The sequence below is a fragment of the Amborella trichopoda genome, chromosome 6 (genome assembly GCF_054954075.1).
Source record: "Amborella trichopoda isolate Santa Cruz 75 chromosome 6, AtrichopodaSantaCruz75HAP2 v2.0, whole genome shotgun sequence".
In the NCBI taxonomy this organism is placed as follows: domain Eukaryota; kingdom Viridiplantae; phylum Streptophyta; class Magnoliopsida; order Amborellales; family Amborellaceae; genus Amborella; species Amborella trichopoda.
The window spans coordinates 3,845,797-3,917,885 of NC_142341.1; the positions used below are offsets into that span (position 1 = coordinate 3,845,797).

At 35.3% G+C, this 72,089-nt stretch overlaps 2 protein-coding genes across 7 annotated transcripts; both read right to left on the reverse strand.

The window, feature by feature from the left end:
* Window positions 1-638: 638 nt before the first annotated feature.
* LOC18434451 (uncharacterized) lies at window positions 639-26,473 on the reverse strand. Of its 3 annotated transcripts, XM_020667383.2 has the most exons (9): window positions 25,996-26,471; window positions 25,104-25,189; window positions 22,336-22,446; window positions 20,948-21,195; window positions 6,854-6,973; window positions 6,495-6,636; window positions 5,471-5,610; window positions 5,327-5,362; window positions 639-1,796 (listed from the first exon to the last, which is right to left on the reverse strand). In XM_020667383.2, exons 3-9 carry the CDS (start codon window positions 22,409-22,411, stop codon window positions 1,026-1,028), a joined length of 1,533 nt encoding a protein of 510 aa, XP_020523042.2. In that variant the 5' UTR covers window positions 22,412-22,446; window positions 25,104-25,189; window positions 25,996-26,471; the 3' UTR covers window positions 639-1,025. The 3 variants fall into 3 exon arrangements, with proteins under 3 accessions (XP_020523042.2, XP_011623440.2, XP_088726642.1); XM_011625138.3 differs by lacking the exon at window positions 25,104-25,189 and having other exon boundaries at window positions 25,996-26,473; XM_088870516.1 differs by lacking the exon at window positions 25,996-26,471 and having other exon boundaries at window positions 23,890-25,189.
* Window positions 26,474-31,168: 4,695 nt separating this feature from the next.
* Window positions 31,169-37,488, reverse strand: LOC18434450 (uncharacterized). 4 transcript variants are annotated; one of them, XM_006844520.4, is made up of 8 exons: window positions 36,750-37,488; window positions 35,346-35,508; window positions 34,721-34,921; window positions 33,835-34,080; window positions 33,204-33,354; window positions 33,059-33,130; window positions 32,648-32,816; window positions 31,169-32,044 (listed from the first exon to the last, which is right to left on the reverse strand). In XM_006844520.4, the coding sequence occupies exons 1-8, from the start codon at window positions 37,057-37,059 to the stop codon at window positions 31,707-31,709; spliced, it is 1,650 nt and encodes a 549-aa protein (XP_006844583.3). In that variant the 5' UTR covers window positions 37,060-37,488; the 3' UTR covers window positions 31,169-31,706. The 4 variants fall into 4 exon arrangements, with proteins under 4 accessions (XP_006844583.3, XP_088726645.1, XP_088726644.1 ...); XM_088870519.1 differs by having other exon boundaries at window positions 34,716-34,921; window positions 36,750-37,444; XM_088870518.1 differs by lacking the exon at window positions 35,346-35,508 and having other exon boundaries at window positions 34,716-34,921; window positions 36,750-37,351.
* Window positions 37,489-72,089: the final 34,601 nt, after the last annotated feature.

The window sequence follows — 72,089 nt, forward strand, 5'->3', positions numbered from 1 at the left end:
AAAAAGCTTTTTTTGTGCAACATACAAGTATTGCGCCGATTTTTTTGGCAGGAGTTTTGCTTCCATTTTCAAAGAGCCTACTTGGTGCTACTGCTTGCCCATGCATTTAAACAGGGCTTACATCTTTCTGTCCCAGTTTTCTCTATTTTTATTAAATTTCTATTCCATACTACATCTTGTAAAGGACTACTACTTTGAAAAGCTATCATATTCAAAGAAAATAACAAATAAAGAAACTTTAGAATCGTATTTTAGGGGGAATCACCATTCTTCCGGTCTACCCTCATGCACTGCTAATCAAAGTAATAATTATTAAGGTGTAACAATATTAAAAACTGAGCCACCGTCCAAATCTCTCTCTCTCTCTCTCTCTCTCTCTCTCTCTCATGTGCTCACGTGAAGTGGAGGTGAACCATGGCTCCCATCCATTCGATTGAAAAATCAGACGACCATGAGATGCAGCTCATGTCAGGTGGATGTGAGCCCTGCCATCCATCTGATAGATAATCAGACGAATGGGAACTGGCAGGAACAACCACAATATACAAATTCATGAGAGCCATGGTCCCTCCCCAACAATGGTGCACATAAGGCTCTCACATGGTCCCTTTCAGCATGGTTTGAACTTCATATGACCGTTTGTAACAGGTAAAGACTTAACTCATGTCACTCCAAGAACAAAAAATCCAACCATCAATTCTTCTGTCAGTGATAAAACAATCTAACATCGAACTCTTTCCAATCATCCAAATCCCACAATAAAGCAAGGAATAAAAGAAAAAAAGAGTTAATTTACAACATCAACGGTTACCTAAGACGACCTTTAACACATGCAATAGAGGACGGCTGACTACGTGAGGTTACATGCTTAACATACACACAGGAAACCAACTCGTCAATATCCTCTCTCCCTTTCCTAGACTGTCTGAACCGCTCTTAGACCTGGCAACTGCCTGAATAACTTACCAAATGGTCACACGAGATCGAATTCCCAGGGTTCCATCAGCAAATGTATGGCCACAATTTCATTGCCTAGAAATGGGGGGCACGGCAGGAAGCTGTGAAGGTTGCACATAGAACCCACCACCTTCTGTTCCCTGAAAACTCTGGTAAGTGTTTGGTGGCGGGGCTGGGTATGGCGGGAGCCCTGAGATTGGCAAAGGATATCCACCAGGCAAAGGCGGGGGACCCAGTGGCGCCCCGGTGCCATAACTGTAAGAGACCCCTGTCATGGGGCCGGGCACCTGCACAAACTGGTGGGCCCCTAGAGGAGGTGGCGGCAGAGGTGGAGGGCCAGGATTCATGGTAGGCCCCACTTGTGATGAGCTTGAAAGAGGCGGGCCTGCACTGTTCTGAAGGGCATCAGGGTGTATATATGGAGGTGGAGGAGGATGAATGAAAGAGGAGGTTGTCGTTGTAGTGGTACCAGACCCACCATCGAGTTTGGGCCTTTTATCAGGAGGGTAGTCATTAGAACAGGAGGGGGCCTCAGCCAAAGGGTTGGTTATAACCCCCTCTGATGCAAGAGATGATAAAACATAGGTAAGCATTTGGGCAGAGGATGTTGAAGCGGCCAGCTTCGCGGCCACAGCGGCGGCAGTCTTGCGGTGGTCTTCGTCTATATGGTTGGGGTTTTCAGAAGGGAATGATGGGCCCGGTTGCGGCGGAGCCTTTGTGACCATAGGGCCCCCTGGTTGTTCCTTATCGATGAGACCTGATGGCGGTTCTTGTAAGTGTGGGCTGTTGTTTCCATTGCCAAGGAGCTGCCCTGCATGGTTGAAGCGAGACTGTGCCACCTGCAAATAAAGGGAGATTTTAAGTCACAATGCTATCATTAGTAGTAAGGTCTGTCAATAGGTTGGGTACCAGCCAGCTTCATCGCTGACCCAGATCTGGTCCAGTTATAGGCCAAGTTTGGACCTGGATGGCCAGATCTGCTAGACCGGACCTGCTGGGTCCAGGTGGTAGCTTTAGGCTCAGACATGATTAGGCTTGACTAGGCAAACCACGGGATGATCTGACACAGCTACCCTTTCTTTTATATACATTGATCATGACAAGGTTAGTTTGACCCGAAACCCCGACCTGACTAGGTTAGATCCAAGTCTGAACCCAGACCCTGATGGATCCGGCTCCAACCAATACGGCCGCAACCCCTGGAACCAGTCAACTTGGAGACTACGCAGTCATTAATAAATGAAGATAGCAATATAGGGAGAATATCATAGTCTAAAGGACTAAAGCAAACCATAACCTGTTGAGGTCATTGTTTGATGAAAATTGATGATGGAAGGGGGGGGGACCCACGAAGAAGATAATGACCCAATACTCTATGTCCAGCACCACCCATTATTTTATTGGAGTATCATTATCCCAGCGGACTATTGTTTTCTGTAGTCCACTGTACTATAATATAGTATTCATTAGAATACTAGTCCAGAGAAAGTATACCAACAGTCAAATGGACCATTCTTTATGGGTATTCCATGCTACATCCACTGGTTTTCCACTGACAGATGTCAGTGATTAACTGGAATGGGGCCCAGAGGGACACTCACCCATACAGGTCTAAACCTTCCAGACAGAAAGAAGGGTGGATGTACTAGTACCATATGGCATAAAGCACCCGATACTGGTATAAACCTTCCCTTATTGTGAGGAAGTCCCATGCAGCTTGTATGTTGAGAAGAAAGCAACAAGATGAAGGATTAGAGAATTGATGACAACACTCCTGAAGGCTTGAAAGCCCTACTAACAATTTGACATGCATAACTTTTATAGTTCACCAGATATCTGAGTGACCACCTTTAAGCTTTCTCAAATGGTCAAAGCAAACTCTTGGAAGGTCTCATCAATTTGGAGTTTTCTTTTCTTGCATCCTAATGTTGGTAACTAAAGACGATCAGAATGAATATGCAAATCATAAAAACTAACCAAATTGATAAAAGAAAACTATCTACCAAAATAAACCTTCAGAGCAATCACTTAATAATATATAAAAGGCACACGCACATTCATCAATGGCTATCATAACGACAAGTGATCAGTCATTAAAAGACAATGTTACTGTGGGGTAGATTAAGATACAAAATGCAGCTGACCAAAAACAAGGAAATGGTGTCCGCAAGGTATTATGATCATTACCAAGTGAATATATTTTGGTAATTTGGGGATTATCACGTGACAAATGTGGGATTGATATTTAAAGCTACACATTTTTCATTAAGATACTAGTTAACACGAACTACGTTACAATAATTCTTTTTCATGACCAAAATGGAAATTAGATAAAAAACATGTTCCTTGGATCTCCAATTTCAAGTGAGCGAAGTATTCCAAGAACATGGACATAAAATGAACACATAAGTCTCTCCAAACCTGTACGCCTCTACAATTATAAGGGAATGTTGGATTGCAGTGGTTTCTTAATGAATCTTGAGCCATTTATGCATAGAGACTACTGTGCCAAACTTTTGCATTATTTCTGCATTTCAAAAGCCTTGGAAAACTTGTTTCTCATTTCTAGAAGTTCAACATCAGGCATCTCCAAAACCCAAAATGACCAAACTCAGGTTCTCAACCAACTAAATTTCATAGGATATTCTGTTTATTGAATTAGAGAGTGTTCTAATCATTATGTACAGCACCTCACACAAAAGCTTTATTGCTTGGCACAACTTAACATCAACCTTGATCTTTATTGCTTAGCCACACTGCTCTGTTAACATGTACATACTGTAGGGAGTTCCAATATGCAAATTTCCATAATGAGCTCACAGAACTTTAAATACAACTCAATCCTCTATCAGTTCTACAATCTTCCTGAGTTTTTTAACTGAATTAACTCCCATCTCAGCAATGTAATTCTAATGTATCATAGGAACCAGGCCTGATTTTCAGCTGATTAGACAAATACACTCACATCGAGAAAAATATCAACACATTTGATGAAGCACGCACTTTCTCTGTGTTCACATCCTTTAAAAGATGAAGGTTTGCCCACCAAGTTTTCTATATTTTTGCAGTTAGTAGTCAGTCCACCCATAACTAATTCACAGTTTCATTTGATTTATACACGTGCCTCCCCTATGACATAGGAGAGAATGTTATTTCTTCATAAAATTCCTTTTTTGTAATCAAATCTTCATAAAAGTTCTATGTTTGTTATGCTTGAAATATTATTGGGAAAATTTCGTATAGAACCCTAATTCCTCATATTATTTCATGGTAGACCCTCCTTCCGTTTTTCTTTCAAGCGGCATAAAGAAACCCCTAAAGATTTCACCGTACTCCCCATCTCTTATCTCTTTCTTTTATTGACTTTTGATCATAAAAATTAGCCCCAACAAATCTTTTTATACCATTTAAATCCAAATACTTTTTCAATGGGTGGAAAGGAAAAACGAGGGTTAAAAAGTTTTTTTATTGAAATGGTATAAAAAGATTTGTTTGGGCTAATTTTTATGGTCAAAAGTCAATAAAATAGGGAGATAAAGAGATGAGGGGGTACAGTAAAATCCTTGGGGGTTTCCTCATGCCGCTTGAAAGAAAAATGGAAGGAAGGTCAGCCATGAAATAATATGAGGAATTAGGATTCTATACGAAGTTTTCGAAGTTTTCCCAATATTATTCTTGGAGTGAATATTCTTATGGATTTTGTAAGAACTCTGAACTTAAAATGATTCATTCATTATAAGATGGCAGAGGTCTTGGAAAACATGGAGAATCTCTACGAAGCTCTCTAATATTTTGAGTCCTGTTAAAGGCTCCATTGTGGGACGGTTGCCCAAAAGAAGGTGACTAGCACCTACTACCCATTAACTCGGCAAACTTTCTACTTTTGTCATGGTCAGCACCTGCTATCTAAAGACAATCAGTTCCCAAAAGCACTACACCTGTAGCATAATCTTTCATACAAGTTCAATGATGGCATTGGCATAACAAACCATATTATATTTTATTTTGGACAGTGATCATACAGTGCTTTAATACCAGAGCATTTGAAAAAATTATCATTTATGCAAATCACATGGTCTTCCTATAAAATGTTGTACTCCCTAATGGACTTTTCAGAAGATATTTCCCCAGCATATTATTGTCAAATGGAAGTGTAACAGTAACAGTATATGCCACGGGCCCAACAACAATCATACTTCCATCATGTTAGATACTAAAACTAGTGAGAAGAAAAAAAATAAGCAAATGAAAAAAGCTAACAAAGGCTTCAGAGAGATAAAATGGCCATCCTTACGAGATGCCAAACTCACAAAGAACATGTTTCATGAAAACAAACAAACATAAAAGCCAAATAGCATACAACTATTACCTGAAGTTGATTACGGACTTCGGTCAATTTGAATTCCTGCAAAAAGAATAAATAAAAAGGCACCTCAGGCTCTAATGTCCAAAAATAAAAAAAATTGAAACCACCATCACTGCTTGCTTTCCTTCTACCCTCTAGCCAACCAACCTGCTCCTGAAGTGCCTCTCTTAAACTGGAGACAAGAGCAGCCCTTGATGATTCAGCCACTGCAAGCTGCTCAATACATTCCCTTAGTATACCATGCTGCTGCTGCAACTCCTCCACAAATTCAGAACCAGGAAGATGTCCTGTCCATAAGGGAATAAGAAATAGACTCTTTACTTAATAAAGAGGACAACAACAACACTAACTGGATCAAAAACAAAAAAAGTTTAATCTAAAGAAAAAAAACATTCCCAACGTAATATTCATAAAAAGGTCATCTGAATTTCTAGTTCTTATGATAAGTGGCACAACCTCTTAATTATTAGGTATGTTAGGAATGGCTTCAAGGAAGAAAGAAGATAAGCACCAACCAAATTAACAAACAATAATGATGATATCAATTTGTCAAACATTCGATAACTTTTTCCTTTATAAACTTCGAAAGACAACTAAAGAACCATTCAAAAAAACAAAAAAGAAGAGACAACTAAAGAATTGAGAAATGAAAAACAGGGATGGTACTTTAAATGATCATCTCAGCATCATATTGAACACGAAGTTACCCTAAAAAATGCTCAACTTTGGTAACAAGAAATTTATAGTAATACAATGTTAACATTCTCAAAAAAAAAAAAAGCTTATCTTTCCCTGATCACATCCCAAAAATGAGTGTCAGGTGAGTCCAAAATAGATTCTAATCTACAAAACACTAGTAGCATATTCTTCTGTCCTAGAAGTGGAATGGAATCTTGAATGGTTCAGATCAGCCGATACATAAATTGTTGTTTGGTCATGTTCTTGATGCTACAATTTCATTGCTTGAACATATGAGTGTTTATCCAGTCATTACGGACTAGTAGTTAATTCTCATAAGTACAGCTTCCCTTAGCACTATGTTTTTGGCATGTCCTATTGTAAAGATCATTCATATACATTATCCAGCACTCTTTTATTCTCCTTTGAAGAAAGTTCAAATTGCAACAATTGACTGTGCAAATTATTCAAGAACATAAGATATCATAATCACCTCCCACATCCTTTTCTGCTTTTTGAACACAGCTAATGGCATTTCTGCATCTTGTTAACACAGATTCTTCTTCCACATGGCCATCATAGACACCCTCATAGCCTGAAACGATCTTTTCCAGTGTATCTCCAACAGCAAATTTCTGAGTTTACATGGAAGGAAAAAATAACAATTATCTCATATCCATCCCAAAAAGAAAAACTACTAGCAACATGCATGCAAATGATAAAATATCTGCATGATTTGGAAATCAAAAAAATATAACATGAATAAATCTGACAAAAAGCAAAAAAAAAATACAATTTTCAAATTACATTTCAAAAAAAGAAAAAAAAAAGGAAGAAGAAAGAAGAACTTACAATTTTCATATTGAAGCCTTTCCCATTTTTTGAATTGTTTTCCAGGTTTCTTCCTACCAGCTCTTCCTTTAAAGTTTGCCCTCGAGAACCAAACACCTTTCTCTCTTCCCATATGTCAATCTAAACAGTAAGAAGCAAAATCCCAAAGATGATCAGAGAACAAATTGAGAACTAATGTACAAAAACTGAAGGCGACTGCACTAACCACTGAGAAAGCATGTAATCATATTGAAGAAAAAAGTTGCAACAAGCAGCTCCTAGAAGGTGCAGCAGCCATTGCATTTAAATTCTTCCATCAACAAAAAATAAATCCATCCTATTAAATGCAAACCCAATTTTGAAAGGCGCAGAGAATAATCTTGTAAAGATGTCCCATTTAAAACATCCATATCTCATGATCTTATTAATATAATTCTGTACTTCTATTTATTTCCAGGCACTTTAATTATTCCTGACATTTAAGGCTTATAGCAGTATCACCTCATACATCACACACTGAATCACTAATAACACAAAAATAAAATGATTCAGTAGCATGAAGTCCAGAAGGTGAAGATATTGAAAAATTTGAGAAAACTAGGAATGACTTTCTCTCTGTATTTCTAGATGGAGGACAACCTAACTGCACCCCATCCAGCTTAAACACCAGATTCAGAACCACGTCTATTTATGCAGAGAAGGACAAAGATAAATGATTCAGAGAGATATGAACTTCTAAAAATTTCAAAAATGATCTGCAAGTTGTAATTTGGGACTGATAGAGAGGGACGAGATATAGACCACGGAAGCTAAACTATATAGTGATCTACCTTTCTTTAGCAAGCTCAGACAAAACAGGATCACAATTGTATGATCATCTTCATGATAGATGATTTCAAGAGACCTGTTATCCAATGGTTGTCTTTGGAGGGTTGTAAATGAAGCCCAATAAATGCAATGTTCAGAGGCGTGAGGTCCAGGCCAGTGGAAAAGTAAACCTAGACTTGCGTGTTAGCAACTCCATTGAGAATGAAATGTCTATAAGGCATTGTGAAGCATAAGTTGGATAGCAATTCTATCGGAAACTTGACCAGGACAGTCAGGTGTTACCCCATGATTCGTTGGGTGGATAAGGGGGCCTTCATGACAGCTGTCAGAATTATGCACTCCATGAGGGGCCAAGATGCTTCTCCGTGGGCATAAGATATTCATAATTTGTTATGCATCCCCTTGCTATAGAAAGTTTTTCCATTTTTTAATAGATAATGATTCAGTAGGATGGTTATGTGAAGTTGCATGAAGCAAACATTAAGTACAATCAAACTTGAATCGAAGGTTATGCAAACGATGCGTGAGCTTATATCAAACCCAATCAAAACTGAGGGTGTAAATCAGTGTGTGGGTCGGATGGGTTCGCATCCAAAAGCAAGCCACTTCAAAGGAGCAGATATTGAGTGCTAGCACAAATGAGTAACAATAAGCCAGTAATGATATTGCCACTAGTGACTAATACCGCAATTGAGTTGTTTCTGCAGTCACAAAGAGGTGATCCTTGTCTTTTGGTCATTCCTCATTGGTATGACAGCATCAAACAATGCAACATTGACAAATTTTAACCAACCAATTTAATCTCATACTTCAACCACTATTTTCTTAAAAAGCTTCATCCAACTTTCTAGCATCACCCATTCACAAGGGAATGATCAATCTCCAATTACGTATAGTCATCCTATATTCATTCCTTTAATGCCTCCATCAAGACCATATATAACTTTCGTCTCTTAGAGGACATCCAATACTTTCAGTATACAAAAGATAAAAAGACTCTCCCATTCTCTAAAATAAATGGAAAAGCTTTCAATACTTTATATTGCCAATACTGAATAACATGCCGACATACTTTGCATAAACCACTTTCCTTCATGAACTGTAATGAAACCTTTATCACCCACATGGATTCTCAAAATAAGTCAATCTCCCGGAATACCGATTGAATCACTTGAATCTCATTCTTTCAATGATCAACTTGACTTCTTTCTTTTCCTTTTTTTTGGGGGTAATTTAAAAAATATAGCCCCCCTAACAATGGAACTCATGACCTCTTGTAAAGAGGTACACAATGCGCCTTAACCAGCACGCCACTTGCTACTTCTTTCTTTTCCTGATCTTAGCATTTTCCTTTTTAGGATTAGAGGGATCAGATTCGCTCATGTGATGAACGATCTTAAAATGACTATCCTTCATGGCCACTAAAGCATCAAAATTGTCATTCTCATGAATAGACCATGAAATAGAACATCTCAAAATGTCAATGGCTCTAAAGCCACAATTTCAGGAAATGCCTTCCTCAACATTTTCAAATTTCCACAATTGATGAAATATTTTCACACATCATTGGCACTAGAATATAAAGGGAGATGGAGCTCCCATCCCTAAGTCCCTAATTATATTCCTAATGGCTTATCTAAAGAAAATCCATCAAATGGAGGGGTATGAAGAATAGAAGAAGAAACTATAGTTGTTGGAAACATCTGTGATTCTGAATCATTTCAAGAATCAGAATCCCAGATTCACGGGTGACCAGATGGTTCCTATAGAATCGTCGCCCATACAATGTATATCATATGCAATGGGAATCCTACCATCTGGGAATCGCACTCCAATACAATAGGAATTGCGATTCCTACCCTGTTGAGATCAAAGACCCATTGACTTGGAATCGGGATTCCTAACTCACAGGAATTGTGCACCAATCCACTCGGAACCATGCCAAAAAGGCAAAGGATTTAAGGATTTAGATTATTTACAAGTAGGAACTCCTCAATATTGGACTCCATATATTGAGTATGACTACCTAGGGCTCCCCTATTATTCGAATCTACATCTTTGACAACCCACCTCTAACATTAGATTGAATAAATAAAATGAAATTACTTTATTTTTATTAAAAATAAGATATTTAATTTTAATACAAATTCTTGAAATTTAGAAATAGTGTAAACTAGAGTTTGTTGTCATCCATAGAGTTTTAAGATACTCATCATTTTATTAATTACTAATAAATTTTAACTAACACAATTTTCAATTAAAGTTCAATTTTTTTCGATATTTTGCCAATATTATACCACGTAAGGCATATTAGTGTTAACAAACTTAGCATGTGACTTGTTAAATCATGCTAGGTAAATCGAGTCGTTAAAGCATGCAAGGGAACTTGAGTCTGTGTAAGAGATGCATAATTAAAAATATCAATATTCTTTAAATTGAGACTTCATTTTCATTGTCTTAAGTTCTAATTTGTAGGAATCAAATCCAATTGTTTCTCTCACACTCACTCTTGCTCACTCACTCACATGGCACTCATTTGAGGATTTACTCTCTCTCTCTCTCTCTCTCTCTCTCTCTCTCTCTCTGACCCTCACCCCACATTTATTTCTACAGTATATTATTTAGTTGACGTTGACGTAGTGAAAAAGTGAGAACATATAATATGTGGAAGAACAATTGCTTGTTTAGTCCAAAAGCGCAACAGTGTGCTCTAACCCATGTTTAGATTAGTTCAGTAATGTGCTTTACAGTGTTTAAACATTACTAGCATGTAGAAATGTGCTTTAATGGTTAAAGTCACATTACAAGGATACTCTTTACCCCAAGGGTGAGGGGAGAAAGAGAGAGAGAGAATCACACATGAGTGTTTATCAAATGATCCAATAAAACATTGTTTTACATTACGTTGTCCAACAGCCAACATGTCAAACATGAGAGAGAGAGAGAGAGAGAGAGAGAGCTGATAGCTACAATTTCCTCTTCTTGTTACCCTTCCAGGCAGCTTTCACCTTTTGTGCCACCATTGAAGACAAAGGGGACCATTGTCAGTGACAACATGGACTACAATCTACGCCTCAATAGTTACGATGGCCTTCAAAAGGATATCAATAATACGTTGGATTGTATGGTCAATTGAAGAGCGGTCAATGCCATTCACAAACATAGCATTTCCCCCTGACACAACAATGATATTGGTTGAAGATTCATTCGTAACATTTCTCCAATCATCTTAAAGAACTAACTCTATATAAGTCTTCAATGATGGCACAAAAGCTCAAAGGCGCTAAGAAGGGTAAGAAGAAGAGGAAATTGCAGCTATCAACTCTCTCCGTAAAATCTCTCTCTCTCTCTTTGTCTCTCTCTCTCTCTCTCTCTCTCTCTCTCTCTCTATAACAAGAAGGATAACAAGAAGAGGAAATTGTAGCAATCAACTCTCTCCCTCTCTCCCTCTCTCTCTCTTTCTAAATGATTAAGGGGTATGCTTGTAATGTTGCTTTATACATCGAACCACATTACTACACACCAATAAACATTGTAAAGCACATTGTTGCACTACGTAGACATGGGTTACAACACACTATTATGTTTTTGGACTGAACAAGTATTACTCTATTTACTCTCACACATTATGTGTGCTCACTTTTTTTGCAACATCAACATCAACTAAATAATGTAACATAGAAATACATGTGGGGTGATATATTACAGAAATAAATGTGGGGTGAGGATGAGAGGGTGAGAGAGAGAGAGAGAGAGTAAATTCTCAGACGAGTACGATGTGAGTGAGAGCGACGGATAGACAATTGGCTTTTGATTCCTATGAAAAAGAATATAGGTCATGAAAATAATGTTTCAATTTGAGGAATATTTGTATTTTCTACTTTGCATATTTTCTACGCACGGACTTCATTTCCCTAGTATACTTTAACAAGTCACATGCTAAGTTTGGTAAAATCCTTTAGGTGGTATAATAATTGCAAAATCTCAAAAAAAAATTATGGAATGCTTGAAATTTTTAAATATTCTCACCATATCATTCGAGCCTTATCCCTTCTATTTGGGTTAGCTACATGAATCATGTTCTTCCATTCTGCTCTATCCAGGGCAATACCCTCAATCAAACCGTAAATAATAAAGGTTCAGGATTCATGAAAAGACGTGGCAGAGTTTTGCGCTAGCTGCCCTACCTAACACAACCCTCCTTTATTTGGGCTTGGGACCAGCATTACGATTGACTCCCCCCATCTAGTTGAGTTCGGAAAGGGGAATCTATGTGTGTCTATGCACAAAAGGAACGAGAGGCTCCACTTAGAGTTTGAGGGGGCCTCCATTCTGAAGCCAGTCTTGCCGGGGTGTGCCCAACATCTAGTGGTCTCCCCTCTTGACTACGCCTGCCAAAAAAGGGAGATTCGGATACCAACCGGACAACTCACCGATTCAGTTACCTATAAGATCCCTATACGAAGTTGGCAAGCCATGTTTCCATCACTATTCCTAGTTCATGTTCCGATCGTCTCCCTTCCCCCTCTCCAGCAAAACAACATAGAAAGAGGTCTTCGTGAAGGAGCTTGTACCTGCCCGCATAGAGTTCTGATCAATCAAAGAAGAACTTCTCATGTAGTGGTAGGCCTTCCTACACTGACGAATGCCTCCTTCTAGGAGGGTAAGCAAGCGTGTCTTCCCTCTAATCGAATTTAACCCCACAAAGCCAAGTGTTTGTAACAGCCTTGGTCCTTTCACTAAAAATCTTCTCTTATTGAACCTCCATTCCCAACCCTCCTTTATCTGGGCTTGGGACCAGCATGACCAGCTTGAGACAGCCATGGAAGACTTGAAAAGTAGATTCGTATATTTGCTAAAAAATTGTAAAATTACTCGGAGAATTTGTTGAACAACAGTTATAAAACTTGTATTTTTCCTAAAAGAATTTCCAAGCAAATTTCTAATTATTAATTGAAAATTTTATTCAAAATTTATTAGTAATTTTCATCCATTTCATTTTCCACCCATTCTATTTTGACCTTCTAATAGCCTTTCTTATTCTACCCATTCCGCTTTGAGCTATTGAGTTTTCTTATTCTAATATTATAATGAACAACCGATAATGTTACAAGTTTTTCCAAGGCAGGATCCACAGATGAGCCTCTTGCCAAGTTGCCATATCATCCCCATAAAACGAGCTCCCATATGTTCACAACTATTGAATAAAAGAATTATTGTGTTGCTAACTTGGGTCGATAATATAGGAAAATGGAGAGATTGAGGAAGATGTCGCACACAAAATTAGAGCTCGGTGGGCAAAGTGGAGATGTGCAACTAGAATTTTATGTGATTGCCGCAGACCAACAAAGCTGAAGGGAAAGTTCTATAGGACAACTGTGATACCAGAATGTTGGGCAAACAAAAAAAGTATACGTATATAATGAATGTAGAGTAAATGAAGATGTTGTGATGGATGAGTGACAAAAAGGGATAGAATTCAAAATGAATCCGTTCAAGAAAATTCAGGTGTGGCACCAATCGGCGATAAGTTGCGAGAAAGTAGACTTCGGTGGGCTGGCAATGTGTGGCGCTGACCCAGTACAGCTCATGTTAGGAGGTGCGAGTTAGTTCACGTGGAAGGATTGAAAAGGACAAGGTTTAAGCCCCAAAGGACGTGGTTGTAAGTCGGAAAAGATATGGGGACTTATGACCTCACTAAGGGTATGACATTTAATAGAGCAAAGTGGCGGACCAGGATTAATGTAGCCAACCCCAAATAATTGGGAAAAGGCTATGATGATGATTGTGTTGCTAATTTGATTTGGTCATAATCCAGCATCCAGACGCTCACTTTTATTGAGTGGAATAATTTATTTTTATTTTGAGCTTGATTTGTTTTTCTAACTTAGCCGACCCCAATTAATTGGAATAAGGCTTGGATGATGATGAAACTCTAGCTTAAATCATTCCCAAATTTCAAGTATTTGTTCTAAAATTAAACATTTTGTTTTTAAAATACATTTAATAAAAATAAAGTAATTCTTTCATTTAGGGAAAGCTTTCTATGTTCTCCCTACAACATAGAAGTTCTATCGTCCCCCTACCATCCAGCCGTCCATGTTTTATCAAGAGAACCACACACCGTTTGATCTTAAATCCGACGTCTCAAAGTATTTTATTTTTAATTTTTTTAATACAATTTTTTTTAATATGAAATTTGGTACGTGCCATCTTCTCATTGGGGCACACCTATAAAAAATATTAACAATAATTTTTTGATAAAAAATAATGATCAAAATACCCCTTGAAACTTTCAGGGGTATTTTGGTCATTTTATTTTATTGAAAACATTTTTTTAATATTTTTCGTTGGTGCGAGTTTAATAGAGGAATGCGCGTCCAAAATTTGGTGTCAAAACAGTTTATAGAAAAAAAATTAAAAATAAAACAGTGCAGAGACGTGACATTGCGATTGGGGCAATCTTAGCCCTCCATTAAAAAATGGAGGGTTGGATAAGGGGAAAGATAAACTTCTATGTTGTAGCGGGAACATAGAAAGCTTTCCCTTTTATTTATTCACTCTAAAACTCTAGGACAGGACTTAGTTAAGGGAACTGGACTTTATGAAAGGGCATCTTGCCTGGACTTTATGAAAAGGCACTCAAAAAATCGATTCCAATGTTAGGAGAGGGCTGTCAAAGACATCAGTTCCAATAATAGGGGAGCCCTAGGTAATCGTACTCGATATATGGAGTCCAATACTGAGGAATTCCTATTTGAGAGGCTTTATGTGAGCCTCTTGAGGTCTTGCCTTCAGCATTTGGATGCTTCATCTTATTTACTCATACCTGTTTGTTAATTATACAGTGCCAATGCCCAGATACAAGTTTTTTCGATTGATCATTAAGGATGGAGAAGGGGACTATGAAGAGGTGGTTTCCTCCCGCCGATTGGAACACCATTTACAGTCTGTATAGTTGCCCCGCTCCCCCCTCCTCCACCTTCGATCACTCTACGGTGATCCCCCGGCCTCTTTCGTTCAGGTCACCTCCTCTTCCCCTTTGGCCCAGGTGCCTCCGACCCTCTCGGAGGAACCTTCTCTTGCCCAGCTGCCTCCACCTTCACCATCCCTCACCCTCCTCACCTCCCGCTCATCATCTCTAACCCCACCGAGGTCTCTACTCCCCTCTGCACCAAGCTCCATTCTTGCTTGGTGGGTTCTTTTCGTCCCAGGAGATACAACTTCTGGTCCATCGAGAAATGGGGCCAGCAGACCTGGGAGGAGCCTCAACTTGGATGCCGTCCTCTAACCTAACCAATGGCTCCATCCTTTTCAGTTTTCCATCAGAGGAAAGCGCCTCACGGGTCTTACAGTCAGCCACTCTGCTGGATTTCAAGGGAGCCTACCTCGCGCTGCGAAAGTGGTCACCGGCCGATGGGTCCTATAGGAAACAACATCTCTAGGTCACAGTGTCCCACCTTCCTCTCCACGCCTGGTCCCCCCTCGCCTTCAGTAGGGTTGTTGAGACTTGCGGCTCCCTTGTTCAGATTCACTGGAAATCCCTTAAGTTCCTCTTACCTTGGGTTCTATAGGCCTGCTTTTGGAAGTCCTAGACCCCAGTCTCCTTCCACCATCCCTCTGGCTTGAAGTGGAAGGGTCCTTCTTCCTCCTCCATATCTTTTTGGTCCCTGACATCCCCTCCCTCGTCTCCCAACTGCTTTCCCCCCTTTGACCTCTACCAACCCCATCCGCCAGACTTGTTGGACTGTTTTTCGTATAACAGGAAATGCCACCAGAATGGCCGGTGCCACCATCCACCCAGTCCTCGTTCGCTCCCCACCTACAGTACGATGATGTCTGCCCCGGTTGGCACGCGACCCAGCACAGCTGGAAGCCATCACCAAGAACAGGGAAAACCCGACAGCTTTTTCCTTTCCCTCATAACAGAGTTGACCGCCCCCCTGGTCGACATGTCAGTACTGTCCGGCATGCCTCCCCTTGGCCCAAGTTTTATCAACGTCCATGCCTCCTAGAACTACGTGACGGCAGGGAAAAGCAAGGAGAAAAGTAAGACAGGCGATGAAGTCATTATTCCAAGTGCCAAAATTTATTGTCAAGGCCATACTTGAAACTAATAAAAATGGCAAGGATGAAAACTCATAGAAAGTATGTTTGCATGTTTCTAAGTAAGAGATTATAAAATGAGGTACAAATGAAAAGCTTTTCAAGTTTTCAGAAAATACAACCAATAAATGGTCGACAGAGTTGTTAAAGGAATGTGGTGAGGTTAGCAGAGATTATTCATTCCTTTGCAAATAGGTTCTGGCAGCCAAAGTTAGTACGCAGTTCCAGAAAAATCATGGTTGAAGCACAAGATTCTATTGGTTAAAATTCACTATGCAAAAGTCTCATTGTTGATACTATTACAACAGCAACATATGACCACCGAGATGAAAAAGATCATCTTTCCGTGATTGCAAAAAGAGCATTACTTTCCAATGCTAGGCAGCTTGTATGCAAAAGTCTCATTGTAGATACTACTATAACAGTAACATATGACCACCAAGATGAAAAAGATCATCTTTTTGTGATTGCAAAAAGAGCAATACTTTCCAATGCTAGGCAGCTTGTTAGAGTCAATACCACTTTCATTATTCATTTGTGTTAGTGATTTTGGACTTGGTATTTGCTCTTTTGAAGGCTCTTGGTTATGGTTCTTGTTTGTTGACCTAAATACTCAGCCTAGCTCAACAAGACTCCACGTCAGGTTTGACCTATAATCCAACCTAGTTGATTGGACCAGATCAAGAACAGAGAAACCCCTCACAGGCCTTATATAGCTGCAAGGAAACAACAAATTAATGAAACAAAAGAAATACTGTAGCTTTGGCCTGACAGGATGTTGCCGTGATCTGACCGATTCTGATCCGAGTTGGGTTGACCAGACCTAGTCTTGAAAGACCTTGTTGGGTCTGCAATTCTGCATGCTTCTGGTTGTGTACCCTTGGAAATTAGTGCTTATGTAACACCCAAGCACAACTTTCTTCTTTTAAAGAAAGGTGACAATTTTACTAACATAAAATTGGCATAACTGTAGTTTGAAACCATGCAGTTAGACCTGGTACTTGCCCATGTCAACCTAACCGGGCCCATTGCAACTTCATTAAAACCCAGAGTAGGTTTGGTTATTTAATTTAAGAAATAGATTTTTTCACATTATGACATTTCTAAGAATTCTAAAATACTATTCTAAAATACCATCAACCAAATTAAAATACAGTAACAGAAAAAACCGCTAGCAGAGATGAGGACGCATCTACAAAGATCTACGTGCAATGAAAAAAGAAATCTGGGATTTGAGAATTTCGCATGATGGTTACAGTGTTGACAGATGCAGCACAATATCCCAGATTAAAATCCCTATAGCTAACCTAAAGAAAAAATAATGAAAAAAAATAAAAAAAATTATCCCACTCTTTTCTTTGACAAAATATCTGCAGATTCATGCATATCACAAGGGGACATGGAAGAGAGCAAGGAATCACCAACCAACACCATTGCCCTTGCCAAAACATGAAGAACTAACGATGGGACTGATACTTCTTGTCACCCATCCAATCACTACTAAGCTGTGCTTCTACAGTATGTTAAAAAGGGGAAAATGACTGACCTAATGTAGCCCTACCCTTTGCAAATTTGTGAAATACCCCACAAAGCCCCCAGATGACCACAAAATCTTCACTGAAGAATCTTCACCAAGCCACTCATCAAAACTGATGGCAGAACTATCCATCAAACTCGTTGCTTTGGGTTAAAGGGAAAATAAAGAGTGACCTCCCTCCAATTGGGAAGCAAGCTAACCGCACCATAACCCTTATACTTTGGGCAAGCCGAAGTACAAATAAGGATTATGAAAGAAGAATCTAAAGAATATCCTTTTTGTCAGTGGGCAATATTTGAAAGTGAATTGATAGGGCCATAGGAACAATCACTGTAACTATATTATCATTAAACATAATTTATTTACAAAAAAGAGCCACAAAAAATTTATAGCAATAAACATAAAACAACAAGCCAATTAAGGAGGAAATTTATCCAAACAGGTATATCATATTTAGAAACTCCTAAATTTTTCACATTAGGACATTATTGCAACTCTGCAAGAATTCCAAATAAAATATATTCTTGTGTGATGAAGTCATGATACATGCATGACTTGCATGCATAAATGCACATAACAGACCTTAGACCAAGAAAAACATATCTATATAAAATGAAGTGTACATTAGATTTCTTCTAGAAGTACCGCATTTTTTATTTATAATGAAACAGAAGTTTTTTAACCATGTTAGGGATGTTTGTCTAGAAAATAAAAAATTATTTAAGATTGGGTTCCTTGCAATATTAGGTCCTCTCTTTATCTCTCTTAAAATCATAAGTGGCCTAACACATGTCTATCTCTCTTGTCTTGTTCTTGGATTTCTCTCTCTCAAAACTGGAAACTAAGAATGTGGTGTAAACCATCTCAACTCTCTTTATCTCTCTCTCTAGAATACTCCATATGTTCTAATTGGAACTCAATTCATTGGTCTTTTTCATGGTTGTTGGGTACGGGAATGGGAACGGTTCCGGGATCGGGGGCGGGATCGGCGGATCGAAGCTATATTGAAGATCCCTGTGTTAGGGATCGATGCCCGTACAGCCTCAAAGGTTGGGATTGAGGTCCATGTGTGTTGGGGATTGAGCTCCTTTATTACATACGATCGATAATTATTATATATAGGTGCGAGATCCTATACATAAGAAGCGAAGTTCCCAAGGGCATTTTTTTTAATTTCTTAACTCAAGGAGCGCATTACTAAAAGTGACCCAAAATATTATTGGAACGAGGAATAAATTTTATAGAAGTGAGCTCCATTTTCTTAGAACACGAGTTCCTCGTGTTGGTAATAAGGATATGTGGCTTTAAGATGTAGCTCCCGGTGTTGTTAACCAATAACATATAGGCTTAGTCCTTCTATGAAATAAATAAGAAACTTTAATGTGATCCCATATTGGCAGGATCTAGATGCCATATATGGTGATGCTTGTGTTCCGTCATTTTGGAATCTAAATCCCAATGCACTCTGGAGCATGAACCATAAGACTAGGGAACTAGATCTTGTAATGTTCAGGAACACGAAATTAAATTGTAGGGAACTCGTTCCCTTATAAGATGGAGTGAGATCCCGAAAACACTAAATTGAGTTTCAGACGGGATCCGCTCCGGGATCAAGAGAATCGAGGTTCTGCAAGGGATCGCTAAGCAAGGGAGGAGATCCCGGTAACTATGGGCTTTTAAAGCAATAACACATGATATTTTTATTTTTTTTATAAGATTTGGGAACTTGTAAGCTTGGGTTTTTGACCTTGACTCTCTCCCCTCCACGTGGGCTTTATTGGAGGGGGAAAAATGACCAACTTGCCTGTCTTTCTATAAAAAAATTTGGGTCTCTTCCTCTTCCCTTGCGTTTTTTTTCTTTTTCGAACCCGGCACTACCCTCATTGTTCAAGCCACAAGTCTCAAGTCTTGCAACATTGCTCCTCCTTTACCTCGATAATGAAATGAAACCAATAAAGGTGGTTTCACGGTCTAATCGAGGTCGAAATCACTTACCCCGATGCTTGACCCAATACCAGAATGCATCTAAGATGCTCGATGATGGACATGGAGGGGGTCGTAACCCTGAGATATCCTCATTCATGGGCCTGAAGTTGGGATCTATTACCAGCTTGAGAATAGGGTTTTTGAGGAGCTTGAAATCAGAGCTCCAAACCCCAAAGTTAAGGCTTGGACTCCAAAATCAGGGTTCCTAGGCATGAAATTTGGGCAGGGGACCCTGTCAGAAGGGTTTGTGAACTTGGAATTAAGGTCTGGTACAATGAGATTTGGGCTTGGGACCGTGAAATTGGGGCTCGGGACCATGACATTAGGGCGGGGAACTATGAACTTAGGCTCAGGGTTACTGAGGAGGCGATCCCTATTGTGGAAGAATCTGAACTTTATTTGAGAATCATCAAAGCTCACATTGATTTGGATTCTCAGCCTGCCATTTCAGACCGAAAAAATTTGAATCATAATAGAGAAGAGAACACCATGTGAGCTTCTAGTAACTTCATTTTTTCTGCAATAAGATGCAAAAATGCCATCTAGAAGGACAGGGCTCAAAAAAAGCAGCAGAAGCAGGAGAAAAGGAACAAACCTTTTTTTATTGAAAAAGGGCCAAGTTGGTCATTTACCCCTCTAAGAAACCCCACATGGATGAGGGAAGGCCAATGTCAAAATTCAAACCATGAAAGGTCCAAAATCATTTAATTTTTTTTCCTGAAAAGGCCCCTATTAATACCCGTCACTCATTCCTAAATCCCCTTATTTTCTGAATCTCTCTCCCTCTTCTCTGAGTGCTTTCCTGTGCATTACGTGGGCTACATACCAATCATACCTTAAACCAATGTAAAATAACAGTGGAGACTACTTAAACATATAAAAATAATTCAACAAGATTGTCATAGCCATTCCATTTAAACAATAAAAAGCAAAGCAAATGACATACAATGAGCAACAACCACAACACATCTACAGAGCCATTCAAAATCCAAACTCCTAGACACTATATATTAGCAAAAATTAGTAGACATTAGTAATCCTATTTATGTTGGAAATCTTTCAAAAACTATTGTCTATCAATAATAAAAAAGGTTCAACAAAAGGGTCACTATTTTATTGTCACATAATAAATGTTTCTAATGAATGACTTCGAGATATAGAGCTTCGCAATTTATGCTTGATTCCCTTATAATGAAATTAATCACTACTTTTGGCTTTCTAGCAGACAGTTCCCATCTTGACTGGGACCCACTGTCCTACTATGGCATCCAACTTAATCTCAATATCATTAACTATTCCAACATTACTCCCTAGAACTCATTGTCAAATTTCCATTAAAACCTAATCAGAGCATTTACCATGCTTAGCTCAAACTTCAGACTTGAGATGCTAGTTAAACCTAAGGACATAATAACCATAGAATATGATCAAAATCTTGGCTGAAATTCAACCTAATAGAAAAGCAAACAGATTTACTCGAACATAACCTATTAAATGATGACATACACTGCACAACAATTGAAATACATGGCTAAAAAAAACGATCTAAACCAACTATAATTCAAGCTGTAAACATTAATTGACATTAAAATAGACGTGCAAAATAATTGAACTATCAAAAAGAAAAAGAATAATGCCATAATCTGAACTGCACATACCAGTCTCTGCGCAGCTTTTCGGCTAAAGTCATCACCATTTTCCAGTACATCATTAAGAGCATCTGGTAGAACCTTCCAAAACTCACCAACAAATTCTGCACCCTTTCGCCGGCTATTCTGCAATATATCATTTGCAAGATAGAGGAAAGACACTCGTTGTTCCCTTGGTGAGCAATGAAACTGCCTATGCCAAGTTTCCACAACCTGTTTTGCTTTCTTTCGATGGAAGATACACCAATGTGACAAAGCTTAACTCTATTAAGGACAACTCAATAAACAAAAAAACGAAGCTTGTGACAATATTATCGAGCAAATAACGCATAAGCTGCATAAAAATTGGTTCCAAATTAACATCATAGCATAATGATAGCATCAGCTTTTTGGATTACGATATTTTTTATTATTATTGTTATGACAGTGTAAACAATAGCAGGAAAAGTGCTTTAGGCAAGAGACTTGGACAAAGGCATCATGATGATTGACAAAGCTGAAAATAATATTTTATATACTTGTGGATGACATACAGCGGAAAAATGATATCCATACATGTAAGATAAGAGTCTATATGTTTTGAATGTCTCCAATTTGAGCAACACAAAGAATTGATGATCAGATAATTTCTTTCAGATGGGATCCAAAAGTTAAAATCAGTTACAGCCATGTAGCAAAAATACTAGAGAGAAAATACAAGCAAAAACCAAATATTGGCTGAAATAACTCATTAAATGTACATATAACTGGAGAACGGTCATATTGGAATAGCAAACGACTTGCAGCTTTCTAGAAGCTTTTAATCTTGCATATTATGAATCAATTCCCATAAATTGTGGGAAAAGCCCCACTATTACAATGTTTGCTGGGGTTTATTTCTGATGTTCCAGACTCAGAGTTTCCTTTCAATATTGCAGTGACTATCAATTCCCACAAATTGAGGGAAAAGCCCCACTATTACAATGTTTGCTAGGGTATCTTTCTAATGTTCCAGAGAGTTTCCTTTCAATGTTGCAGTGACTAACTGACAATTAGGTTCACATCCTAAAACATTCAGCTTTCAGAGTTTCCTTAGTGCCATTTGGTAGGGGAACATTGTCCCTTCTTCCTAACCACCTGCTCGTTTAACCTGCAAGCCTCATCCAAGCTGACTAACCAAATGAGGAAACAGAAACTGCCAACTAAGGAAAATAAATATCACCCTTAAAGAATATTAATCATTAGAAAAAGAAAATCTATTCAAGACCATTAATGAAAGAACAATGATTGAATAACAAATACTGAGAAACTATAGTATGGATTAAAACACACAATAACTTATAGGCACCAAAAAGATAAAGATCACTAGCTTGTGTACTTCAACCACTTAACAGTCAAATTACAAATGAAAAGGATACTCTCAATGCTTTGTTGTGAATTGTTGAGCTTAGCAAGCTTGTCTACCAAAATTTGTCCATTAAATGTGCCGTTCATTGCTTCTGATACTAAAAACTACACAAACTTTCAACCTACAACAGAACAAAAGGAGAACCCCAAGTTATAAGTTACGATGATACAAACTGAGTAGCAAAAGAATACTCAGTCTAACATCCAAATCAGAACAGATATCAAGATATCAATTATGCATACGCTCCTACCCCTTACTTGCAAGGCCCAAGTGGGCTCATCAACTCACACAAAAGTTCTTCAAATATACATATTAATAAAATAAGAGGTCCTTCAACTTGCATGGCTTGGCTGGTGAAAAGACTAGGACAATGTCATCCGCCAATTAATTTATTTTGGAAATGTGATATTACTTTATTAAAATGCTTAACATGAGATGAATTGACCAGTAGACACAAAACAAAATAAGATAAGCAGTGAAAAAGTAGTAAGTGAGTTTGAGCATGTAGACAAAGACATCGTATCAAGGAAAAAGCTTTAGAACTTGAAGAGAGAGATAAAAACCATGTTAAGGACAAAAGAATAGGAGGAAGTAAAGTACAAGGAATGAGAATGATGCAAGTGCTCACATCAATTCCAAAAGTGAGCACCAACTCCAAAATGAAATGATGTTAATGCCCATAATAATTCCAAACCAGTATGATGTTAATGCTAATGTCAATTCCAAAAGGGGATGAAAGTGTAAGCGTGAGTAAGAACAAGAGCCTAAAAAATATAAGACTATGGTGGTAAATAGGGATGTTAAAGGAAGATATGAACATTTAGGGGAATGAAAAGGAAGTAAGCATTTTGCCAAAGACATTAAAGAGGGATATCTATTTTCCTCTTTTAATAATCAGGGAAAGTAGACAGTTGAGACAAAGAATGTGTTGCAAGTTCATTTCCATCCAAGATAAATTACTGCAAAACTAGTGCACGATCCAACAAAAGATTGTGACAGATGAGTATCCTTCCACGGTGCACAAACAAATCAGCAGGATTATTAAAACCAATGGTTTTATATTCGCTTCAAAGCCCACATTAATTTCGCTGGAGAAATTCAAATTTGACAGATTCAAGAGAATGCTTTGTGTTTCTTACAATAATTAAAATGAAAATATTGATATTAATACAATTAAGAAGATTATACAAATTAAGGAATATATAAAGGAATCAAGAAAAACTAAAAAGATTAAATGTTATAATAATCCGCAATGAACTTCAATCATTTAGTTATACACACTTGTCTAGGAAATAGTAAAACTATCCAGCCATTGAGATATCATTGCACAAACTAAGGCTCCACCTGGATGCATGTATAAGTCAATGATTCAATGGTCCTACATGTGGAACTTTTTATGGGCTGTTTGGTTGATTGATTTTCTCCACTATTATCTAGAATATTATTACAAGAAAGTGTAACAGAACTTATCAAGTACAAAGGTCATTTCTTCAAAAAAAATCAGGGGAATGTTTGGATGCACTAATAAGTCTATTTCCTATTGAGACTTGCCAAATTGACTTACCTTGGGATCAGGTCAAGTCTGAAGCCGAGTAGGGGTTTCAAATCATCCTTTCCTCTTTAAATGTTATATACACGGTGCACAAAAACATTCCCCCATGAAAGGTTGGCACGTAAAGGAACCCAGAAAACGCATGCAATTTAGAGCTAGTAAATTGCAATTATCGTATAGAATATTAGCATGAACACCGAGAATAAAACTTGCACGAAAACATCAACTGCATTGAGGAAACATAAGGGAGGGAATATAAAAAAAAAAGTTGATAAGAGAATAGAATAAACCTAAAATTCAAATCATTTAACCAGTGAAACAGTGATAAATTCCAAAGAATGGCCACCAAAGACAGTGACCAAGACCACACAGACCCAAGTACTCAACAGGTTTAAAAAACAAATAATCAACTCGCAGCTTACGCTCCTATGCAGTCTCTCAAAGAACTTGACCCCCTCGAGTATAAAACATAAAACCGATAGACAAAAATGCCAGAAAACCAAACTACTTGTTGTCTATAAGGTGAATCTTACTTATTTTCTAGTGCCTGGAGCAGATGACTTTTGGATTGGCACAAAATAGTCTCACCAACTCATACTCAAGTATGACAAAACGGGAGCATCAAGCCTTTTGATGAAAGGGGAGTATATGCACAACCAACAGTTCAACTTTATAAAAGCCAAAGTGCAAAAACTACAGGAACCCTAGAGTTAAAAACAAGAATTCAACACTAATTATTAAAAAACAAAAAAGAATAGAAGTGCAACCTTCAGAATATAACTTAAGGTTCACAAAACTATATAGTTTCGACAATAACATCCCTTCTTTAATTGTTTTAAATCATGTAATTACAAGATTAAATCACATGATAACTATTATCAACATAGGAAGACTGAACTTGACTGGCATAACTGTCGCCTTCACAGGCCCCTGATTCTTAAACAATGCCTTGCTGTCATTGCTCAAAATTGTTAAGGTGACTGGTCAGTGTTGAGGAACTACTTGCTGAATCACTGGCTCACTGTGCCAATGAGACAGCCTTCTTAAGCCACTGGTTTTGGAAATTAGGCTGCCATTGCAATCTTGTGGAATTCACTCACTACTTACCACGATCAAAAAGAGATGTGTTTCTGTTAGTTGAACCAATCTTTCAAGAATGAGATCTTAAGCTCTATGTAACTTCATAGAACCTACTGTATGCACCACAATCAGAAAGAATCTCTTACCAATAAAAATTCCCAAGAAAATAATGGGGAGCTTAAAAAATTTAGGAGTTTCGCAATGGCGGGAGAAAATAAAACAAAGAAACTTCCTGCACACACCATAAAAGAAATTCGTCAATTTTTTTACAAATATCCAATATATGCATTGAAGGATCCAAAGTAAAACTTCGCAGAAACTACCAATTTCTCAGGATATTTATGAAAAATCGCTAAAAAAATAACAGTTGAATTCCATTGCAGCAATATTTTTAGGTTAAATCACCAAGAACATTGTACAAGTTCCTGGAAATCTCTAAGCCTTGACACAAAACAGATACCGCTTAATAGTTGCATGCCATTAAACTCATCTTCAAAGAGGACACCCCAAAAACATTTAATGAACAGTAAAAAATCACACTTCTCAAAAAATTCTGGCAATAACTCATAATTTCTGGAGATTTTTCCGAAAAATCCCTCTCAAAATCGTGATATTCCAGTGTAAAGTTTTTAGCTTAAAATCAGAAGTAATTTCTGGTGATTTTTCCGAAAAATCCCTCTCAAAATTGTGATATTCCAGTGCAGCAAGTATTTAGCTTAAAATCAACACAAATACCTCCAGAAGTTTCTGAAAATCTCAAAATCTTAAAACAAAAAAGATACCCACTAATAGTTCCATCCCATTAAAACAACTCATTCTTCAAAAGAAACTCAAACAAAGCAGTCCAGATTTTTTTTTTAAAAGAAAGCCAAACAATGCAAACAGCAAAGAATCAAATCCCAAACCTAGAATAAAATAATAGAGCATTGCTCACTAGCCATCTCTACATAAATAAATGAAATTAAAGAACAAATGCCTACCATCTGCATTATTTATTTATTCAAGAATAGGCACAAGAAAACTTAAGAAAAATCGCACCTTTTACGCCAAAAGCCCCTGAAATAGATACGGACCAACTGGTCTGTATTTATAGTCCATTGATTCTCAGAGTTGTGTCAGTTATTGCAGAGTAAAAACGTGCCGAGAATTTGTTCCTGGCACAAAGTGGCTTCTTCGCTAAATTTTCTCGTGCTTTTCTCCACGAGAGAGAGAGAGAGAGAGAGACAGAGAGGCGAAACACACGAGGGTGAGAGAAATTATACACCCGAGAAGAGAGAATAAAGAGAGAGATTATGGGCGCGAGGGGAGAAGGACGCAATTTTGGAAGAGGTGGGGTTTTATAGCCTAAAGAATCAAAGTAAGGCTGACCTGCTTCATAAGCTTAGGGGTCGCAATGGACCCGGTACCGACTTGAGCCTGGAGGGAGAAAGCCGATCCCGGTCTGGGCATGGCATGAGTTTAAATATTGGACTCCGTTAGGTCTGGGTTCAAATCTATTTCGGGTCTAAGTCCACTTGGGTCATTTTTTTTATCTACCAATATATGAAACATATTTGAGCTTATTTAAATAGATAGGCATTTTAATTTTTCGATCTAAGTCTAACCGCTCCGGTTCGAGTCCCAGGTCCCGGACTATATTTTCGGGTCTAGGTCCGGTTCCCCGGTCCCATACTATATTTTCAAGTCTGGATCCATGTCCCATATCATTTTTTTGGGGTCTGAGACTGTGTCCGGTAGGACCCGTATTTGACCTATTGCCACCCCTACTCACAAGATGTAGTTTCGGTATTAAAAATCTTTGTACTGGCTTAAAAAATTATTTTTACCACTAATCATAAAATTTAAATTTTCAAAACAAGTGTCGATTGAGCATATCTATGAAAACGTCAAAATCTTGGTAATTGATGGTTCAAAAAATGCCTTACAAGATGTATTATTTTCGAGACTTGAAATCTACTTTTTTCTTATGCTCATACATCATAATGTCGAGTTGATTTATTTGAGGATTTTTTAACATCAAAACAATCTCTTTTAGAAATTTTTGATATGTGCCTTAATTTGATTGCTTAGGGCATGCTCGTATATAAAGTGGTAGGACCCCACATCCTAATCACTAGGTTGCGGTTTCAATTCTCACTATTAGCATTACTCCATACTAGGAAAAAAAAAAAAACGAGAAAAAAAAAAAAAAAAAGAAGAGAAGCTAACTCTTAATCTACTTATAAAAAATTGAGTAGAAGCATTGAATTACCCAAAAATAAATAAAATATGCATTGTAATAAACTCCTAATCATCGATATCGATGGTTATCGGAGGCATCATCGTTGAAGCAAGGATGGTGATAAACGCAGTGGACTACCAATCAATGGAAGCGACCCATGTAGTACGACCCACTGTGTCCATTCTCGCTGACTCGATGCTGAAAAACATATGGAATTATACATCTTTTATGGTCCTTTTGCAGCTTAGTGTACTTTTATAACAAAATTTGGGGAAATGATCGTAGTAAACCTTATACTAACGGGAACGGTTTTTATGCTTTCCCAAAACCATAGAAGTTCTATCCTTCCCTTACCATCCGGCCGTTCAATTTTGATCAAGAGAGCCACTCACCGTTTGATTTTAGATATGACATCTCAAAGTATTTTATTTTTATTTTTTTTATACAAATTGTATGAATATGAAATTTGGTATGTGCCATCTTTTCATTGGGGCGCACCAATAAAAAATAGTAAAAATAAATTTTCAATAAAATATAATAATCAAAATATTCCTTGAAACTTTCAAAAGTATTTTGGTTATTTTATTTTATTGAAATTTTTTTTTTTATATATTTTTCGCTAGTGCAAGTTTAATAGAGGAATGGACGTCCAAAATTTGATGTCAAAATAGTTTATAGAAAAAAATTAAAAATAAAATAGTGTAGAGACATGACATTGCGATTGGGGTAATCTTAACCCTCCATTCGAAATGGACGGTTGGATAAGAGGGAGGATAGAACTTCCATGTTACAGGGGAAGCATAGAAAGCTTGCCCTATACTAACGAGGGCACAAATTGTGCTTCCGTTCGAGCATGCATATCTACTCCCTTGATTTGAGATTTATCTAAAAGAAGAAAATTGAATTTTGAGTTTCGTGATACTTAGATCTAGCCTGCAAAAAATTTGACAGTCTCCATTCAATTTTGAGGCATTATTATTTTTAGTATATAGAGAATTTATTTAAAAAATAATAATAATTAAGAATATTCTATAAATGGTAGAAATTACATCTCTAAAATTAAGATCTAAAAAGCATCCCTAACATGTATATTGGCCAAGGGAGTAAATGAATAGTATACTCCCGAGCGAGTAGGAAAGGTTTTACTTTTTCTTAAAACGATACGCTTTCTATAAGTAAAATGAGTCACCTCTTAAAAATCTATTTTTGAAATTGATTTTTGAACCTAATTTTTTAAGACATGTAATCTTCAACATGGAGATCATGAATATGAAAAATAAATAAATTAAAAAAATTAAAAATAATAATTATATTAAGAAAATATTTGGACAATTAGTTTCGATTGTTTTTAGATTGACCACTATTTGCATTCATCTTTAAAACGAATTCTTTATACCTCGATAACAGAAAATATAGAAATGTGGTCCCCGCTACATGAAACAATTTTCTTTCTTAAAATTAGGGGGAAATAATAAGGTGGGGGGCCTCTAATAAATGTCTTCAGTGAGTGGACTCATGCGTCTATTGCGGTTTTGAATGGATTTACGACATCATTTCATCCGTCTTGTTTTTTAAGGGTTTAGGACTCAGAAACATATTTGAAATCATTGCAAATAGATTTGAAGCTTCAAAAATAGTGTAAATCTCATGAATTGGAAGTTCCAAAAATAGTTAAAATCTCAAGACATTAATGAATCTGAATTTGCAATGATTTCAAATATTTGAAGCTCCAAAAATAATGGAAGTCTCATGATCTTTGAAGAATTGAAATAAATAGTCATATAACAAGTACATGATGAACCATTTTCAAGGTTAAATTTTCTTTTTTCTTTTTTTTTTAATTCATGAACATGATGGTTTAGATGATGGACTTCTTAAATTTTCGATCTCCAATTTATCTCCAAAACGGATTTTAAAAGGGTGAATGCATTAAAAAATGAATCCTACTGTCATGGTAAAGAACAAAGAGAGAGGAAGAGCAGGGGGCATATTCTAATTTCTCTATTTCGTTCTAATTATGCCGGATGTCTCCACAGAGATGGGGCATCTAAGAAGATCTTGAGAGAGAGAGACGGAGGTTTTTGGGCCAGAGAATTTATCTCGTTTGGATTCAAAACCCAAATTTTGGATTCTATCCAAAGTCAGGTATGGATCAAACATATTGGATTTGGATCCAAATAGCATTTTGGATCGGATCCAAGTACAAGTGGATCCAATCCAGATCTAACCCAACAATTAATATATTATAATATATATATATATTATATAGTATTTTTTGTTTTATATTATTTTATAAATATAAAATTATTTTTTAGATCCAATCGGATCCATACTAAAGGTGTTATTTTTGCCTTGGTCTTCAATCTGCTCACTTTGACTCCAATAAGTGGTATATTACATCAGAGATTGTCTACCAAGAGACCATTTATATATGTATAAAGAGGTCACACTCATTCTTGCCTTTTAAATTTAAAAGTAAGTGGTTGTAAGAGTATCATTGAGTAAATACAGTTAAAAAAAAAAAAATTCAAACTTTGTGACTCACCTCAAACTATCCAATTTGACATCTAATGAGTGAGAATAATTGTGACCTTCATATACACAAAGTAAATAGTCTACACTCACCATGAATAGGTTCACCAGCAAGACTTTTGAGATATTTCAAAAATAAAAAACTTTGAAATCTAATAAAAATTAAGGAAATGTGTATGATGAGACAATTTACTTTTTAATACAAGGTCACAATCATTGTCAACCGTTAGATGTGAAATCAAACGGGTGGTGACGTGTCACTACTTGACCACAAAGTCCAAAAACAAATTTTTTCGAAAGCTATAATATATTTTTATATATTAGATTTCACGTCCAATAGCTAAGAAAAGTTGTGACCTCATTGTACCAAAAATAAATAGTATCGTAGTATACAATCCAAAAAATTAAAATGAAAATTATAGAAAAATAAAAAATATAATTTATTGAAAAGTTATTACAAACAACAAACAAACTAATTGTTTAAGGGATCTTGTGAATTGTGAAATCTTGTGAATTGTGAAAAATAGAAAATGTAAAATAAATTACAAGCGATGAATTTATGTTTTTTAAAAAGGACTGGCTAATGGTTATGGACCGGCTGGTCCCAACATTGGACCAATCGGTCCAACTGGATCTTTCTTTAAGTTCCTAATTCTTTAGGTTGAGAGAAAAAAAAGAAGAGACAAAAAGGGAAGAAGAAAGAGAAAAGAAAGAAGAGATGAGAAAAAAAAAAAAAAAAAAGTGAAAAAAGAGAGGAGAAAAAAAAGTTACTTGATAGCTCAATGGTACCGGTCTAAAATCTTCTCTGCTCTCTCTAAAATCATGACTCAAAAGTTATGCTGAAGCCCAAATTTTTAATTCATCGATAGGGGTTGTCATTAACTACTCTCAAAGTTCGATTTTTTTTTCAAACCGACTCAACTCAAATCATCTAATTTGACGTCTAATTGCTAAGAATAATTGTAACTTTGTATTAAAGATAAATGATCTCATAATATACAATCCCATAAAACATTAATCCGTTCTCTTATCAAAACACACCCCCATATAGAACTGAAGAGGTCAAAATACCCTCCTTAAAACTAACTAAAAAAAATGAAGAAAAAAGTACGTTATAAAAAAAAAAAAAAGCTTAAAGAAAAAAGTTGACATTTTCAGGACCAGCCGTTTTAGTTATAGACTGGCTTATCCAAATATTGAACTAGCCAGTACACTAATTCCATGCCTAATTTGATGGACTAGCAGGTCTGAGAACCTAACGAGACCAGCTAGAGCACTAATTGCCGGTTCGAAGCAGCTGCTTAGATCTGGTTCTTGCAACTCTAAAAAGATTGTTTTGGTGAATTCAGGTTTAGCGGTTGGAATTTGGGACACTGACGTTACATTACAACTTTCATCATCCTACCTCCAACCAAGTCAAGAATTATAAACCCATTACAAACAGCAAAACAGTTGATGGACCACTAAAACATTCGTTAAGTATAAATCAGATAAACCCCTTCCATGAACTTACAGTCAATATGAAGCCTTTGACGAGGCTAATCTGAAAACATGGCAGCTCAAGAAGCCACGGTATCAGAAACTCACAAAATGAAACACATCTAAACAGGTTAGCATATGGCATAACAACATTATAAAATGACTGCCATGGAACAGCACCCGGATGAAGAGCCTCAACAATTAAGATTCCTTTGCTAGAAGGCACCGTATCGTATTTGAATCATCGATCAAAAGGGTTACAAGCTCAATGAAGGTCGATACACTCTGTTTGGGTTCTTGCATCAGCTCCCACCATTTAGGGCCAGGAAAATATTGAAAGATATACCACGGTCCAATGAATATTGGTGATAGAGGGCATGACACAATACGACAGTGCATGGCCCAAACGATGGACCCACTCTCTTCATCCATCACCGTTCATCATTATAAGGAGCCAATGGTCTACAATTTTCTGGAGTCAATCAAACTTATAGTGCAGTTTCTTTTAATCCAATTCCTATTTTCGGGAGAAAGAAATTGTCTTTATCACTTCTTTCCTCAATTTACAAGAGCCCAATATATGGCTCTCATTGACTTCTCCAGTGTCTGAGAGGTGGACCCCATATGCTTGCATGCGCCTAATGTCACGTGGAATGGGGGACTGCCATGTTGCATCCCACCAAGCTGATGGGAGGAGAGGAGTGAGGGCACATTGGTTGGGCTGGCCGCGACAACTCAATGGACCTGAGAATCTGTTCCATACGTGGCCCCAACCAACCTGAGTCCCAAGGCCAGTAACCAAGAGGTTGCTATGGAAGCTGCTATAAAATGAAAAACCAGAAGTGTGCTCCTCATCTGCCAATTTCAAGAGTGTCAGTGATGATACACTCTCTCTCTCTCAGAGCAAAACATTCCATTTTTCTTTGGGGGTGGTTAATTTTTCTAAGAACCAACATTGACTGCAAAAGATTTTAAACAAGGTTCTAGAAACGGTGGTTTAATATTATAAGGGTTTGTCTACAAAGAGACCATTTATTTTTGTACTTGTCCCTTAAATCTCAAAATGGGTGGTTGTATGCAAAGTTTCAAAAAAAAAATTCTTGGACTTCATGATACACCCCAAGCCATCCAATTTGACATCTAATGAATAGAAATGATTGTGACCTCCATGTACAAATCATAAATTGTCTCTTTATAGACAATCCCATATTATAAAGCCCTTTACCATTAACATTCTAACAGTCTCTTATTATCATCATCGTCAAAGCCTTTTTCCTAACTAATTGGGGTTGGCGATTTAACAGGCTCTTATAATGTCTCCTAGCTCCCGGTTAAGAAGAAAATCTACGAACCAATGTCATTTCGTTATGGCAGAAAGGGTTGTTGCCACTATAATAGCCATAAACGGTCTCTTTCAAAAACCTTGACTAAGTGTGAGCAAAAGTTTTCTAAACTTACCAAGTTGCCGTGCTGCTGCTAATCCTGCAACTAATTGCGCAAAAGTTGTCCCAACTCGCCTGTGGGCCCCAGATACAACTGCATGCTTTGCACGTGATGCGAGGAAGAAATCCACAAATGCTACCCACCTTGGTGTTGGGCCCCAATCTTTTACCCTGAATTTTAAAGGCTGAAATGCCAAAGTTCAAAATATCATTATTTCTTAATATAAAATTTTCAGCAAGGGCATTCCTAAAACAGGAAGAAGACAAAATCAACTAAACAAGTGTCGTGCATGGCAGATGGGCCACCTATTATTTCAAGAGAGAAAAGTGATCCCCAAGCCACCATTCTTTTTGGTGCAATCCATCAAGAAAATCGGTCAACATCCACATGAAACACAAAAAAGGAAACCTAAAAAGGCTGAAGTACCTGATTTTGGATTCCATCGAGCACCTCACTGGAAACATTCTTCTCAAATAACATGTAGTCAAAATGAAGAACCTGTGTATTTAACCAGATGGTGTTATCAATAGGACCATGAAAAGTATACATGATGAACTTCATTGCTACTAACCTCAGCAAATCCACTCAAGTTTGGCTTAATATCTTCAATAAGTGAAGGTGTATCAGAAACCACCACCACCCGAGGTCTCCTGGTCATGTTTTGATATTCATCCAAGGCCTTCTTTAAGCAACTCAATGCTGCTTTAACTGCTCTGACAGGTCTGAAAAAAAGTTGCTCATATGAGTCTCTCAAGTTATATTCAGTATTTGGATATGACCCAGGGCATGCATCATAACTTACACCACATCTATAATGTTCGGTAATGGCTGATATACACCAAATAATGGGAGATATCGTAAAAAGGATTTTTCAGTCACTACGGCACTACAAATAGTTTTGTGTACTACTGAAAAAAATAAAAGTAATAAAAAATTAGAGAACCATGAAGATATTTACATGAAATGAAATCCTTGTTGGTTCTCCAAAAGTCTTTCATTTTAGCACACTGAAGCAAATACTGATTGGAGTTAAACAAGGATAAAGGAATTCACACAATTATACACAAATGGCCATATGCAAAGATTAGCCATAGATGCAGAATTATCCATTCAAGATGTACTTATTTGTCAATTACCCCAGAAAAAATGAGGGACAAAACTTCAAAGGTCAAAAAGGTAGTGAAACAATAAGATTGGTTCACCTATTCATCTGCAAACGCATGTGCAAGGTAATGTCTGGATCTGGACCACCTTTAAGGACCCAATTTACAGCTTTTTCAATAGCAGGTGTAGGATGTACAACAATACTCATCAACTCCCCAAATACATTAGGTCTAGCACGCAAGAGCCTTGGCTCTCCAAACAACATAGAGGCAGCATCCCTCATTCCAGGGTGTATGTTTTTCAAGAAAAATTGAATTGCAACAGCATCTGTCGTACTCTGGAACCTGTCACATAATTAGAACTGTGAATGTTTATCGCTTCAACAGCCACACCAAAGGTCGTGGCTCAGTAACATATGATGCATGCATGCTTCCAAATTTCTGTGATCTCATTGTCCAGAAGTGTGTTTTCGGTGCAGTAACAATGGGAATTTCTAACGGAAATGACCTCCTTTGACTTCTCCATTTTTTTTTTTTCTTGATAAATAGTGAATCCCCACTGTCAAATGGTAAAGTATCCCCAAAGGGCCATCCGTCCAATGAAAACATGCAAGCCGATGGAGAAGTGACACCCACCAGAACATGAATTAACCCATTGGTGGGTCTCACTCCCTATTCATCAGTATCACTGTCCATCCTTTCATTGGATGACAGTAACCCCATTGGCCAATGGTTTCCACTGGATTAGTATACTTCTCAAGAGTTGTCTGGGAAAATTGTGTTCTATTAAACCAAACTGTCACAACCACATTATGTCAGTTCCATCAAAGTGTAGTAAGCTGGTTGATCCATTCCACAGTCCAGGAGGATGGGTCCATGGCCATCCCAGGAGCATGGATCTATGGCCATGTCCATTACACGGACCTCAGTCAAAACTTTTACAAGTCCAAAAGAAGAAAGAAAAAATAGTTGAATCACACCTCACCAGATGATAGGTTGCTTCCATTCCCTCCAATTGCCACATAGGACATTCGTATCAGCTGTTTTCTCAAAATCATCCATTCTCATCGTTAGACGTTTCCCATGTTTGTGAACACAATCATTCTGCCGCCAGAGATGCTTAACTTCATGCAAGGTGAATGAAAGATTGGTATAAGCAATATAATCCCCAAAAGGATATTTTCCCCTGCACATATTGAAGGAAAATGTTAGCATATGAAGGTACAAATCACTTACAATGCAAAAACTATGCATCTATAGGCATCTCTGTTTTAAATATTACATCAAAGCAAACTATCTACAACACAATAAAGAAAAAAGACTCAAGACTAGTGTACAATCTAGCATCTCTAAAATTGTTTTTTTTTTTGACACACTAATATTAACAATGCATCTTTGTCTGCATGTTAGGCTTGCTAAATAGAAAAGAGGAAAAAGAGGAATGGGGCAATGTCCTCATGATTGGCATGAGCAAGAGAGCATTGACATGGACATGAAGAACCAAGAGATTCATAATGTTAAGACATTCAACAAGTACCCTACACGAACGTCACAGTTACTGCCAAAAATTTCAGATGGAAAAAATGAAGGTAAGAGGAGGATCAAAATGCCTGGTTTGCCCGATGATCAGGGATCGGTTTAAGAGAACACTCAATGCTGCAGCAGTTAAGACCTTGTACATTTCATTGCCAAACCCTGCTTCAGATGCCTTTCCTAAAACAAAACCCTGCTTGCAAAACTGCTCGGGAGACAGGTCGCGGACTCTAGCAGCTCCTGACATATGAATTAAATACATAAAGATCCACGGTTTTTACAATTCTGTAGATACCCAGCCATTTTCTTATTTTCATTCATTATATATAGAACCGCTCTTTCATTTTATTATGCAAGAGCACCTTTCATCATTTCTTTCCAATGACTAGATCCCAAAAAGGCAAAAAAGAAGTACATCAACATTTCCTACTAGAACAAATAGATAGCTTTCTTCATGTGATTGAGTATAAACTTACCATTTTGAAATTGAGTAACATTCGAATCAATGGGCCAGCGCAAAATAGATAACAAGAAAATTAAACCCCGATGGCAAGTTGTAACCATCATAGCATTTCTAAAATTCAAAACTATGGAATGAGAACAAAAATAAATCGCATGCTTACATTGCTAATTACTATTGCACGTGATTCACGTTTAATATTATTTTGCACCTATGAATAATTTGGGGCGCCCTTGATAGAGCAGAATCCTGGACCAAGATTCATGTACCCGACACCAAATAGTTAGGAAAAGGCTTCGATGATGATGATGATAATGAATCACGTGCAATGAATATGTCCATGCATTCCAGGAGCTTCATGCATTTGTATACAGATTTTCACTCATATATATGACACACAGATGCCCGCATGGAGTGGAGACTGTAAAATACTTTCAAAATTCCACTAGAACTGGCTAACAGTATAGGCAACATTAATCTCCCACAACTTGAAAATTTACCGCCAAAAAGGAACCATGATTTGGCTCCATTTCTTCTTCTAAATTTCAGCTGTTTTCATCAATGCAACTAAGTATATTCATTATACAGACAAAACCAAAAAGATCTATTCATCAAAAAACAAGAAAAAATGTCTATTCATCAAAAACCAGTACACCTCTTGTTCAAGACTAGGTATGAAGGTCTCTTTAACCCCATCATCCTAGTTAACGGATTACTCAACCCCTAATTTGTATTCGTAGATAGTTGTTATTTTTTATTATAAAACATTGCTAAGGCCCCAAGCACTCAAACTGGCCCTGAAAAAAACATTCTATGTTTCTTCACTGCTTATGATCTGTAACAAAATTAAGCTTCTTTAAACATTGTATCTATGGCGTTCTACTCAAAAGAGACCAAACCAACCATTGGCAGAAGACGCTGCATATACCAGTCGAGTATGCTACGCAGTCGCCCAAATCACTGACAAGTATGCAGTACTAAAGGCATAGGTACACGAATTATATGAAGTTAGAGGGCGCACCATGAAGGAGAAAGTGATCTCTGATGATTTTTCTAACCCTGAGGCTCTGAATTCCCGACTCATCTGAAAAATCAGCTCCCATTTCCTCAACTGTAGCACAAGAAGACGGTTTTATCTCTGGAGCCCGACCATTCTCGATATATTCTGTCTCTTTAAGAGCATCTGAAAGCATTTGATCTTCTTCCATTTCAAGAGGATGTTGCAGAGACCTTGAACATAGAAGAACCACAAAATAACCAATGGAGAGGGTGAACAGGAGCCGGAATCCATGGCTGGTCAGCCGTTTCTTTCTTGATCCAGTAAATTTCATCCTATGGTTTTATTTGAAATCGGAGAGTTTAGGGCTTTTGTCACAAGAGTTGCAGGTTATTATGGATCTATAATCGGCAAACATAGGGTTTCTGTTCCAGGATTTGTAAGCTATGATGGTTTATTGCAAAATTAGGGTTTTCCATGGAGCTGAGAAAATGGGGAGACTTCGGTTTTCAGCTCAAGGTCAAATAGTCGCTCACGCGCACGAGTGAGCCAGAGCTCCAACACAGTGCTCGCTAATGCGCCCTGGCTATGCGCCGTACGACTGTCTGATATGCGTGGTCATTAGCGTCCGTCCAATTTGGAATGGACAGTGATGGAACATAAGTGGCCCCTAGAAATGATGCAAGTCCATATGCAGCTTGCACTCCATCTCCAGCTTGGACGGCGATTATTGTCAGAACCGCATACTCATGCAGTCACTTGGACGGCAATTATTGTCATAACCACATACTCATGCAGTTATTTGAACATGACATACTTTATCAGTATGAAAACCATTAATTTCAGACCATTGTCACTTAGGGCACCAAAGTTGAATTAATTTGGTCGTGGTTTCTTAGTAAAGGATTAAAAGAAGGGAAAATTACACAAAAACATTTTAAAATGGGCTATCTAGGTAACTCATCCCATCTAAATCTTTTTTCTGACTTTTTTTCCCAAAATAAACATTTTTTTTGGATGGAAATGCTACAAATCAAATCAATTCGTGGGTTCTAAGTTACAAATCAAATCAATTCGCGGGTCCCAAGTAGCGTACTGCTGGAGCTCGTTCTCATAATGCCAGAGCGTTGTGGCTCCAGAGACTTCATTGTCGGAGCAGAATGTCGAAGCGCGTCTTTGCACTACTGGAGCGAGTTCTCATAATGTCGGAGCGCTGCGGCTCAGACCTGCATTGCCAGAGCGCACATTCAGAATGCCAAAACACGTGTTTACGCTGTCGGAGTGCGTGTAAAAACATGAGAGAGAAGACTGGGTGAAAACAAACAATGGTAATTTAATCTTATTTCATTCTACTTTTGGGTTTTTGGATTGGGGGGTTATTTGCGAAGAAATATTGTTTGGGGAAAAAAGTGAGAGAAAAGATTGTGGTAAGGTAAGTTGCATAGATAGTCTAATTTAGGTTGTTTTTTTTTATAATTTTCTCAAAATTGTTTCATACGGGCTGCACCGCATGACTATATATATTATTAAATGGAAACTAACGTTCTAAATGTTTTCTTACTATAATTATTATTTTTAATTATTAAAATTTATTTATTTTTTCATATTCATTATCTCCATGATAGAGATTATATATTCTTAAAAATTAAATAAAAAAATTCATCTCAAATATAGATTTATTAATAGGCCCGCATTCGTAAATATGAGGGTAAACAAGTTCTTTACTCAAATGTAGAGGTCTAACTTTGAAATAGAGGTTTGAGAAAGACAAGCAAAGCAAAACAAAATTCTATATTGGGGGGTGGTGGGAGAAAGTGACACCATAAAAGGTTTGAACTCCACGTCACGCATAAAAGCATGTTGCTCGATGGAAGATATGCATGTTAGTGGTGTACGTGGGCACCACGAGTGATAGTGTGTGCAGAGATAAAACGTTCACAAAAATGGGTAGGCCACCACAAGACTTTTTATTAAAAAAATGTGGAAAAACCCCAGGAACCATCTGGTTCTCTGACAAAGAACCGCTATGGACCGACTGGTTGTGGGGTATATGGTTGCATCCTGATACATTAAGAGATCGAAATCGCTCAGGATGATTTCTGTTTTGGATAAGTCGATTTCGATCCGGATCATTGATTTTTCAAACACTTATATATATGCTTTTGGTTGAATATGTTTTGTGAGGATCAACAAAAGTGATAAACTACGAGTAAACTAAAGATTTTTTTGATTTTATTTATAATGGGTGTGTTGAGAGATAAAACTTTCACAAAAAAAGGTGGGCCACCACAAAACTTTTTGTTAAAAAGTCGAAAAACCCCGTTCATTAGGAACATCTGGTCTGGATCTCTCTCTGGTTCTTTGACAAAGAACCGGTATGGACCGGTTTGAACGGACTGGTGCTGGGGGGACACAGTTGGATTCTGATATATTACGAGATCCAGATTGCTCAGGACAATTTATATTTTGGATTGGACGGTTCCAATACGGATCAATGATTTTTCGAACACGAATACATATGTTTTTGGTTGAATATGACTTGTGAGGATAAAAAAAAAATTATAAACTACAAGTAAACTAAAGAATTTTTTGAGTTTATATATAATGGCAGAAATCAAATACTAGATCATTTGACCAAACCTAATTCTACATACTAAAACTGATTTAAAGACTAAGATAGCAAAGTATGGTTAGTAAGTGTTATGATAGATTGATAGGGCCTTGGAAGATCAAATGTAAGAGCGTTCTGTGATGCCTTGGCACAAGAGAACAATAAGTTGCACAAGGGTTTAGCTCAACTACAAGGCCTAGCACCACAGTTCAATAACCCCATGGATTCATCTCCCATCAATAACAGCATGCCCCATAATCTCTCTCAAGTACCCAACATAAGCCGGATACTTCATTTTCTGGGGCTAAGGTTTCGTATCTCCGGTGGGTTTGCTCAAATAAATCGACTGCTCCAAAAGTTTCCAATTATTCAAATGCATTCATGGTTGCCACTGTTCTGATGCAAAAAGCTGCACAAATGGGAGCCAGGGTTAGCAATAACACAATTCTACCACTCATCTTCCTGAGGCCTACCCGATCCAACAAGTGATTTATGTATAGGGAGCCAAAATCGGTTTCTAAAAGAGCTAGAGAATCCAAAAGTTTTATTCTACTATGAACATGTAGTCAATGAGCTAGAAATGAAACAGGCGAGTACAAACTATAAACAAAAATTAAGCGTAAAGCATGCATTACAAGCACACAAAATTTGAGACACAAAGTTGCCTCACTAACCCTTGACAAACATAGTCGAGCAACCTATTTAGAGTAGCTCTCCTGATGGACAGCAGTCGCCATTCTTTTATCTCTATTCCATAGCTAAACCATTATCCCGAAAAAAAACTTGAAAACAATAAAGACTTTCTCTTATTAAAAAGATAAACCACCCAGTATCTCCATGGAAACAACTTCTCTACAAGACACCAACTCTCACGCACCAACAAGCATGTGGTGGCCTTGCAGGCACCAACGAGTATGTAGAGGCCGCCTTGTAAATGGAGGCCTAACTTCTTATGCACAAGAGGCCCCTGCCTCTTTCTTTAGAAGATGCCACATTTCCTATATGGTGACCTAGATAAGGCACTCACATCTTTTCTCTTATACTATATATAATGTTAGGAATTCATACTAAAGATGAAACTTTCCAAAAGTGCTATATATATCTAAAAAACCAAGAGATAAAATCAAGAACCCTAAATGTTTTGGACTTCTATTTTATTTATAAGACTTATTAATATCAATTTCGATATCAATTGCATTTAATATAAAATTACCTTGTATCACCTTTTCGAATATTTCTCTTTTGATGATTCATTGAGAGAAGAGCATTAACCTTGTGAATTTTTGGAATGGGGGACGATGGCTATGTTGATATTTATCTCGAATTCTTGAATCCTTAATTTTAAGGGATTGATTTTCTTTAATTTAGGTTTCCTATTTATTTGAGTAGAACCTACCATTTAGGATCTAAGTTTATGGATAAGTCTTACTTAGATTAGGATGGATCCTTAGGTCTAAATAGAAATGAAGTCGAGTTTCCTAACTTTATGGGAAAAGATAGAACATACGATAGTTTTAGAGGGAGAAATAGATCCAGAAAAATAGAGGAAAATTTTGGGGGGTTTTTGTTAAAGAAAAAATTGTAGAGAAGAAAGCTTTGTGAGAGATTGAGTATCTGGTTTTCTCAAGTAAGTTGTCTTGTAATTTTTTTTCCTTGATTTAGTGAAAAACATTTGCCTTGTAATTTTCTTTCTTAGATTTAGTGAAAAACATTAATCGTCTTCGCCTGTAGATGTGGTCACATCTGTGACGAACTACGTAAATCCTGATATTCTTTTTTTATTATTTCTTTCTTGTTTTATTTTTGTTGCTTATTTTTTTGTGGATTCTTTTATTTCGCATACTTCATTTGCCAAAAATCAACCCATTGGGTTTAGAGCTTTCGTGCAGCAGGCTAGGGGTTAAAGAGAGAGCATGATGCTAGCTTTCATGAGCTAGGGGTTTGAGAGAGAGAAGGTGCTAGCTTTTATGAGAAAATACGTGGTTTTCATCACGCAGGCCAAGATTAAGCTTTCCTAGACCTATACGGGATTTCTAGGGTTATCATGATTTTTATATTTTTGGCTACGCCGAGTCTCGATGCCCGGCTTGGGTCATTTTTATTGTTAGGACTTAGGATAAAATAAATAAAAAAATATACAATGAGACTATTTACTTTTTGTATAAGGTGGTCACAATTAATCTTGACCATTGTATGAAAAATTGGGTGGCTGCATTTATTTCATTGACCAAGTTCAAAAATCAAAAGAAATTTTTTTGAATATTGTGACACCAAACTATTCAATTTTACATCGGATCCGTATAATAAGGAAAATGGTTTGATAGGGTTGAACCCTATCCAAATAAAGTAAAGCTTCACCTTGTAATTCATCGAAAATTGTAATTCAAGCATTGAAAAACTATTACATCAATCATCTCTACTTAAACATTATAGTTGTGAAAACAAATTAGGATTCTAAGCTCTAAAAATAGTGTATATTGTTAAAAAATTATCTAACCATCTATTTCACTCTATAAATAACTGTTCATTGCTCTGCAAGATCAATATCATTTTTTGAGTTTCAGATTTTATTGTCTGTTTAGAAAATTTATTTTAGAGCGAGATTTATGTTGCCAAAAGTGTTTTATAGAGAGGATTTGAGGTGAGGTTTTATTTTGTTTTCATAAAGCCTACGCCTTGTAGAAACTTCATCCTATAAATAATTTTGACCTCCTTGTACAATAGGTAAATACTTTCATCCTATACAATAATATAGAAAAAATCGGGCGGTTCAAATTCTGACTGCGCGGTTAGAGTTGGTTTTGGTGAACGGGCTAGGTGTTTTTTAAAAAATTATATAAAATTTTAAAAAATAAGGAACTTTGTTTGTAATATATTTTTTAAATATTTTTCATCATTTTGGCAAAGATTGGAAATTATTTTGGCCATTAATACTTATTTTTATATTATCTTATATTTTTGAAAATTTTCAAAAATACTTCAAGGCAAATCAATTCTTTAAAATCTATTTTTTTTTCATTAATTTTCAATTTTATTTGGATGTGCTTTGTTTAATTATGCTTTAAATATATATTTTTTATTTTATTATAAATTTATTATTATTATTATTATTTTAACCATTTTTTTACCGCCCGAAACTTATATGGTTAGGCTGGTAAAAACGGCCAGTTTACCCATTAGTACGGAAAAACCGTTTCGATTCGATTTCCTGCACCGCTATACAATGTGTGTGAGTTTATACATTTGTGTCCGTGAAAGAGAGAGAGTAGAAAAGAAGAGAGAGAGAGAGACTCGTTACATACCCAAATAAGAGAGTAGGCCGAGGGGTGATGCTTCGTTGCATGCACAAATAAGAGAGAGAGAGAGAGAGATACCTGAAACAAAAGCAGCAAGAGTCGTGATTTTCTTTTTCGTGAAGTGTAATCTCTGTATCTCCGTCTCCGGCCTCCAATTTTAGAGGAATTTCAGGCCATTATTGTTAGCATTTTTGCACCAGTTCCAACAATCATATTCCTCCAAAAAATGGGAGGCCTTTGAGGAAGATGAAGAGATAAACACCTCATTTTTTACCTCACACCATCTTTATGCCTTACCCCATAGGATATAGAGGTTTATATAGGCACCATCTCATCCCACTTTTGACGCTCTCTCTAGCCTCTCTATTAGTCTAGAGAGAGAGGTGAATATTTGAGAGAGATTGAGATAAACAAGATAAAGTTGGAGATTTGGTTGATAGAGTGGGAATAAAGAGGTGAGGAATCTTGATTGACCCTATCCTAAGTCCATATTCAAGAAAAGTAAAGATCCAAACCACAAGGAGAGAGAATAATTTCCTATGCGAACCACCTTATCCTACATTTAGTTTTATGTTTTTACTATGAGGCCATCACCATTGCACCAGTGTTTGCAAACTTGGCTGGTCCAACTCAGAATGGTCGATTTGGTTTCAGTGGTACAGCCGGCTATTTTAAAAAAATTCAAAACAATTTATAAAATCTTAAAAAATAAGGGATTTGTTTGTGATATATTGTTAATGGTTTTTTTTTATCATTTTGGCATAGATTTTTAAAGTTTTTTTTGGTCATGAATACTTATTTTTACATTTTTTCTATATTTTTTAAAAAAATTGAAAAATTACGATCCATTTTTTTCACTACTTTTCAACTTCATTGGATGTTTTTTGTTTAATCATGTTTTAAATATATTTTTTATATACTTTTTAACACTTTTTATACTCATCGGGACCTGACCGGTTAGGCCGATTGAACCTGCCAGTTTATTGGTTACTCGGACCTAGCCCTTGGCTGGTTTATGAGGCCGGTTCAATTTTTCGAACACTGCATTGCACCGAACAAAATGGAAATCGCTAAGAAAAAGACATGATTCTAATGCTGCCTTGTCAAAAATTGAAAGAGGCCTTCATTCTTCATAATTGAAGGAAGAGAGAGAGAGAGAGAGAGTTGACCATGAGGGGTGATACATTCATGGTTACATGCAAAGCTAAGAGAGAGGAGTCCATGAAGAGTGATGCTTCTTTATTTGCACAAGAGAGAGAGAGAGAGAGAGAGGCCCATGAGGAGTGATGCTTGTTGCATTGGCATCTTGGTGTTGTAGTGGGCGTGTAGGCAAGTTGAGGGTTCTGAGGGTATGGTGGTTAGACCTAGAACAAAACATATTCCAAGAGGCATATACCATAGACATTGAGCATCAAACATATACATCTCAAAACATTATAAATGCCATGGTTTGAAAAATAGTTGATTCGGATTGGAATCGATCCAGATATTGTCATCATTATTTTTTATCCCTCAATATATTGGGATCTGACCCTTCTCCCAAAAACCGATCAGTTCGTATATCGGGATCTGACCCTTTCTCTCAAAAACCAATCAGTTCCAGCCAATAGGTACTGGTACCACAAGGTTCCAGATTTTTTCAGCATTTTTTCGATAAAAGTCCGTCCGTATTGGTTCTAGAGAACCACGGGATTCCAAATGAACCATATTTTTTGTAGCATTTTATCAATAAAAAAGCAACCATAATCACACTCACAATCCTCTGATATGGGATATTGTTTAGCCTTTTTTATCCAAAGTCAGATATTTTCCATTACGTCCAAATTTTCTTTTGTTTAGCCTTTTTTATCCAAAGTTAGATATTTTCCATTACGTCCGGATTTTCTTTAACTCTCTCTCGCTCTTGCCTCTAAGTTTTCATTAACATCTCTCTCTTGCTTCTACAAGGGCAAGTTTGTCTAAAAAATGAAATAGTATGTAAAATAAAATTTATTTTTCAGTTTTTCATTAATAATATTTATTGTTATAAATACATTAAACATCACAAAATTTAGTATATTAAATCGATGTGTTATTAATAAATTGTTATTGTTAGAAAAATTATATTATTTTCATATTTAATATAGATTATAAGTTTAAATTAATATATTTATAACTTATACATATATTAACAAATAACTCATTGTTAGTTTGTTATTGTTATAATAACTTATTTTATAGAGCAATAAAATTTTAATATAATTTTAAATTGTATTAAGTTATTGTTATATAAAATATATAACCAATTGTTCAGAAAATTTTGAAGCGTACATGGAACGACTCGATGAATTGTCGAGATGATTCAATAAGTGGCATTGACACGATGAAGACTATTTTTACGGATTTTCAGTGGTTTTTTTATTTTTTATTTTTTCGAATAAAACCAGCCAATTCTCCTACCCAAATCACCAATGCAGCAATCTGACCAGATTTTTGGGGTGGTCTATCTGAGTTACTGATCATTTTTTAAAACCTTCATAATCTCAAACTTGTTTCTTCATTTTTGCTTATCAACACTGAATAAATACGCTACAGAAAGAAAAATCTTTTTTTGGGTGGGTGAGAAAGAAATAGGGATTTTTCTGCATTGGTGTTCATAAAATGTCATATAATTTCTCAGCAAGATTGTCAATGTTACCAATTGAAAAGGCGTGGGGCATATTTGGTAGTCTCGTGGGGCTATACTCATTTTGTCCCTTGGCAAAAGACCTAGTTAGGATTGATATTGTGACGTGAAAATTTTCAATACATGCTTGATTCACCTTGTAATCATTTTCTTGTAAAAAAAAAAATTGTATTTTTGAGTCGAATCTTTGTTTTTTTTTTTTTGAACTTTTAGTGAGCTTTCTATTGAGAACATGAAAAAGATTACAAGACAACAAAAATGAACAAAAATGAAGAAAAAGAAAGAAAAAGAGATAGAAAAGGAGGGAGAGTGGAAAAGAAAAGAAAGAAAAGCGAGGGTCAATAAGAGGAGGATAATAGTGGAGGGGCTTCTAGTTGTTAACTCCTCTTGCATGTGTAGTCTCCTTTGATGGCACATCTGTTGCCAAGTTCCTTTCATGATAATATTGACTATTTTTTAATTTAATTAAATTTGGAGTGAGAAAAGATTTGGAACATTTTTTGAACTTCAAATCGAAATTTAATTTCTTTTGATGGATCTTAGATATGATAGAGAATGGTTTTGGAGTCAAACAAATGCCCCTAATTTAGTGTTGTGGCCAACATAACCACCAAATCTTTTTTAGAAAGGGATTATTCTTATTACCTTGTTTTTTTTCTTGAAGGGATATTTATTATGAAAAACATTTATATAATGTTGCAACCTTAAAATGAATTAATGATGCACCTCATAAATCAATCATCAAAGGTTGTTTGGATGTTGAAAAACCTTCTAATTAATCGTCTTGACATCGAGATGTATGAATATGAAAAGAAAAACAGATTTCGAGTCCACAAGATAGTGTATTTTGCAACATATTATCTGGACCATCCATTTTCAATAGTTTCGTGTGTTTATAGATCTACTTGATTTGAATCATTTTTAAAATTTAAAATTTTATAATTAAAGATGGAAATAGATTTTAAAACCTTCCTAAAAAAAATTTATATCTAAATTACATTTAGAATAAAATTTACACAGTTTAAAGTTGCAACCTCATGCAAACCACACCCCTTTATTATTGCTTTACTTTGAGACACACAAAAGAAAGGTTCAGATGATACATTTACGCACAAACACGAGAAGGATCACAATTGGCATTAATTTCACGGTACATTTATACAGCCACATATGCCCCTCCAAGAACGGGCAAAGACATTTACATCACTTGAATATTCACCTGCACACCAGTCTTTTAAAACTCATATCGGTGGGATGGATCTTTCACCCATAAATTCGTGTCGGATTGCTGAATTAGCGATCCAAATCGGGTTTGGATCAATTGGAAATGGCGATTTAAAAAATATTTTAAAAATAAAAATAAATAAAAATAAAAATAAAGGTTTATGCCATGGGGATTCAAAGAGACCTAAGAAAATTTTAGACTAGCCTAAAAAAGAAAAAAAAAATTATACGAGGAGGAATTTTAGAAGGAATCGAGCCTAGACCTATACCATGTTAAAACCAGTTGGGTCGCGACAGATTCCCATTCGGATCGGCGATCCAGACCATAGTTTCTCTCGCTCTAAACATGCCAAAATAAATACCATAGTTTATCTCGCCATATATTCCAAATTAAAGTGGAATAATAACTTTCTCTCTATCTCTAAACGCCAAAATAAATCGATTACTACCAATTTATTTCTACAATGTGATGTCATTTTCAACCACACTCTAGGAGAAGTAAGATATGAGAAACATGACATCTTTCTTCAAGTCCAATGAGAATGTCTTTAAGCCCCCGATGGAATCAACCCAATCGACGGTGATGCATCGAGGGGAGGCAAGTGTTGGCGGTTCAATCAAGGCCGTTCGATTCGATTTGAGTGTCGCAGCTCTCATGGGTGGGGCTGCCCTTTGAGAGCTCTATTCACCAACCTTTGACTTTACTGTGTGGGAAAGCTGCGCATGGTCCTGCGGGACCATATAAACCTTTTGGTACGTATATCTAGGGAAGAAGTTTATATAAGGGCGTGGTCCAAAACAATCAAATTAAGGCACATCTCAAAAATTCAGTAGAACGGTTGGTTTTCATGCTAAAAACTCTCAATTCTATCATCTCAATCTCAAGATGTATGGCCATGAGAAAAATAAGAGACCAATACTTCCTATAATGTATTATCTAGACCGTCAAGTTTTTTGTATTTCAAATATTCATAGATCAGCTCAATCTACATTATTTTTTAATTTTTGATTTACATGAAAATATATTTTCAATCGGACTCCTGATACTACAACAATATATCTTGGTACTGCAGCTTACATTGATTGTCAAGGGCCTCGGCCTTATGCAATCGACGCCATATAACTAGAGGCATATTTTGGAAGGGAATGAAGAACAAGAAAAGGAGTGGGCTTTCTCTGCACTCTCCTTCAAAGGCTTCGTGGTGGGTTCGAGTCCTTAGCAATTGGGAATTTAAGAGATTGCGAGGCCTTAGATGGAGAGTCCGAAGATGGTTCTCTCTCTAAACATGTAAACTACAGTAACCTCTCTCTGACTTCGAAGATGGCCCTCTCTCCAAACAGTGTAAGTTCTCTCTCTCTTGCATCTTGTATATGCATGCTTGATGTGAGTGCACACACTGTGTGCGTGGTGCACAAGCCTGAAGGGAGAGAGGGTGAAAGATAAATGAAACAGGACTGGTATTCTTTACTTATTCAGGGCTGTGTGGTGAGGCTACCGCTAATGAGGCTGAGTTTTTGGCTTTGTTACGAGGATTAGAAATATTGTGAGAGAGATGTGATGATTTGTGTTGGATGGAGGGAAGGAGATTTTTTAAATGCAAGTAATTGGTGCAATATAGTAGGGAGATCGCCTTGGAATTTGAGGCGTGTATGAATGGAAGTTTTGAATCTTTGTCGATTTCATTTAATCATGTCTTTAGGGAGGCTAATGAGAAGGCTGATTTGTTGGCCGGGGTGCAATCGGTTAACTTGGTTATTTCTTCCTCTCTGCCACTGCACTTTTCTTGTAATCTTTTTTCATTAATAAAATCATATGCTTTGTGAAAAAAAAGAGAGATGGAATTTAGTGTGAAGATGTGAGCCCTGTTTGTATGGTACGTATGCTTGTGGTATAGAGCAGGTTCGCCCGCTCAGCGTGTTTATTACCACAGGTGATAAATGATAATATTGTGAAGGATTTGTCTAGCTCAAAATGCAAAGTTTAAAAATTTGAAGTTAGTGTACAATGCATTCTGGAAGGGAAAATTGTTTGATGGGGCTGCAGCCCTATCAAAATAAATAAAGCCTAACCTCATAACTCATCAAAATTATAATTTAAGTCGTGGAAAACCTTTAGATTGATCATCTCGGCTTGGACATTATGGTCGTGAAGAAAAATTAGGATTTTAAGTTCTAAAACTAGCTTATATTGTTACAAATTATCTAAACTATCTATTTTACCCAAAAATTAAATATTCATAGATCCACAAGATCTGTACATTTTTTTTAGTTTCAAATTTTATTGTCAGTATTGGAAATTGATTTCAGAGCCATCATAGAGATTTCTGTTGTTGAAAATGAGATTTATTTTGTTTTCATATAGCCTAGGCTTTATTTAAACTTTATCCTTTTGAGAGTTAGTACCCTCAAATTTTATTTATAAAATATCATTGTCTTTAGTGAAAAATTTTATTGTACCCCTTATAAAGATGACAAAAACACATTTTATCTTTTAGGGAGGATAATATACAAAAAAACAAGATGTCACAAAAAATAACTTTTTTTTTTTTTTAAAAAAGACCACAGTTAGTATATCCACCCTTCATAATTCACTATAACATTAACTTTTGTAATTTGAAGAGATGTGAATTATAGATGGAAAATTGTTCCATGAGTCAGCGGGTACAGTAGCCCGCTGACTCTTCAACGTCCATCTTTAATATGAACGTTGTGTAAAATGCATGGGGTCAAATCAAATACGGATGGTGCCAAAAACATCCCACAAAAAGCATATTTAAAGTTCATTTTTTTTTTAAAAATTATTTCATATTATTATCAACTTAGGTTAGATAATGAATCTCTAAAACTTTGGATAAAAAATCCATCTTTAAGATGAATTTTAGAGGGGCCCGCATGTGTACATATGAGTCGGCAAACTCATAGAAACCACATCCATTATAGATCAACCAAATTGTAAAAGGAGAAACAAAAATCGAATAAAATATGAAGAATAAAATATATGGATAATACATTATGAATCCACCTATATAATTTAAATTATGTCAAAGCATCATAGTTTATGTTATTTATATGAAAATCCCGTGAAATAGAATTTATTCAAATGCAAGAAAAGGATGAAGTATCTAAAAGGCCTAAGCTTAAGCTATATGAAAGCAAAATAAAGTCCCACTGAAAATCTTCATTTTTCAAGCACTTTCACCAACAAAAATCTCCATGATGGTTCTAAAATCAATTTTCAACAACGACAATAAGATGCGAAATTAAATAAATGGTACAGATCATGCAGAACTATGAACACTTATTTTTAAGGCGAATGAACGGTCTATATTATTTGTTATAACCTACACTATTTTTAGAGCTTAAAATCCTAACTTTTTCACAATGTAAAGGTTTTTCCATACTTAAATTGCAATTTTCTATCAGTTATTAGGTGAGGCTTTACTTATTGCGATACGGTTGCAGCCCTGTCAAACAATTTTCCTAAAGAAAATGAATCAAATGTGCTTCTAAATGAAAATATGTAAAAATAATTTTAAAATCAATCACTAAAATCTTGGAAAATTGGTAAACAAAATAATAAAGGGTGAGGTTTACATAAGGTTGTCTCCTCATACTATAGAATTAAGGAGCACTTTTTTGTCTGGATATGTAATTTCAGTGTCAGAAATCTTACAATGATTTGCAAATTTGTATGTGAACTTAGTTATAAAATTAAAATCTTCAAAAATGATAACAAATTTGAAAATCTGACGGTCACGACCTCATTTCGTATTTGAATTTTAGTTTTTTTTTATACAAATCAAAATAACTTGAAATTTTGGGCTTGTGTTCAAGGCGCATCTAATAAAAAATATTTACAAAATAATTCGCATAAAATAATTTGATCAAATACCTCTGAAACTTTTTAGGGGTATTTTGATCAATTTATTTCTTGCAAATTATATTTTTGATATTTTTATTAGATTCGCATATTTTTGAAGAATACATGCTTAAAATTTCAAGTTATTTGGATTTATAGAAAAAAATATTCAAATATGAGATAAGGTCATGACCGTCAGCTCGGCCTAGATTCGATCTGAGCCGTTGGGCTCATATGTTAATATGAGCTAGTGGGCTAATCTCAGCATTTTCATATATATATATATATATATATATATATATATATATATATATGTAACATCTGTGATTTAGAAATATCTCTAAAAGTTACGGACTAAAAGGTGTGTGTTTTACTTTTTATAAAATCTCTCTTTCCTAAAATCTCTCACCTTTAGATTTAGTATATTTCTCTCTCGCCCCATTTCATTTATCTATTTTTCTCACATTGTTTCCTAAAATCTCTCACCTTTAGATTTAGTATATTTCTCTCTCATCCCATTTCCTTTCTCTATTTTTCTCATATTCTTTCCTAAAATCTCTCTCCCACCCACTCCCTCCCTACTATATCTCTATTTCTCATACACCCTCTTTCCTAAAATCTCTCTTTCTTTCCAATGACCTCTCGCTCCCTTTCCAACATACTCTCTCTCCTCTCTCCCACACTCCATTTCTTTGAGTCAAAATTAGTTTTAATATATTTCTCTCTCGCTCTCTTTGTTAAAATCTCTCTCCACTCTCTTTCCTAAAATCTCTCACCTTTAGCTTTAGTATATTTCTCTCTCACCCTCTTTGATTTCTCTATATCTCTCTCACCTTCCTTCCTAAAATCTATTTCTCTTTCCAACAACTCTCCCTCCCTTTTACCTAAAATATCTCTTTTTTTTTTACCAAGGTTCAACTACTTCATTAAATCTTAAAGGAAGATTACATTGTTAGAATTAGTAAAAGAAGAGAGAGAAACTCCCCTTTTTGCCAATGCATCAGCGATGTCATTAGCTTCGCGGTAGATATGGGTGAAAGAGATAGAAAGACAATCAGCCACATCCAAAATTTGCAACCAAAGCGAACGCAATTCTCGTGGAACCCTCCGCTCCTTTTTGCACCACCGAATAACATTTAGGGAGTCCCCTTCAAGTAAAAAATTACGGCCTAAATTCTTTCCAATGAAAGTTTGGACACCCCTTAACAAAGCAGTGAGTTCCGCACAATTAGCCTTAATAACACCAATAAGACTTGCATAAAAAAACACAACATTTTCATAACAATCTCTAATAACTCCTATAATACTTGCAGGTCCCGGGTTTTCCATAGAGCTATCATCAAAATTTAACTTAAAACTTCCAAAAGGTGTGGCATACCAAAAACATTTGGGTCTGCTTAGTCAAAACCAAAGAAAAAAGATTGTGCAGATTGACATGACATCAACCTTAGAGATACCCCACCCATCCTTTGCCACCGATAAAGAAGACCAGATTGATAACTTGATAAGGTGAATAAGCTTGTCTACCGGCAACCCCACACCCTCAAAAGTCCGCTTATTTCACTCCTTCCATACTTCCCATAGGATCAGACCTTTAGCAATCCTCCAAATCGTAGCACCCACATTGGGAAGGCAGAGGATACTAAACTGTGAAACTAACCCAATCACTTTCGGAGGCAGCGGAAGAAAAAAACCAACCTCTCCAATAAGCCAGTGCGAAATCTGTAAAGTATAGGGACAATGGATTAAGAGATGGTTAATTGATTCACTATCTTGTTTGCAGAGCAAACATATATTAGGTAACACTTTCCCCCTTTTTTGCAGGTTGTCAATTGTTAATAATTTATCTTGCGAGGCTAGCCAAATGAAAATTTGAACTTTTTGTGGTATTGGCCATTTCTATATATGCACAATTTTAGGGGACGACCATCTCCAACAATCATGGAAGAAAAGGTTATAGCATGATTTAATTGAGAAAATACCGTCCCTTTCAATCTCCCATATGAAAATATCTTCTGCCACCTGAGAATTATAAATTTTATCCAAAAGTTCCATCAAAGTACACTATTGGAACAACATGGTATTGTTAGGCGTTCTGTATATAAGGGGTATATCCCAAACTAACTACTGACCTCTACTCTCTACTACGTCACAGATTTTATGATAAAGATTTGAAACTACCTTAAAGAGGTCAGGGAAAGTAACCTTCAGCAGGCACTCTCCAATGCACTTGTGGTGCCAAAACAAGATTTGATTACCACAACCCACATTCCATCTAAAATAGCCCGAGACCATATTCCTACAGTTGAAGATAGACCTCCACATAAAAGACACCTCCTTCCCTCTACCACCCCCTATCCACAAAGTTTGTCTATCCATCCCATACTTCATCCTCAACACTTGGGTCCACAGGTGATCCTTCAGGTGAGTGCTAAGCCACCGCCATTTACAAAGCAAAGCGTGATTGAACCTCGTCACTTGCCGTATACCCAGACCACCTTTACGCTTGGGTGTACAAGCTTTATCCCACCGTAATAAATGGAAACTCCTATTCTCACTGCGAGAACCATAAAGGAAATCACACATCATCTTTTATATTCTCTTTGCAATTGCAGTTGACATTTCTATTAAAGACATTTGATACACCGGTAAATTCGCAAGGCACGATCTTAGCAAAGTTACTCTTCCTCCCAGAGAAAGGTATTTGTGTTTCCAAAGATCTAACTTATATTGAATTCTCTCGATCACATTATCCCAAACAGTAATAGTGACTTTAAAGTCTAAAACCGGAAGCCCCAGATAAGGAATAGGGAATTTAGAGTCTTACCTAAAATGTATGTCCCTCTTATTTATATCATATTAAATTTATCTCTTCTCTCTCTATACGGTTTTTTGAAAACTCTCTCCCTCTCTACTTTTACTCTACCTATCTCTCTATGGTTTCTCTCTAATCTTTTTCACTCTCAAAATGAAGAAGGATATTTTTGGGCTTGAATAATTTCCGGCATTGACATTTGAGCATTGCAACAGGTTATTTCTACTTTTATTGAACTTAGTGTTTTTTTTACTCAATGATAATGAACTTCAATAGCATGAATTTCAATAGTTTCTCTATGTCATTGTAGGAAAAGAAGCTTTTTGGTTGCTATATATGGCTCTTGTAAGTTAAAGTTCCAATTGTGTAGGCTCTAACTTTGTTGTATTGGAACAAGTTAATTCCCTCTTAGCTTCAACAATTTCTCTATTTCATTGCAGGCAAAGAAGCTTTTTGGTTGCTCTCTCTAGCTCATGTGATTTAAATTTAGGAAATCTGTGCGATCTTGACATCGGCAAACCCTAAGGAGCATCGAAAGGATAGGTACCGAGTTCTTTTTATGTCATTTGCCATTTAACCTAATAGCACTTTTATTTATTGAATTAATATTTTTTTCATATGATTCAAAAAGAAGAAGTATATGGTTGGGCTTGAATAATTTGTGACATTGACCTTTTATTTGGAAAAAGGGGCTCATTATATTTATTTATTTATTTTTAGCTAGCAATAATTGGGTAAATGTAACTAATCATCAACAGAGAAATCAATTTTTATTTTTTGCATATTGACATTTTAGCAATTTTAGATCCCTCTATACTTGGATATTAGATTTAGAATAAAAATTTAGGATTTTGCTTTGAATTATTATAGAAAAAAATTGAAAGTTTTGTTTTAATTTATTATGATATTTTTATTATTTGCTAATGTGATTTGCAAGGAAAACATAGTGTATATTGCTATTTTTATTTGACATCCCATTTTTGTAAATTCACATGTAATCTCTCTTCTCTCTTCTCTCTTCTCTCTTCTCTCTTCTCTCTTCTGTCTGCTCTCCTTCGAGTAATCATTAAACTTTCTCTCCCGCCTATCTCTATCTCGCTCCCTCTCTCGCATTTTCTCTCTCTCTCAAAATATCTTATATCTTTTCCATTTTCCCTAAAAATATATATCACTCCCTCCATATTTTTTTAAGATTTACTTTCACCAGGATTTGTCACTTTAGACCAAGAAAACAAGTTAATCATAGCGATCTTGGCAGTAACAAATTTTGAATAGTGTCAAAAAGATAGGTATTGAGTTTTATTTTTATGTTATTTGATATTTAACCTAATAGTACTTTTATTTATTGAATTAATAAAAAAATTTATGTGATTCAATAGGAAGAAGTATATTGTTGGGCTTGAATATTTATGACATTTACCCTTTATTTGGAAAAAGGGGCTCATTACATTTTTTTTCTTTTTTTCCTATAGCATGAATAATTGGTTAAATATTTAGATAGCATGAATAATAGGGTAAATGTAGGTAATCAATGACATAGAAGTCAATTTTTATTTTTGCATGAGACATTTTAGCAATTTTAAATCCCTATATACTAGGGTATTAGATTTAGAATGAAAATTCAGGATTTACCTTTGAATTATTATAGTAAAAAGTTGAAAGTTTTGGTTTGATTTATTATGATATTGCTATTATTTGCTAATGTCATTTGTGGGGGAAACATTAGGTATGTCACTTTTTTTTTTTTGACGTCCCATTTTTGTAAACTAGCATGTAAGTATTAATATTTATTTATTTTATTTAATTCCACCCATCAAATCATGAATTTGATAGTTGGGGTCTGCAACACGAACCCTAGTCCTCCATTCTACTCTATTACAGGTATAGTTATATAATGATAATTATATAAATTAATTGGATAGTATCACTCATCAATAGTAATAAATTATATAATTTATTGTTTTTAATAATTTATTATCAAATAATTTCATAATATTATCCGTTAATTATCAATATTTGAATTAATTGTTACTTTTTTTATTGTATTGATAATAAATATATAAATTTAGTGATAAATATTGAAACTTTTATATTTTTATATTTCATATCAATTAATAGTATTCGTCAAAAATAGTTAACATGAATATAATTAATCAGTCTTATTCAATTAAAAACAACTTAATTAATCAAATGATGCATTTTCGAAAATGTTATTTCAAAATAAAAATTTATTCAATTATAAATAAATCAGATCACGTGTAACACATGTATATAACACTAGTTATTTATTAAGCGAGAGCAACACCGATCTTATTATCACGTCACGTGGTAGGCAATATCACAAAAACGTGTGAATCACCCAAGAATCCAAAACTGCTAATCTTGGTTAGATTTGGGCTCCCTTTAACCCCAAAGTAGAAATTTGGCTGGTAAATCTACTGCTTGAAATTGATTTATATCCATTCCGGTACGATTGGGGCATTTATATAATCACATTTTATGACTCATTTATGGTTGGACTTTGTTAACTCGTAGGCTCGGAAATATGAGAAGCAGAGCCCAAAAAGAAAACTTGTGAGCAAACCCTAGATTTAAAAAAACCTAAGCTTTAGGCCGCAGCCCTTAAGTTAAGAAAGTCATCCAATCAAGCCAAGGCATGGTCAAAACCTGAAGAGAGACATAGATGACGCATGGCATGCACTTAGTCGATCCAAATACGGGCAACGCCTTGAAGCCTTGGAAGTCTCGGGCCAACCGTCCCGATCTGGTATTTTCTTACTCTTTATGCATTTCTTTTTTTTAATCCATTTATTTTTATTAAAACTAAATCAATTTTATTACATTTTATGGTGCATTTCGTATTTCGGATCAATGTTGGCTCTACCACTGATTTGAGAGCATATATGCTCACTTATGAGCAGATATGACATTCTATCAGAATTTGGTTGTTCCCACTCTCTATCACACTTTTTGAAAAAATAATTTGTGGTTCAGATGTGGTCGAATATCATCTTGAGATCGTCTCGATTTGCACTGTAAACAATGAATCATACAAGTACAGTGTATTCTTAAGAAAATAATCTCTTGGCAATAAGTATATGGAAAAGGTTTCTATGCTTTCTCTACAACATAGAAGTTCTATCCTCCCCCTACCATCCAATCGTCCAATTTTAATCAAGAGAGCCACACACCGTTTGATCTTAGATCTGACGTACCAAAGTATTCTATTTTTAGTTTTTTTTTATGCAAATTGTATGAATATGAAATTTGGTAAGTGCCATCTTCTCATTGGGGCGCACCTATAAAAAATATTAAAAATAATTTTTTCGATAAAATATAATGATCAAAATGCCCCTTGAATATTTCAGAGGTATTTTGGTCATTTCATATTTTTCGCTAGTGCGAGTTTAATAGAGGAATTGATGTCCAAATTTTGGTGTCAAAATAGTTTATAGAAAAAATTAAAAATAAAATAATGTAGTGACGTGACATTGTGATTGGGGCAATCTTAACCCTCCATTTAGAATGGATGGTTGGATAAGGAGGATGATAGAACTTCTATGCTGTAGGGAAAGCATAGAAATTTTGCCCTAAATATTTGTAATACTACAATTGTAACTATTTAGTTATAACCAGTAACAAAAATAAATTAATTTATTATAATTTTCAATAATAATTATTCAATTGTTATAAAATATATACTAATACAATACTACAATTATCTCACGTTTTTCTCTCGATGTCTCTCTTCACTAATATTCTCATGTATCTACTCTCTCTCTCCTAATAAATCAACTTTCCTAAAAAAATGATCTCATTTTTTCTCTCCAAATAAATTTCCGCCCACCCACGATTTCCTATCTCTTCTCTCTCATCGCCAATATTCTCACGTATGTCCACTCTTTCTCTTTCCTAATAAATCAACTTTCCTAAAATTTCTCTACATCTCTCCCCAGCATTTCAAAACTTCTCTCTTTCATAACTTCCATTTACATATATTATACTTTATTTTCTTTCATATTTCAATAAGAAAAATTTCTATTTAGTGTGCGGTTGAATGTATGATATAAAATGTAGCTTTCTATCTCATATAAATTTCTTTTGTATATTTGAAATCATCAATGTTATTTGTTTTCAATTTTAAAGAACTTTTTAATATTTTGTGTAAAAATTATTTAATTTATACTAATAAATGATATAATTGTAAATGCAAAATATAGAAAAAGAACATAACTATAAATAAGCATAAATACAAATTATACAAGTACTGACATAATTGAAATTATTTTATAGAAATAACTACCTCAAAATGCAAGTTACATTAGTAAATTAAAAAGTAAAAATTATAGTATCACTATAATTAGTAATTGCAAAAAGAAAAGAAAAAAATTTTTGATTTGCTTTATTGATTTCTATTTTTCTTCTTCTATTCCTTTCATTTTCTATCTGTGTACTTTTTTATAGTTTCAAACCAGTCCGAGATGGGTCGGTCACCGCTACAACTAGTTTGCATCAGCTAGGTCAGGCTCCTCGTGCCGCTCCCGAACAAAAAACCAGCCAGTCATGTTAATATGCCGCCAGCGTTCATCCTGAACATGGATCGAACTCTCCATGAGATTCATAGTTGCATTACTTATAGCTTCTTTTTTCATGGACAAAGCGCCACTGTAAGCACATGCAAGGATAGCCTTTTCTGGAGGACAACTTAGCAATGGAGGTCTTCTCTCCTGAAGAAGGTAAAGAATCCACTCAATGGTCTTATTGGAGGGATGTCTTGATTCAAATGTGGACTTTTTTTTATTTTCATATTATCTAATTTTTTTTAAATAATTTTTACTTATAAGTGAATAGTATATGTATTTTTTTAATTAAAAATAAAAATAATTATATTAAAAATAATATAACTTAAAATATAAAAACAGAAAATAATTAATACCAATACTAATTATATAAGTTAATTTATATATATATATATATATATATATATATATATATATATATAATGAAACTATTTACCTTTGGTACAAGGTCATCACAATTAATATTGACCATTGTATGTGAAATTGGGTGGCTGCATTTATTTTATTGACCAAACTCAATGTTCAAAAGAAAATTTTTCAAACTTTATGATAGATCCAAGCTATCAAATTTCACATCATATTGATATAAGTAATTGTGACCACCTTGTACCAAAAATAAATGGTGTCATTGTGTACAATCCTATAAATGAGAAAGTGTTTTGCTTGAAACCCAATGGCAGACCAACATAGACTTTAGATGACACTTATATTTAAAATGAGTTTTGGTTGCAATTGGAGGTTCATGTTAAGCACATTCACAAAAAGTGGTAACTAGTGATTGAGATCATGCAATTGAATTCGTACTTATTTTTTATGACAATGTGCAGTGTTTCAAAACTCGTTGAACTGGATATAGAATCGGTAGCAACCAGGCTAGTTCTCTGAAAGTATCAATTAGTTCAGGGTTCTTCAACATTGAATCAGCATTGTGTCTCTCTTTTTATTTTATTTTCTAGATTGCCAATGAAACCAATCCAGATTGAAATCATGGGTGCACAATCCACCGTCTTATCCGTGTTCTAAAATACAAACAATAAAAGACCCATTGGATAGAAACTCAATAGAGACATCGATTGGGTAAACATCATTGAATCAGCATTGTGTCCTAAATGTTTTGGGAACTCCTTTTTTAATACATCTTTTTTTTTTTTTTTTTTTTGTTTCATATATGTATCGACTATCTCACGAACAGTGAAGGTCATGGGCATGTGAGATCTAAACTATAGTTAGATCATCTAGAGGGACTTTAAAGGTAACTATTGAGGGGCTTTACAAAGTAGGAGTTTTAAGGTAACTTACCTTTGAATTCAATCCAAGATCTATCTCCTCCTATGATAAATATCCTCATTGGTAATTTAATTGAAAGCATACTTTATATATTAGTGAATTTACATGTGTTGCATGAATTAGGTTAATTTAAATATATATAGTGGAGAAAGTGCTATGTGGTCTAGCCCTATGAGTGAGGCCGTCATATGTTTGATAGGGCATTGAGTCGAAAATCAAATGGTTCAAGTCTCATAAGAAAACTCCTCATAAATTGAGAAAAATCTCAATTTTAGTAACTCGAGGTCATCGTTGCTGCATAACATGCCTCTGGTAGAAGACAAATATAGGTCTTGAATGTTGACAGATATAGATGAGGGGCTAAATCACTTTAAATAACTTCAAACTCCAGGGAGAGGGTATTATGTGTCATGTACAATTACCCTTAGTTTTTGGATCAGTTCCCCAAATATCATATCGGTCATCAGTCAAGCATATCTTGGCTACCGCGGATTTTGGCTAATGAATGTTCAATTTGTATGATTCTTGGACTAGAGGCATATGAAGCCCCATTAAGCATATATGCAAGGTTCCACCTCATTTTGATATGATTTGATAAGGTTTCTCAAGGTCCATTATCAAATCCCTCTTTGACACTCGGCAAAGCTGAAGACATATCATACCATACACAAACTCCTCCAATATCATGTAGAGAGGCATACAAGGGTCATGAGAATATAAGTCCCAAAGGTGATCTCAAATTTAGATGGTTTGATAGTCTTTTCATGGCCGGTCGGAAAGCCAAGATATATATTGACCAATGGTCAAGATTCTTAAGACATATAGGGGCCTTTGTATGGCAAGTTCGGCCTTAGTTGCACCTCTTTATCATATTTGAAGGGTATCTTGCAAATATATTCATGGGATCACATTCATTGTCCCAATATCATGATTTGTCGTCCGCCAAGCATACATGTGCTTAACGTCCGCTCGATACAGATCTTTAGCGATGATCCCTTGATTTTTTACAAGGATCTCTTGAGTGTATATGATCATGACCCAAAAATACACCCAATAGAAGTATAGTCTAAAAAACAATAAATTACCTATAGTTCGACCACCTTTTGCAAACAACAAAAAATTGATACGAGGGACTAAAAATCGTACTTCGCACAAACATGGTATTCGAGCATTTTTACCAACATCCACAGTCTATACTTATCCACTAAAAGAACAAGGGGAGATATAAAATTGGGCAACAACTTTGTCCTTGCATTAATCGATTGTGGATATACTATTGCGTACAACGAGTAGGGAATGTTTTCCTTGATGTGAATTGTTCCTTTGCTTAGTCATCTATGTTGATGCATGTGTGTTTTACTGTTTATGAGTTTCGTGTATCACAATATACAACTCCTTGTTGCAAAACTCACGCATGATTTGTTTCAAAGAAACAGGTAATACCCAGTTTGATTTCATATTTCGTTACATGGTGTGTTTTTAAAAACTGTTACTGATTGGATGGTATTTCGATCGATTACCTTTTGTTGTTTAGCACTGTTCGATTGTTTTCATTTGAATGCAGATGGTGGTAGTAGCAGCAGAAGAAGTAGCTAGGCTGCGGGTTGTGGTGAGTGTATGGTGATGGTGATAGTTGTAGGTGGAGGTGGCGCAATGGTGGCGGTAGTTGGAAATGGAGGGTGAACCGAGACAAAAATAAAGAGTGATTAAAACTTTTCCTTGTGAAAATAAATGGGAATATGAATCTCTTTGATTTCAGGCATGATGAATTTACTATCACAAGATAATATTTGCTTCTTACTAATGTAAATCAGTATGCATTTAAGTTATGCAGATACGATCTTGCCAATACAAATACACACATGAGTTAAGGTAGACAAGCCACGAGCTTGACTCGCATATGAGCTAAGGGTGCCTCATGCACCGATACGAGTGCGCAAAGTGTGCCTCAACGTGCTCTTGCACATGGGCACCCTTTGAGTCTTTGCATAGGCCTTCTATCCCCTTGAGTTTTAAAACACCGGTGAATCCCTCATTTCATTATTTGATGTGAGATAAATAATCTATTATTTTTTTATCTAAAAGTAAGATAAAATACATTTCTATAGCATTAAAATACAAAAGATATATTATTTTGAAATAACATCTGATATTTTTCAAAACAAAATACGACAGGCTGTTAGTCAGTGTAATTGTAATGATGACTGTGCTATGGTGGTAGTCATGTTGGCAACGGCACAACGATGGTAGTGGTGACAGCATGGTTAGGAGAGAGAGAGATTATATTCTTTTTTCAAAATCAGTGTATGTGATTTCGTTCAATTTAGAATTTAACACTAATTTAAGCGTGAGGTTTTTGGTGCATAGTCCCCAACAAAATGCATTTATAAGATGGATTTTGAATCCAAAATTTCAGGGGTTAAATATTAAGCGTACAATCCAAACTTTCAGGGGTTAAATATTAAGCGTATCGATTGTTAATCTAGGAGACTAAAAAAACTTAACTTTTTTTTGCACTATTTATTTTACTTTTTCATATATACTACCCCATTTTTGAAGCTATAAAAAGAGGAGTCTAATTCTTGTATGTTGTGTTTTAAACAATTAAAGCAAATCGTACTACCAATTTGTATTCGACAACCTTTCAATAGCCTAAAAGTTTACCCAATGTATATAATTTAAAGCTCAAAAAATGATGCATCAAGCAAATTGATAATTACATAAAATTATCCAAATTGATGCTTCAAATAATATGTTACATAATGCATTATTTTCATGACTTTGAAATTCTTTTTTTTTTTCACATCCATACAACTTAATGTTGAGATGATACATTTGAGGGGCTTTAAACTATGAATCATCATTTTCAATGCATTTTTTGTAGTGTACCTTTCTTCTACAATATAAGGTCAAGAGCCTATATGACTCTTCCTGTTATCCGTGTGAAAGGAAAATGTTTACATTATTAGGTTCTAATAGGTTCGTACATGTAATATCATCTTAAAAGCGTGCCACTTTTTTATATTGTCTTAAAAAGATGTGACAAATTACTTGAAAATTTGCTAGTTCATTTTTGGATGAAGGCTTGCAACAAAAACACTTTTTGACGTTGCGATGGGCCTTTAGTGGTAGTACTACCGTAGCCCCATAATGAAATATTGGAGTCTATTTTCACCAAAATGGTAGGAGCCTAAATCTCCACTCACTCACCCCTTATTACTTATTATGAGTCGGCATCGAAACTGCATTTTCAGCATAGTTTGGAGAATATACCTTATTTCAATGGTATAAGGTGGACACCTTATATAAACCTCACCCTATAAAATAAGGAAAAAGTTTATATAAGGTCTCAACCTCATACTATATGGGTAAGGTGCACCTAAAAAATCCATTTGTGAAGCTTGTTCTATGTTGTAAAACCTTCAAATCGATCATCTTGACCTCAAGATTCATAGAGATAAATTAAAAAGGGATTTATAGTCTTAAAAATAGTCTATCTTCTAACATGTTATCTGGACGGTCCATTTTTAAGATTTTCAATTGTTTATGGATCTGTTTGATTGTCACTATTTCGAAAACTTTAAATTTTATAATTAGGGGTAACAATATATTTTCATATCATTACAAGGCTTTGCGGCACTCAAATTGCATTTTCGACATAGTTTTGAGGCACACATTACTTCAATGGTATAAGGTTGACACCTTATACAAACCTCACCCATAAAATAAAGGAAAAAGTTTATATAGGGTGTCCGCAAGTAAGGCACACCTAAAATACCCACTCGAGAAGTTTGTTCTAATGTGGAAAAAACTCTCAAACCAATCATCTCGGCCTCAAGATTCATAGACATGAAAAAAAGGAATTTCTAGTTCTAAAAATAGTTAATCTTCTAACACATCATATGGACCATCCATTTTCAATATTTTTAAGTATTCATAGAGCTGCTTAAATCGTGGCCATTGCTAAGACGTTAAATTTCATTATTAGGGGCAACAATAGATTTTCATATTATCACAAGGCTTTACGGCACTGAAAATGCATTTTCAGCATAGTTTTGAGGGTACACCTTATTTCAATAATATAAGGTTGACACCTTATACAAACCTCACCCTTATATGAATGGTGCAGTTTCTATAAAGTTGCAACCTTAAACAATCCAATTAAGGCGCACCTCTTAATTTTATCATAACATGTAATTTTGTTGTAATAAATTTTAGGATTATCTTAAGATCTATTTTCATATCTAATTAGTAAATTTTAAATTTCAAAAATGGTTAAAATCAAATAGATCTATAAATATATGAAAATCTTGAAAATGGATGGTTTAGATAATCTGTTGCAAGATGCACTATTTATGGGACTCAAAAAACGTTTTTTTCATATTCATACATCTTGATGTCGAGATGATCAATTAGAGAGTTTTCTAATATTAAAATAATATTTTCAATAGATTTTGGAGGTGCATGTGTGATTCTACATTTTAAGGTTAAAACCTTATATAAACTTTTCCCTTATATGAAATCATATCCCCTAAAAAAAGGGCATTGGATTCGTGGTTGGGGGAAGCTAGGTGGGATGTTCTTTGATCTAGAGATACTATACAACTTCGATGATTAACGTCAAATCCAGACAAAAGAGAGCAATCTTTATGTCAGTTCAATCAAGAGTGCCACAAGATATTTTCAGCTTTTTCAATATTTAACCTAAAATCCAAATGGGCCATAGATCAACCACATTTATAACATGTGGCTGACGATACGTACGGCCTCACAGGGCAGCCAGGCCTAGGCACATGTCCTTCAATTCTCCAAAAAGTTATTTTTTGGCATGGTTGTTGGGGAGCAACCCTATGTCCAAGGTTCTAACCCCACTTAAATTTAAAAATAGGTTGTCAATCACTCATAGTAACATTTAGGGACAAGCTTATTAAATAAAATTAAAATTGAATGTATGGTAAAAGACAAAAGGGCATCTTTTTTAAGGGGTGGTCCTCAAGGAGCACAATGTATATCTATGTCTTAGTAGATATTCCTAGGAGGATATTCTTGATCTTCAATTAGGAAATCCACTTTAGAATCACCGAATAAGTAATTTCATAATGGTAAAGTTAGATTTTGAGCTTTTACACTATTGGATCTTATTATCCAAAACTTGGACTGCCTCTGTATTTTAAGGTGGCGATAACTGTGTAAAAGAGTGAAAGATACCCGTCTTCACTCCTATTGTACAACCAACTTATTCAATGGATTCAGCATCAAATGAAGAAGTTCCTCTTCCAAAAAAATCTGACTTCTTTTTGCTTCTATTAAAGGATGGTTGCGCTGATGAAGAGTTTGTTTCGTGCTACTTGGAAGATTAATGAATGAGGGGGTGTGTAGGTTATACCAGAGGTTCACGCTTGAAACTTTTTCTTTGTCTTTTGTTGTTTATTTTGAGTAATTGGGGTTGATTTCTCTCTTTCTCTCTTATTAAGTATCTGTTTTTTTATGACCTTTATGCTGAAAGGTGCAGATAAATTGTGGTTTCATTCATCCATAAACAATTTTATGGGCTTTAATTTTTTTTGGTCTGTTGTTGTGTTTCATTCATCCATTAACATTTTTATGGGGTTGAATTTGTTTTGGTGTTTTGTTGTTTATTTCTAGTAATTATGGGGTTGAATTTTGTTTTGGTCTTTTGTTGTTTATTAATTGGGGTCTTTATCTCTGTATTATTTCTTTTTTGTGAACTTTAGGCTTGTAGATGGAACTGAATTTGGGGTTTTGGGGATTCATATGCATTATCAGGATAATTTTGTGTTCTTGATGGAATCAATCGGTTGTAGTTGTGATTAGCTTGGGTAACTCACTGCGAGATTGCTACATTGGCATCACCCTAGTTCATGCAAACCTAAAGATTTGTTGCATTGTTTTTATTATTGAAAATCAATTTTGTTTCTTACTTACGTAAATATTGATAGCATTAGAGTGGGTTGACACTTCTATGAAATCTTCTAAGCATAATAAACTTTTATGAATTATATTGGATGAATGGAAAGAATCTTATTTAATTACAAAATGTTATTAAAAATTGCATTGTGTACATCTTATCAATGAAAATACATAATAAATAGTATTACAGGCAGTTTCCAGTTTTCACATTGCCAAACAGGTGAAATTACGTCCGCCATAATTTATCAAATAGGGTTTCCAGCTTTCACGTTACCAAGTTTCAATTGCATCTCAGATTCCAAGGGGTGATTCCTAGGGAGACTGCAGTGAAAGTTATCAAACGTCACCTAAGTGTGTTCGGACTTGGCCGATTGTCCGATCGGGATCATGAACCAGTGGTAATAGGCCCAATTCCAAGTTGAAACCAAGAATGGGCCGATTACCTATGGAATCAACTAGTTCTACTAGAGAACCGATCAGATCACTTGGTTCATACATTTTTTTTTTTTTTTTTCTTGTATCACCAAATTCTCTCAACAACATTGTAGGTCTACATCAGTGTCATACTACTTTCCTGGATGGAGTTCACCAAACCGATAAAGGTCTTCAAACACTAATCTTAAGAAATTATTATTTTTAGGCCCAAATACAAAATGCACGATCTTATTTTATTTTATTTTTTGAGACCGGTCACCAGGTAGAAGAGATTATATCCCAAAATATCGAGGACTTAGAAATTATCGCATTTAGGGCTTCAGATCTACAATATCCTCGCCCTGGATCACATAATCTTTTGGCTTTTTAAGGTTGGTTCTTATGATACAGGTTTTTCATATGGTGGTGAGAAAAAATACGACCCTCCAAATTCTAACTTTTGAAATTAAATGCAATGAGAGAAGAGAAAATGACATTGACTTTTTTATACTAAGTAGTGGCTCCTAAGCTCACTCGTAAATAATGTGGGCATGTCTCCCACGCTGACATGATCACACCTAACTCATGACTTCATCGACTTATTTGGGTACACAACTAACTATTTTAAAACTAAAAATCTGATGAAAATACCATTATAACAAATAAAAAATTTGATGAAAATATTTACCCAAAAGAAAAAAGACCAATAAAAATACTTATAGAAATAAAAAATATCACTAAATTAAAAGAAAGAAGTTTGTATAAAGCATCAATTTTATATTATAGAGGTGCACCTCAACAACCCAATGCAAAAGGTTGACTGTTAGAAAATCCTGGAGTTATCATCTTTGACCCATATGTATAGAAATGAAAAAGAATATTTAAGTCCTAAAAAGTATGAAAAAGTATATAATGAGACCATTTACCTTTGGTACAATATGGTCATAATTAATCTTGACCATTGGATGTAAAATTGGGTAGGTGCATTTATTTCATTGACCATGCTCAAAGTCAAAAGAAATTTTTTCAAACTTTATGATACACCCAAGCTATCAAATTTAACTTCGGATAGTTATAAGTAATTGTGACTTCCATGAACTAAAGGTAAATAGTATCGTTGTATACAATCCCTTTATCATATTGTCTAGACAATTTATTTTCAAGAATTTCAAGTGTTTATAGATTTGTTCGATCTACATTATTTTATTTTTTGGATTATATATTAAGAGATCATTTTTCTTTGGTATAATGTCACAATTATTTCTAGCCATAGTCGTCAAATTGGATGGCTTGGGGCATGTCAAAAAGCTGCAGAAGGTTTTTAAATTTTTTTTTTTGAGTTTAGTTGATGGCACTTTTACAACCACTCAATTTGAAATTTGACGGACACAGGTGATTGTGACCTCCTTGCATTAAAAATAATGGTCTCTATTTTTTTTTCTTCTTTTTATAGTTTTAAATTTTATAATTAGGGTGGAAATAGATTCACATCATCTTTGGGGTTTCGAATTCAAAACTGCATCTTCCAATAGGGTTTAGGGATACCCTAACTTTGATTCTTTAAAGTTCACCCTTTATAAAGCCACACTCAAAACAAAAATGGTAAAGAGTACAAAATGAGAAAAAGTTTGAAATTAAGAGGCGAGATGGATTAAATTGAAAATTTTGCACATCCATGTCATCTTGACCACCATGATCATGAATTAGAAAATTCTTTGGGTAAAAAAATTGATATGTGCACTTTCTCTTGGACCATTTGTGTTAATTCTTGAGTATGGAAAGGAGTTGAATGAGGCGTGAGAGAGAAAAAGAGAAGATGGGGGAAGAAGACGTGATTTTAGGTGAGGAAATCTTGAGTATAGAAAAGCGTTGAATAAGGGGATAAAGAAAATGAAGGAGAGGTCGTATTGGGTAAAAGAATATTCAATATGGGAAACAGCTCAAGATAGAGATACCATCCTTAAAAAAAAAAACTTTCTTTGACGTGATGGATTAGGCTACTAGCATTTACATAGGTATGACCAGTGATTCAAGACATTGATGGGTTGAGTAGATCGTTCACCCTCACATCTGTATTATATAGTTGGACTTGCGAGTTAGATATGGATCGGTCTTAATCAGTGATCCAAAAAATATTGAAAATTAAAATTAAAATATAAGTTTATGTTGTGAAAATTTAAAATTAAAATTAAAATAAAAGCTTATGTTGTGAAAATTTAAATAGGACTTAAAAAACTTTTAGATATGCTTAATAAATATATATATATATATATATATATATATAAAAAGGGTTTTAAGGGAACATACTTGGATCCGTACTTTCCTAAAATCGTTTTGGTCCCAACTGGGTCTCATTCGATTCAGCAACTAGCATTTACATGGAGACAATAGGCGTGACATCAACCCACTCTAACCCCAAAAGTCCATATTCCAATGCAAAATCCAACCAAAAAATTCATAAAAATTGCAAAAAACCGACCATTTCAAATGCTAAAAATTCAAATTTCCCTCTTTTAAAAACATGGCTGGTTGGACTGGCTCTCGAGATACAAGATTCAGAGGAAAAAGATTGACGAATCACCTACGCCTCCCAATAATTCGAGTTCGACTCGGAATCACCGAAAGAGAATGTAACACGTAGTGCTATAAAAACCCAACTGCCACCGCTTTGACCCAAATCCAATTCTTAGAACGAGAATGTAAAATTGGGCTCCGAACCCGGCTAGTCACCTAAGTCCGACTTTTCGATTATTTCTCAACACTTGAACCAGTATTCCTATATCCCAACTAAAGCCACCCAACTAGCATGTGAGGGAGAACATTGTAAAAGTTGCCTGTAAGACTTTTAGTGCGTGTGAACATTGCACACACGGTGTCAACGCTATAGACCCTCGGTCAGCCACCAACCGAGCCAGGGTGCACACGGCTCAAGCCACGACCGAGCCCACTTGGTGTGAACCAACCCACTTTCTGTGCATCTTTCAAGGTCGACCCCTTTGAAAAGAATTTCTATGCACTAAGCCACCCCACCTCAACATGCTTGCCTCACCTTGAGCCGCCTAGTTTGACCCTGTGTTTTTCACACCTTTTGTCCTACACAGTTGCAAAAACAAACAATGGATTTCGGTTCTACATCGAAAGTTTCAGTGGTTTTCGGTTAGAAATTGATGGGCGTGTCAACTTATGTAACGAAAAGTGGAAAATTTCAATGAATTTCGGATGAGTTGGTAAATACCCATGTCGGTGCGAAGACTATGCCAATGAGAACAGGAAATCTGATTATTAAAAAAAAATGGATGCACTTTGCACAACCTAGCTCTTACGAAAAAAAAAAAAAAAAAGGTAAAGCTTCTCGACATGAAACCTTGGAAAATACGTCAATCTTTACGATGGCTCTAAAATCTATTTCCTAAAATTTACCGTTCAAAAAATAGTACAGTTCATGTGGATATGTGACCATTTGAAAATGGATGTTTTGAATGATGTGTTATAGTATATGCTATTTTTAAAGCTGAAAATCTTAATTTTTTCACAATCATAGAGTCAAGGTCGATATGATCGATTTGAAAGTTTTCGGATTCCAAAATTATAATTTTTTTTATGAGTTTTGAGGTGAGGCTTTACCTTGTTTTGGTAAATTTATTATTTTGGGCTTTGATGGACCCTATTGCAAGCTTGATATAAAATCTGTGCCGCGTTTACTTATGGTTTTGGAATTCTTTTGGCCTGTGATCTACGAATGGGAAGAGCCAAAAATATTAATCACACTTTACAAGATGTTGACCTAACTACTAAGTGGGCAAGTGGTTGTGGCAATTTGAATGTCATGTGAACAGTGATGAAGAAACCAATTTTTACACAATTCAAAGAACAATTTAAAGAAAAACAACTTGTGTCATAGCCAATAGATTTTGGACACAACCAATAGGAGTTGCCTCTTTGAATATGAAAGCTAGGCATACTCCTCTTGCGTATGGAATGTGTCCAAGGTCATCTTCTTTTAGGTTTGAAATCTTGCTTTTCCATGTGATGAGAGATATCTCTCCCTTTTGTCTTTGTTGCAGCCATTAGAATTTGAGTTTCAAAGGAAAATGATTTTGTAAACCCACCAGAATATTACAAGTTCATTGGCTGAGATTGAATAATCGAGAGAAGTGAATTGTATATATGTTAGAATATTTTTTTCGAACAAAAAAGTAGCCGTGGATATCAAATAATTACATTATGTCCATCAGGCACTTCAAATAAAAGTAGAAAATAGATAAGCTTGAAAAATATTAAGGAAATGTATCAGTCATTCTCGATCTTCTTAATTCCAGTCTCTTTCAATTTAAGCCATTGGGCTCATGCTATTGTAAAAGCTCTTTGGTTTATTCAATTTGAAAAAACTATAAAAATGGAAAATAAAAAAAGAAGCAGGGATTCGAGGCCTATTATCCTACCAACATTAATTTAAACAAATTAGTAAGCCCTTCATTGAATGAATTTAAAGTTAAATATTGTGCCTCTCAATTAGTTTATAGAAAATTGACTTAGCCAAGATACTTAGCCCTTGGCCAAGCCGAATAACAGGGCTGAAAAGCCCTCAATAAATTGAAAAACAAAATTAAAAAATAATTCAAAAATATATTAAAGGCAAACTAAAAAAAAAAAAAAAACAACTTTAAAGAGCCCAAATAAACTTAAAAATATTGGGGAACTGGATTTAAAATATATATATATATATATATATATATATATATATATAATTGAGGGCATTTTAAAAATTCAAAAAAATGTAAAACATAAATTTATAGATTTGTGGCAAAAATACTAAAAAATCTTTGTCAAAAACATATAAGTCAAGCACAAAAAAATGATCGATCAATCCCACCTTTTTTAAAAAAAATTATAATTTTTTAAAATCTTTTTAATATCCCCAAGTTGTACCTCGACCGAGTCCTAATACAGTGCTCCCTACGTTTCATTCTTTGCACTTGAACGCATGGATTTGGGTGTTATGCTGTCCTTATCTCATTTTCTAAAGCTGTCGAATTGAATATGTAAAACCTTGGCGTCCTAAAGATGGCAATGCTTCATAAAATTTTGGCCCACGGTCCAAAGCCAACCTATGGATTTGGGCTAGGGTTTTGCATGGCGTGGAGAAGCACCAGAATTTGAATGGGAATGTACTGCCATAACATCCAGTGGGCATATTTAGAGATTGGGAAAACTTTAAAATTTGGAAAAAAACGCATTTAAAAACTGATATGTTTCTTGCCATTTAGACTTGAATAGTAGTAAGAATGCGATGACATTTTGTTTGAATAGCATTAAGAATGCGATGACATTTTGTTACGAATAGTTTATCGTAGAAAGTGCGTTCCTCTCTACGGTAGGATTAGCAACCATAATAGTTAGGGATTTTGTCGAGTCAAAATTGGCTTGACTATTTATTGAAATGTTTAAACCATATTTTTTTAAATAAAGGAAAAATATAATAGTTTAAATATAAATTATATTTAAAAAATGCTCAAATTTGTTAAAGCAGTGTGAATGGTTAAAACTAACTAGTTTGACCAATTGAAACTTAGTCAAATAGTGGTTTATACTATTGCTTTGGATCGGACTGTTTAAAGCACCCGTTGGTGGTCTGATTCAGTAGTCCTGTTCAGTTTTTATAACGATCGTTTAGTTAGTCTTGGTACTCATCTCGATGCCTTAGGCTACATGAAAGTCCCACTTCATTGTCAAATATTAAAACATGGGTGGTCTGATTCAGTTGTCCTGTTCAGTTTTTATAACGATCGTTTAGTTAGTGTTGGTACTCATATCGATGCCTTAGGCTACATGAAAATCCCACTTCAATGTCAAACATTAAAACATAGAAAAGTTTATATAGAGCCGAGGCTCTAAACAATCAAATTTCAGCCTACCTAAAAAATTTCACTAGAAGAGGTTGTTTTGATGCTCAAATATCAGCAAATTGATCATCTCGACATCAAGATGCATGAACATGAGAAAAACTACATTTCAACTTTTGAAAATAATGTATTTTATAATGCATTTTGGGACCGTCAATTTTCAAGATTATCAAGTTTTCATATATCTATCGATCTACACTATTTTTGAAACCTTAAACTTTATAAATAAAACTGAAAATATATTTTAAAGCTATCACAAATGTTTTTAGTATTGGAACTACATTTCTTAATACTATTTGAAGGTGGGCTCTAATTTGATTGTTTAATATTTTATATTTTTTTTATTGAATCTAATTTGATTCAATATTTTAATTTGATTTTTTAATTTTGTATATCTTTACAATATATTTTTATAATGTTGAATCTAATTTTTATATTTTCACAGTATTTTTTTTATATTTTCACAATATTTTTTTTTTCACAATATTTTCACACTAATATTTTCACACTAATATTTTCACAATTTTTTTACACAATATTTTCACAATAATTTTTTTAATCTAATTGTTTAATTTTTTATATTTTCACACTAATTTTTTATATTTTCACACTAATTTTTTATATTGTTGAATCTAATATTTCATATTTTCAGAATATTTTTTATATTTTCACAATATTGTGGAATCTGATTTTTTATATTTTCACAATATTTTTTTTATTGAATCTAATTTGATTGTTTAATATGTTACATTTAATTCTGATTTTTTGGAATCATCTTT

Bases quoted from the DNA above. Each gene is read 5' to 3' on its own strand.
- LOC18434451 (XM_011625138.3), bottom strand. From the start codon at position 22,411: ATGAACGGCACATTTAATGGACAAATTTTGGTAGACAAGCTTGCTAAG. The intron at 6,637-6,853 runs GTAAGTTCTTCT...ATGTAAACTCAG, and splicing joins AAGGCTTCAATATGAAAATT to AAATTTGCTGTTGGAGATAC. The intron at 5,363-5,470 runs GTTGGTTGGCTA...TTCTTTTTGCAG, and splicing joins GAGAGGCACTTCAGGAGCAG to GAATTCAAATTGACCGAAGT.
- LOC18434450 (XM_006844520.4), bottom strand. From the start codon at position 37,059: ATGAAATTTACTGGATCAAGAAAGAAACGGCTGACCAGCCATGGATTC. The intron at 34,922-35,345 runs GCATTTTGATCC...CAATATGTGCAG, and splicing joins CTGATCATCGGGCAAACCAG to GGGAAAATATCCTTTTGGGG. The intron at 32,817-33,058 runs GTACTTCAGCCT...TTGGCATTTCAG, and splicing joins TCGATGGAATCCAAAATCAG to CCTTTAAAATTCAGGGTAAA.